Source organism: Hordeum vulgare, chromosome 7H, assembly GCF_904849725.1.
Source record: "Hordeum vulgare subsp. vulgare chromosome 7H, MorexV3_pseudomolecules_assembly, whole genome shotgun sequence".
Taxonomy (NCBI): Eukaryota; Viridiplantae; Streptophyta; class Magnoliopsida; order Poales; family Poaceae; genus Hordeum; species Hordeum vulgare.
In genome coordinates, this window is record NC_058524.1 from 599,425,822 (window position 1) to 599,476,648 (window position 50,827).

Below are 50,827 nucleotides of genomic sequence, written 5' to 3' on the forward strand. Positions count from 1 at the left end.
CTCCCTGGTCAATATCCAATAGTGGGACCTGGATGTCCATATTGGATCCTATATATTCTACGAAGATCTTATCGGTTGAACCTCTGTGCCAAGGATTCATATAATCCCGTATACCATTCCCTTTGTCCTTCGGTATGTTACTTGCCCGAGATTTGACCGTCGGTATCACTATACTTATTTCAATCTCGTTACCGGCAAGTCTCTTTACTCGTTCCGTAATACAAGATCCCGTGACTAACACTTTAGTCACATTGCTTGCAAGGCTTATATGTGATGTTGTATTACCGAGTGGGCCCCGAGATACATATTTGTCACACGGAGTGACAAATTCCAGTCTTGATCCATGCTAACTCAACGGACACCTCCGGAGATACCTGTAGAGCACCTTTATAGTCACCCAGTAACGTTGCGACGTTTGATACACATAGGGTATTCCTCTGGTGTCAGTGAGTTACATGATCTCATGGTCATAGGAATGAATACTTGACATGCAAAAAAAATAGCAACAAAATGACACGATCACATGCTACGTTTATAGTTTGGGTCTTGTCCATCACATCATTCTCCTAATGATGTGATCCAGTCATCAAGTGACAACACTTGTATATGGTCAGAAAATCTTAACCATCCTTGATCATCTGCCTAGTCAACTAGAGGCTTACTAGGGACATAGTTTTGTCTATATATCCACACATGCATTTATGTTTTCATTCAATACAATTATAACATGGATAATAAACTATTATCTTGAAACAGGAAATATAATAATAACTATTTTATCATTGCCTCTAGGGAATATTTCCAACATTCTCCCACTTGCACTAGATTCAGTAATCTAGTCTCACATCGCTATGCGATTTACATTGGAATGAATCTAACACCCATACAGTTCTGGTGTTGATCATGCTTCGCCCGTGGAAGAGGTTTAGTCAGCGGATTTACAACATTCAGATCCGTGTGCACTTTGCAAATATTTACGTCCTCCCCTTCTACATAGTCGCGGATGAGGTTGAAGCGTCCTTTGATGTGTCTAGTGTTCTTGTGAAACCTTGGTTCCTTGGCTAGAGCAATGACACCAGTGTTGTCACATAACAGAGTTATTGGATTTAGTGCGCTCGGCACAACTCCAAGATCCGTCATGAACTGCTTCATCTAGACACCCCTCCTTAGCCGCCTCCGAGGCAACCATGTACTCCGCTTCACATGTAGAATCTGCTACGACGCTTTGCTTGGAACTGCACCAACTTACCGCACCCCCATTGAGAATAAATACGTATCCGGTTTGAGAATTAGAGTCATCCGGATCAGTGTCAAAATTTCATCGACGTAATCCTTTATGACAAGCTCTTCGTCACCTCCATAAGCGAGAAACATTTCCTTAGTCCTTTTCAGGTACTTTAGAATATTCTTGACCGCCGCCGAGTGTTCCACTCCTGGTTCACTTTGAAACCTACCTGCCACACTAATGGCCAGGCTGACGTCCGGTCTTGTGCACAGCATTGCATACATGATAGACCATACGGCTGAAGCATAGGGGACGTTACTCATCTTTTCTCTATCTTCTACAGTTACTTTACATTGAGTCTTACTCAACTTTATACCTTGTAACACCGGCAAGAACCCTTTCTTGGATTATTCCATTTTGAAATTCTTCAAAACATTCTCAAGGTATGTGCTTTGTGAAAGTCCTATCAGGCATCTCGATCTATCTCTATAGATCTTAATACCTAATATGTAAGCAGCTTCTCCTAGGTCTTTCATTGAAAAACTTATGTTCAAGTAATCCTTTACGCTCTCCAAAAACTCCACATTGTTTGCAATCAACAATATGTCATCCACATATAATATTAGAAACGCTACAGAGCTCCCACTCACTTTCTTGTATATACAAGATTCTCCTACAACTTGTATAAACCCAAATGCCTTGATCACCTCATCAAAGCGCTTATTCCAACTCCGAGATGCTTGCACGAGTCCATAAATGGATCGCTGGAGCTTGCATACTTTGTCAGCATTCTTTGATCGACAAAACCTTTGGGTTGCATCATATACAACTCTTCCTTAAGAAACCCATTAAGGAACGCCGTTTTGCCATCCATCTGCCAGATTTCATAATCGAAAAATGCAGCTATTGCTAACATGATTCAGATGGACTTAAGCATCGCTACCGGTGAGAATGTCTCATCGTAGTCAACTCCTTGAACTTGTGAAAAACCCTTTGCCACAAGTCGAGCTTTATAAACGGTCATATTACTGTCCGCGTCCGTCTTCTTCTTAAAGATCCATTTGTTCTGAATAGCCTTGCGACCTTCAGGTAATACTTCCAAAGTGCACACTTTTTTTTCATACATAGATCTTATCTCGGATTTCATGGCCTCTAACCATTTGTTGGAATATGGGCCCACCATTGTTTCTCCATAATTCACAGGCTCATTGTTGTCTAACAACATGATAGATAAGACAGGATTCCCGTAACACTCAGGAGCAGTACGTGATCTTGTCGACCTGCGAGGTCCGATGGTAACTTGATTCGAAGCTTCATGATCATCATCATTAGCTTCCTCCTCAACCGGTGTTGCCTCGATAGAGATTTCCTCTGCCCTGCCCCTACCACTACAATGCTAATACACGACGCTATATTTTCGTCGCTACATCGTCACGGTTTTTAGTTTACGACGATCTCACGATGAAAAACCAAGCGTCGAAAACGGAGCATCACAAATGAACAGCAGCGACGTTTTGATCAAAATCGGCGTAACCTTTACAACGATTCCTGGATTGTCGTAACCTTTACGACGATCCTAAATTGTCGTTGGCAATCTAACCCAGTCCTATGTGGTAGTCCTACATGGAAAAATTATGATGAAATCAAAACGTCATGGTTGAAATCAGCCCAACCCATTTCAATTGATCACATGGGTTGGTTTTATTTTTTTGGGCTTTTTCTTATTGGGCCTTAGCCCAATTATAGCCACTTTTAGTTTTATTTTTCGAAATTTTTTTGGGCCCTGACCTTTTAGTGCCCAAATACATTTGGTATAGTTTCAGTTTTGGCCTTTTCTCATTTTTGCATTCAGCAACTTTTTTTCCATAACTTGGTTTCATTTCTATTTATTGGGCCTTTTCAACCAATTATTTGTCCAATATTAAATCCAGCATTATTTCATATTCAAATCAAGAAAACTCCAAGTCGAATTAAAATCATCCATCATATAACATCACATAATACATCTCCCAGGTATACATAACACAATAACTCATCTGATGGATACATTTCCTTACACAAGAATATAGCAAAAACGGACAGAAATGCACAATAGAACAATGGCACATCTACTAATAATGGAGTTCATTCCACTCTCCTATGAGACATAGGTTCAGAAATTATTATGTTATGTTGATTTGAATGTCCCAAGTAGGCATCATCGACATCTTCTCACCACTTTCCTATAAACAGAAAAAGAGACAAAACAAAAAACATTAGACCGTAATATTACAACAGAGCACAGATCAATAACTTCAAATCACAAAACATATCCATTATACTAGATGTTAGAGTTGTATAAAAGCTGCTAGTTATAAAACAACATGGAGCTACCAAATTAGCAAAAAATTAGCTGCTAGTTATAACGTCAAAACTGGGGCACCCGCTGAATATTATGGATTGGAGGGAGTGTTTACAAGATGCAGTGTGTATTTCACATTACAGCATCCATATTGTTGAGTATAGAATGCATTCCACATACACGATTTCTAGTGAAATCACAGTACGTTTGTTAATAATGGTAAAGATATATTGGATCTTTATGATTTTATTTTCCCTGCAAGATCATTCATGATGTTTCTATAACTTGTTGTCTTGCTGATGTATCCATTGAAACTAATTTCCTGGGTAGAAACGAATCTGGACAACCTAATAACTACTAATCTGGATACTATATCACCTGTTATTATCTATAATATTAACTTTGTTATCATACATAAGTAGAACACATAATTTGACCAGTACAAATTGTTGACTAGAGAACAAATCGGACAAGAAACTGAACCTACTCATAGATATATAAACATCATAATTCTAGCGAGATAAAAATACGTGTGGACAACAACATCCCACATCGGACATGATAATATCAACATCACAACACTAGCACAGATCTTCATGCTTGTAAGGATTCTTCTACTACTAAAATGACCCGGGTCTATACACTACGAAACAGCCTCGCATCCAGGATGCAGAGATGAAATCAATTGTTTGCCCAGAAGATATGTAGGAGGCCATTGAGTCTCACAGCAAGTAAGCAAACTGAAAAGCAATACACTATTGAATGTATCACAAATGTATCACAAATTAAACTATATCATGTACTCCCTCGGTAGAGGGACATGATCAATGTATCACAAATAAAACTATATCATGGACTCCCTCTGTAGAGAAATAAAAGAGCATTTAGATCACTCCTTTGGTGGTCTAAACGCTCTTATATTTCATCACGGATGGAGAATAATCTGACACATAGGAGCACTGTTTGTACATGTTTTGGACATTCAGTAAAACTAGTCCATCCTTTTTTATTTTCCATGCAATCCTAAATGACAAGCATGATACATAAGGTATCAATAGCAACAAAGATACACACATGGCACGCAAATCAAAAGAATCAGAAAATAGAAATCAATGAGAGAGAAATTCAATAGAGCAAATGCATTACCTTCCTATGATTATGGTCATGGAGCTTAGATGACTCTCAAATTCACATGCCAGCTTGTATTGCTTATTACAGAAGCTGCATAAGAACGTCTTCTGTATCTTCTTAACCTCACTGCGTATTTTCTGCTCACGTTCTGTTATGACCTGGATTGTCATGATTCGCACCAAGCAGGGAAAAGAAGCCACCAAATAAAAAGTGCACATGATGCTCAAAAATTCATGAGGGCTGATGCTACAACTACATATCCAAATGGCACACGAGCATAGGTGATATGCAGCGTCGACAATCAGATACCTGTTTTCACAGCTGAAGCATCAACCCAAAAGAATCTCAAAAGAAAATACATAAATTAGCACTCGATGTGAAGAAGTCATCCTGCTCTTGCTTCCCCACTCCTAGTTTTGCATCCCTGATACCAGATTTTATGGGCTCTAGTATACCTGCATCCAAACAAAGTAATGTATTGTTGAGGCGCAGGAACTAGATGGCAATGCGAAATTGTAAAACGCCTTTCGAAGAACAAAATATCATCTCAGGTGAAACTGTAGTGTAAGTTTAAACAAAATATGAGGCAGAAATAAAAGAAAATGTTCAGATCTTCAGTAATATGAAGTAACAGATATACTCTCGTTAACAAAGTTGGCGAGAAAACTGCTGCAGATTAATCTTCTCTGGGTTCTTTTAGAGTAGAATAAAGCTACAGTATGTGCTGTGAGCCTGCGATGGTGGTAGCATACTTATGTCCTTCAGAGCATTAAAAAAGACAGACACTCTGACTGGAACTTGCTTTACATTACCACCACCGCACGAGATCGCAACCCACCACCGCATGAGATCACAACTCACCACCGCACTGGACTATAGGACATGCATGAACTTCAGTAAACTATGTCTTATACATACCAAATTACCAGTTCATACCTAAGTATGCCGAGGAAAAAGAACAATCATAACAGGGAAATGCACTAAATGTTTTTCTCCATGAGAGCAAGCACTAGAAGGGAAAACATACACACACATTCTAATGTGACTGGTGTCTGTGGCAAGATATTACCTTGTGCCTCAGCGACCTTCGTGGGATAAAGCATGATAGCAATTGCGGTGCCGCCGGTCCCAAATCCCCTCAACAGACCTAGAATAATGGTTAAATTCAGTAAACATAATAATCCTGGTCAACTGACATTGTAGACCAAAACATGGTAATTAAGTCTTCTATTGTAGACCATATAACTACACCTTATTCTAGTACTCTGCATATAGCATGGTAAGTATTCTTATATGATACCTGATGTAATATGTCATATTGATGTTGAATGTAAAATACAGGAAGATGGATTATTATCTTTCTATCTATCTATCACGAGTAGGTGAGGACTACACTACACACAGGCAGGGACGCAGGGTAGGATGCAAGATTGAAATAATTGGCTGGAATCCGGGCCGGGTTCTGGTGTTGCCGAGGGAGGCGGCGGCGAGCTCGAGGGTGCCGAGGTGGCCGGTGAAGATCTGCGTGGACATGGACAAGAGGTAGTTGATCATGTACACCAGCACGGCCGGCGCCGCTAGCCGCACCAGCATCCGCATCTCCACCGTCGTCGCCGCGAGCATCCGCCGCGCCCAAGGCACCAACTCATCGCTCAGGATGCTCTCAAGCCGCTTGCTGGACCCGTGCCCATCCTCGCCGCCGCCTTCGGTGCCGGCCGGCGACGGCAGCAGCGGGGTTTGCAGCTTGTTGTCCATGGGTGTGCGCGTGCGCGCGTGGCTTGATGCCTGCCTCTGTTTCTTGTGACAGAGGGCGGCGATTCAGAGGAGGAGGAGGAGCTCTGCTGGGCGCTGCCCCGTGTGTGGGCGTTATAAAAAGGTAGTAGGATCCCTCGATGGCGAGCCGGGCGCGGGAGAAGCTGCGGGAGCGGCGGTTGAACGACCTCCTGCGCGGCTGCATCCACGGCGGGATCACATCGGTGGTGCTGGGGAGGAGGAGAAGGAGTGCGGTGGAGTGGAGCGAGGTCGACGGTGGGAGGCGGAGGAGGGCTCACGATGAGGGATGGGGATGGGAGAGAGGAGGAGGGCGTGGGGGAGGCCATGGACGACGGGGAGCTCCGCCGGAGTGAGGTGGCGTTGGCGATCTAGAAGTGGGGATGTGGCCGCTGCGATTTGGAAGGGAGGAGGAGTGGTGTGAGGGGGAGAGTGGCTAGGGTTCGCTGCAAGGGGGAGAGAGAGGAGCTCGTAGTGGGTGGGTGGGTGGGTGAGAAGGTGACCGGGTGTGGGCCGTTGGATCTGGAAATATCCGACGGTCTGTTATGCTTGATCCACGTGACATGTCCATAGACCAATCAGAACGAAGTAGAGGCTAAGAGTACCCAAAATGAGTTCTTTTATGAAGGACCTACCATATATTTGTTGTAAAATTGGACCAAATTATTTTTCTAAAATACTAGGACAAATTATTTTTCTAGAATAGTAGTTTGCTTCACAAACTAGGCGGGTTTGGCTCGTGACATAGAATGGACCCACGAGTGACATGTCAACATAGTTAGAACATGTTACGACATTTTTATAATCGTCGTAAAAGTTATGACGATCTCATCTTATGCGGTTACGACAATTTTGACTCACATCGTCGTAATTTATATGTAGATTTGATCCCTCAAATGGTTTACGACAATCTCGGATGAAATCGTCATAGATTTATGACGAATTCATCAACGACGTCTTAAAAAATGTCATGTATGAGCATATTTCTTGTAGTGTACCCACTCGAACCGGGCCTAATGCTCACATTACTCCCGGGCCCAAACCCGACCGGGACTAAAACTCCAGACGAAAGGTCTCTTCTCTACTTGTGCTATTTGCATTTACTTTTATATTTAATATATTTCAGCTATCTATCTATCATTACTTATTACTTGCAAGTAACGAGTTCAAGGGGATTGACAATCCTCTTTCTTGTGTTGGGTGCCAGTGTGTGATCTTTTGTGCATATGTGCTCAATACGGAAAGTTGGGTCGTCCTCCTATTGCTTCGATAACCTTGGTTATCACTCAGGAAAATAATTATCTATACTATGTTGCATCATCCCCTCCTTTGGGGGGGAAAACCCAACGCAGATCACCAATATCAGCAGGTACCAGAACGAGATCCACTGAACCATCTGAACAACACCGCCTTGGACATGGGCAATTGCGTCGTACTGCCGGGAGTAGTCTGAGCCTCATCATGTGCCTCCGACGAGGGTTGTCGCCCTGAGATCCAGCAAACCAAGCGTCGTTGCTCATCGAGAACGCTGAGTCACCCACCTTCCTCCTGTCGGCAGTCTGAACCAGCACCACGACCCATCGCCGCTGGGAACCGGCAGCCGCACCGCCATGGATTGAATCAGGTGTCGCAACCGCGATCAAGGGAGCCCCGCACCACCCGTAGATCTGCGAGAGGGAGGAGAGTGTCTCCGCCAGCACCGTCGCATGCACGGGCTTAGCATGGCACCAACCACCACCAGCGATAGAGGGGGAGGGGAGGTGAGTTGGAGGACCTAGCGGCTAGTTTGGGACATCTCATGCCGCCCGTGAGGGGGGGCACGCGAGAGTGAGGACGCACTGTCTTACAATTGGGGAAGAATTTCACTTCCCGGGCCTCTACTCGAACTAGGGATGCATATAGCCATTTAAGTATGAGTAAAATGATTTTTAATCTCGGTTACATACTAAGCCTAGTCGTCAATGAAAAATGCATGAGCACCAGAAAGACCTGGTCCTAAAAAATAAATAGAAACCTAAATTCACCTCTAGGAGGATTTGATCGTGTTGGGTTTCTACATCCACGCTCCCAACAAGATGAGCTAGACTCTCTCCTTAAAAATTGGGGGACAATTTCACTTCCCCACCCTCTAGGGATGCATATATCCTTTTAAGTATGAGTACTAGGATATTTAATCTCGGTTACATACTGAGCATATTCCTCAATGATAAATGCATGAGTACCAGAAAGGCCTGGTCCTCAAGAATAAATAGGAACCTAAATTCGCCTCCGTGAGGATTTGAACCGAGGTGTTGAGTTTGTATATTCTCTCCACCATCCAGTTGAGCTAGATTCACTCCCCTTTAAATGGGGAAGTTTTGTACTTTCCGACCTCTACACCAACTAGGGGTGTGTACAACAATTTTAGTGTGAGCACCAAAATAACATGATCCTCGGAATTGTTTAAATGAGTATCAAGATATTTTTTGATGAATGGCTGCATAACACATCAAGCTTGATCCTTAATAAATGGGGAAAAACTCTTGTGTAGCACCTGTCAATTCTAGAAATTGACCTCACCTGTGATGATGAGGGGTATATTAGGGTTTTAGTTGTTTTAGGGTCCATTGTTGTGTAAAAAATAATTAAAAAATGAATGAAAATCCTGATGTAGGTTGAGTTTTGATGACCCTGGTTGGATGGCCTTTGTCGGACGTGTCCGGATGTTTTTGCAGACATTTGATGATGTCTGTTTGCTGATTTGCATTGGAGATGCCCTTAAGGAGCTGGCCCGTTGCTGGAAACTAATTTCATTTGCTTGCTCCACTAGCAGATCTGCACTATTTCCTAACGAAAACTCCACTCATATGTTATGTTAATCTTCTACTTGCAAAATTAAATCAGCTCTGCAACATCTGCCTACGACAGATACTCATGTTTTCAAACCATCTTTGATATTCATGTATATAAGAAACTGATGTTCAATGCTATAGGGCAATACGACTAATCTTCATAATACAAATTGCAAAGCATCTGCAATACAAATTGCAAAGCATCTGCCGTGTCATATTTTGTGCATACTTAACCGCATGCCATTTTGTGTATTAATGCAGAAGCCGGGGCTCAGCCTCCATTTCAAAAAAAATGCCATTTTGTTGCTAACAACCCAAAAGACATCAATGCACAATTAGTAAAAACAACTTTTAATTATTCCATCGAAACTATAAGGTACAATTTAGCATTTAGAAGCCTGCTAAATGTCTCCCAGCAATGCGCGAGATATCTTCTAGTTTAATTATCCAGTGAAAGAAACTTTCTAGGATGCTTGACGGGCTCTTGACTTGTGCACTTCGCACAGAAGCAGATCCGTTCCTTGAGTGCACAGTATCCACCTGGGTACCCGGAGTCTACGCACTGCTGAACGCACGCAGGGATGCTGTAGCAGTACGGATCCGGTGCCTTGCTGTAGACGTCGCACTGAACGATATGACCAGCCGAATCTGTTAACATCAAAGGCAGTTTATCATGTTATATAAAAACCATAATCTTTTTTTCTTAGTATGTAACGATTGTTGAAACAGTAATGCATTGTTGTACTTACCGCAGGACACGAGGAGTGCCTGAATCAAGATGGATACAACGGCAACGGCAATTTTGTAAGCCATTTTGGGGGGGGGGGGGGGGGGGGGGGGGGCAATTTTGTAAGCTACGAGAACGAAACTGAAGCACTGCTTTTGATTCACGAGGACCTGTGTTTTTATAGGGATGGAGCAAGGGAGCTCGTGAGGCGTTTGAGATCGATTTCTTTTTATTGTTTCTTGACTCAAGATCGAATCAGAATCCGCGGGTGTTATGTAGCTTGATTGGAAGACGATCGAGCCGATCTTAACGACTTAATATATATTCAAGGGAAATAAGATAATTTGTTAGCTTTTTTAGGTAAAATACCAAGGGTTGAGTTGGCTAACCAAACCTACCGCCTGGTGATAATTTATTACCTTGTACTCCCTCCGTTCTTAAATATAAGACATTTTAGAGATTGCACTATAAACTACATACGGATGTACTTAGACATATTTTAGACTATAGATTCATTCATTTTGCTCTGTATGTAGTCCCCTAGTGAAATCTCTAAAAGGTCTTATATTTTGAAACGGAGGGAATATATATGATATGTACATATTTTTTTCACTTTCTTTTTGCGGGATATATTTTTTTCACTTTCTTGTACCTATAAGCCAACATGATAGCTAATTAATTAAAAGAGCAAATTCAGGCATCAATATGGCCACACCTTACGCTAAATATCATCTTGCTGTGGTCTACTAGTTGAGAACATCACCTTATATTATTGAATTTTCATCGTCTTATCTGCCTCGAAACTAAGTCGTGATCGACTCTAAATCGTTACTAGTATGAGCTGAGCTGAGCTGAGCCTATTCTAGCTCACTCGAACTCGACTCGTCTCTAACCCTAGAACACAAGATGGTATGTGCAATGTGAATTGTAAAAGTTTGTTCCAGTTTGACAAAATGTGACAGATGTTGAATGGATAATCTGCACAATAAATTTGTTTCAATCGGCATTTAAGGAATAATATTGTTCGAATGGCTGATTATAGAATTGATGGATAAGTCAAAACTTCTATTTTTAGCTGGATAATCTGGACAATAATGTCTCAACACCCAAGAATCTTGCAATTGTTTTAATGTCGGGCTGATGAATTAATGGACCAAATCGAACCTTCCAAGGCCGCCCGAGGGGCTCCCCGACAAAGCCCGGCCGCACTACGGGAATAAAGCTTTGTCCCGACGGCCTATTCTATGCCGACGGCCCCGTCGGCATACCTCGACGTATGCCGACGACCGTCGGGACAGAAAAACTATCGGCGTAGGTCCAGGTACGCCTACGACCCCCATCGGCACAGAAAAGTCATCGGCATAGTCGGAGCTATGCCTACGGTGGTCGTCGGCGTAGGAAGGTCGCCGGCGCACAAGTGGACCGAATGCCTGATGGCAGACGGCGAGTTGACGTCGTTCAACATATGCCGACGGTTTTGACGACGGCCTTCGGCATAGCTGTGCCGACGGCCACACCATCGGCACTGTAGAGACATGTATCGTCGTCAGAAGGCCTCTAGGGACGTGCAGGTATGTCGACGGTAGCCGTTGGCATGGGTCTGCCACGTGTCACCATTTGGAGGCTTCCTAGATGTGCAGGTTTGCCGACGGCCACCGTCGGTACAGATCTGCCACATGTCGTCGTATGGACACCCCCTGGGGCGTGCAGGTATGCCGACGGCCACCGTGAGCAAAGATTGCCATGTGGCGCCATTTGGAGGCTCCCTAGAGCGTGCAGGTATGCCGACAACCACCGTCAGCATATATCTGCCACGTGTCGCCATCTCAAGGCTCCTAGGTTAGAATTTGACTTACATTAACATAAAACTTACATAAATTATATACCAATTTGGGGTACAATTTTCCATAGATTATGAATATGCAGTTTGTATTTGTTTTCGATTATGTTAGTAATGCGACCTCATGGACTTTTGCACATAGGTCTCTATACTGTATTCAAATCACAAATAACTAATAATTGCATATATGTTGACATGTTTTTTACAAGTATATTCAAATCACAAATGTGACCTCATGTTCGGGGATGTTCTTCGCATGTCTACATGAGGTATGCCACCACATCTTGCAGTGGTTCTTCTTCCATGTATGAAAGTGACGTGGCATGCGTAGACGCCCGTCGCGGGGATCCAGGGTTTTAGAAACCCGTTGCCTCTGCCTCACCGTGCCCCCTGCCAGCCCCGGCCGAGCCGCCGCTTGAGCTACCCGACCAGCTTCGCCCCGTGCGTCGCCTCGCCCCAGCCCGCCGCGCCGCCGCCCCTGCCGGCCGCCGCAGCTACCCCGTCGGCCGGATCCCGTCCGAGGAAGGCCAGATCCTACTGTCGCTGCGCCCTCGCTGCCCTGCCCGCCGCCTTGCGCCGCCGGCGCCGCCAGGGCCTCATGCTCCTCGGGGGCACGGAAGGAGGACGACGCGCCCGCCAGGCGCCTCCCCGTGGGCCGCGCGCCCCATGCCTAGCACCTTCGTGCCCCAGATCCGCCCGAGGCTTGCTTCGCCCTGGCCTCCCTCTTCAGCGCGTCAGGCCAGGCCCATCTTCCTCTCGGCCCATGTGCAGCCTCTCCAGACCGGCCCTCGGCCCGAGGTAAACCCCTTCTGCCGCCCTATTTTGCGCACTAGACGCTAGGTAGTTAAATTGCGCTCCACAGGTTCGGCCCGTTAGTTTTTATTAGATTTTCGGATTTATTAATTTCAGGAATATATCTGATTTTCAAATGCCCATAGATTTCAGACCGTGTGTCGGATCGCGATGTATTATATATGTAACTCGTCTAGTTTTTCGTGTAGAATAATATTTTACATCTTGCATGCATGTTTGGAGTGGTGTGACCCGCTGTTTGCCTAGTTTTGCATGTTGTCCTAATATGTTAGATATTCCGTAGATATTTTGTGCGTGTCCGGATTGTTCAAATACCATAGATAAAATGTTCATGTTGTTCGGGACCCTATGCCATATATTTTAGAGTAGTTGTTTACATTTTTGCATGTAGGTTTCGTCGCTAGTTTGCTATGTCGTGTTTAGGACATATTCTCGCATATATGTGTGGCGTTAGTTTTATTTTGCAATCCCTTATATTATATATATTTTTGGGGTAGAAAAATCCATAGAATTTAACTGTGCATTTAGTTTTGTCTTTCGACTAAGTTAGCGTGCATGATATTTCTGTCATGTTGCCCTCTTGTCTATTTTGTGGGATTTATGTCGTGCATGATATGTATGAGTTGTGAACTAGAGATATGCTCTTGGATGTGTATGCTAGCCCCTGGTAATTTTGGTTGCTATAGAAATCCATGTTTAGGTGTTGTTTGCTTGTTGTCAACTGTGTGCGAGATGACATTTTGTGAGTTCTTTTTCCAGTGATCCATGCTTCCATGCTAGTTGTATTTAGTTGGGTTTTGTAATGCATATTAACCACTATTTCCTCATGTCTTGTTTCAGCATTTTGGATTTATGTAGCTTGTTGTTTTGGGGTGTAGAAAATGTCATGTTGCTGTTTTTGGCAGATTATGACTATTTCTTGTGTAGCTTGTATTTGTTGAATCGTTGCTCCGTTTTGATCGTGTCCTATATGAAACTTGCTTAGAATCTCGTGTAGTTTCATATTATGTTGTTTCTTCTTGGCTTTGGAATGCTTGTGGCTGTCATTATATACATATTGCATTCATGTCATCATATCTTGTGGTGTTCGTATCTTTTGAACCGTAGCTCCGTTGGGGATGTTCCATATATGTAATTGGACTAGAACGACGCGTAGAATCATGTGAACATATTTATTTGGCTGCTTAAAAAATATTAAAATGTGTTAGTTCAAATCTGGACATAATTCTAATTAACGTGTGGGGTCATCTTGGAGATGTTGTATGTCATTTCCGACCTTATTTAAAATGCCTAAATAGGTAGATTAATTATGCTTCACTTCTTGCCATGTTTAACGAACATTTAATATGCCATGTACCTAATCGGGATAGAACTAAATAATCCGTATGTGGAGCTTCGTCAATATGCAACTCGTTGCATATTGAACTTCACTTAATGTGTAGTATTTAATTGTTGTGAATTGACATGCCAAGTCTTGCATATATTCAGATGATCATGCATCATATGTGGATTGCATCTTGTCGTGCATGTGTCGTGGTGAATATCTGTGTTGATGCTTGTTTCCGGTTTGCTTCATCTCGATAGAGTTTCGCAAGCGTGTCAAAATGTGAGGACCCGTTTGACTACATCGGTTCGTCTACTTCACGGAGTCGTTCCTCTTCCAAGCGGGATCTCAGGTAAGATGACCATTTCCCTAGATACCATTACTATCATTGCCATGCTAGTTATTTCGATTGTATCGTCATGTCTCGATGCCTACCACCTGTTAAATATCAGCCTCCCAACATTGGCATGAAAACCTTCAATCTGTTCACAACTTAGCAAACCACTGATTGGCTATGTTACCGCTTGCTTAACCATGTGTTAGTGTTGCTAGTTGCAGGTGCACTTGCTTCCATGTGATAACATGGGATTCTTGTTATATCACCATATAATTGCTATTTAACTTAATGCGCCTATATACTTGGTAAAAGGTGGAAGGCTCGGCCTTTCTAGCCTGGTGTTTTGTTCCACCTTTGGCCCCTTAGTTTCGGCTACCGGTGTTATGTTCCAAATGAGCGCTCCTAACATGCTTGGGGTTGTTATGGGGACCCCCTAGATTCTCGTTTTGGGATAAAGCTCATCTGGCAAGGCCTAACATTGGTACTCTATTTGCCCAAAATAATAATATAGTTAATACTGAAAAACATAGGGCGTCATGAACCCGAGGAGTAATTCTACATAATACAGGGAGGGCCAGTGTTGATGGTGTTGGTCCAAAACAGAGCCACTTGCGGGGCCACCGGGGCAACTGAGGGGATTTCTATCCGGCCACCGTACGTATTGCTCATCCGTCGTGTCCTGAGAACGTGATACGCGACTCCTATCGGGATTGTCGACACACGTGGGGCGCCCTTGCTGGACTTGTTTTACCTTTATCGAGCGTCCTGTGCGAGGGATTCCGAGGATGCTTTGGGTAATCTAGAGGTTGAGGTTTTCCAATAGGAACCCGAGGAGATCACGGGTTTCCCTGATCGAGGTCATTCCGTCGCAGCGTGTGGTAGTTTGTGATGGACTAGTTGGAGCACCCCTGCAGGGTTAAATCTTTCGGAAAGTCGTGCCCGCGGTTATGTGGCAACGTGGAAACTTTGTTTAACATCGGATTCCAGATAACTTGAAGTTAACTTAATTAAAACTTGTCAACTGAGTGCGTAACTGGTATGCGCCGTGCCGTCTACTTCGGCGTGGTAACGCCATCGTCCGCGTCGGTCTTCGCCATGTTGTCGGGCTCTTCCTCGCCTACTTCGAGCATCGCCGCTGCGCTCCTAACCAGCTGCCGCCATCAGGCCACCGCCGCCGCTCTTCTTTGGTGTTGTTGCAGCTCGCTCACCCGGGTCGCACCGCCCGTCCACCTCCTTCATCTCCGTCCAGCACCACTCATCGCCAGCGTCGCCCTCGTCTTCCCCGACCACTTCATCAACTCCGACCACCGCGGGCAACATCGGTCCCCGCTGATTTACGCCGCAACCGTCGTCGAGTCCTTCTCTGCTAGCCTCCTCGACATGGCGTACAGGTTGTGTGCAGGTCCCCGTCTCCGCATGCCCGGTGCTGGCAACACCGACGTGTGCCTTCGTCCCCGGTGTGTTCCTAGGCCTAGCAAACCTAGAGCAATGCGTCGTCAACATCGACTTCGTCCGTCTACGCATGCGCGGTGCTGGCAACATCGTTGCGTACCTTCGTCCATGATGTATTCCCGGGCTTGGAAAACTCGGCGCGACACGTCTCAACTACGTCTTCTTCCCGGCACACCACTACTTCTACACCACTGCGCCCATGACTAACTCCGCGCCTCCTTGCGCCAGCGGCTCCACGGCGACTTCCTCGACACCGGCTACCCCGACTCGACATCGACCACGGTGTTGTTCGCATAGCTACCTCGGCTACACCATCCTACGCTCTCGGCTACCTCGACCAACGCACAAAGGGCTACCGCCTTACTTGAGCAACCTCATCGGTTTCCACTCCAGCCACAACTTCCATGATGCATCGACCGTTACGACCGTGGGGGGATGACCGTCGGCTTACCTTCGGATTCTTCTCCAGTCTCACCGTCTGCGTCGTTACCGTTGTGACTGTGGGGGGATGTTGAGTAACGTGATTGTTTAGGAAAGTATAGATAGACTAGGATTTGTTCTTGCCTTGACTTGTACTCCAAGATGATCGTGTACTCCTATATATATATATGCCCACGAGGCTCAAGCAATACATCAACTATTCCACAATCCCTATTCTCCCGTTCAAAAATATATAATAGGGAAAGCTGGCAAGTGGAAGTGTTCTGCAACCGTGAAGATGGTCGCCCGCTATTTCTGCCATATATATTTTTTGTTACAATGCTACGGAAATGTATCCCCATTCGTAGTGGTGAAGTTTAATAAACGATTCAAACACACCAAAGGTTATAACTAGATAAATGTATACAAGAAAAGAAAATAAAGTGATATATCATGACCTTATAAAACATAAGGGACCTTATGAACAAACACAAAATGTATGGCTACCTTTGATATATAAATCAAGGAAGTCTTAGCTCTCAAATTTGGTCTCACACTAGCCTAGAGGGCGATGTAACCGCCTCATTATTAACTCCGACAACCTTAAGATGGTTGAGACCATGTAGGATGGGGGGGCAGTCGACAGGAGTGGCGGCGACGATTTTTGAAGATTGTTTTCATTATGTCTGTGATTTCATAATTTTGAGTTTGGAACATTGTAACAGAGAAGCAAAAAAAAGTAGCTCGTTAGCTTGCTAGATTAGCTAGATTTTCTTCCACGTCGGAGTGGTTTGAGGAACCTTTATGTGAAATTGTAACGATGCTCACAAACGATGTATTGGTTATCTCTAATGAATGAAGTCTGAGCTTTTTTCAAAAAAAATCAAGGAGTAGAAGCTATTCGTCAAATTTGGCATAGAAATGTCCCCATACATGAGAACTAGATCCGGAGTTTCATCATTCATCTATAGACAAGTGTAACTTTTTCCAATTATATGTTGCCTCAGCCACATGATATTTATTGTATCCACCTTTGTTCAACAAAATAATAGTGTAGACCAAGTATGTCGTTCACTTGAACAGTGTTGCACTCTATCTCCCATCGAATCTTGTAACTGCAAAGGATGCCTAATGAGGCAGTAGGTTGCGTTTACAAAGACAGAGAGGTGATGGATGCGTTTGAACAATAGAAGCAACATCATTGGACTAAGCAATTAATTTTAAAAATGGGTAAATAAAATACTTAGGTTATATATACCATGTTTTTATCATCATTGACAAGAAGAAAGTACTGTTAAAAATGTTGTAAAACACATATAACATGCATAATATAGAATATTTTTTACTAACATAATCATAACTAAATTGTCACATATAACATGCATAATATAGAATATTTTTACGTATTCATAGGTACATGGGAGCACAAAGCAATTGTAAGATTCATAGCAAGATAATTACATCTAATTATATGCTCCCTCTGTCTCATAATATAACAGCGTCTTTTACACTATACTAGTGTCAAAAACGATCTTATATTATGGGACGGAGGGAGTACATCGCAAAATTGTAAGACAAACATTTTAACCACAATAACATTGCAAGCAATAAAATAAACTATAGGGATATGCTAAAATTGTAACTGAATCATCCATAACACAATTGAAACTACAACATTACGCCGCTATGGTCGGCGCTAAGACCGAAGAACAAGGCATGGGAGACATGGTGGGCAGCAGGGAAGATTCCGGGGCAGAGCAGCCCCGACACCACAATAGCTAGGATTGTCGGGTCTACAAATGCACGCAAGGATGCAGAAGACCCGGCGTCCCACGACGGGGCGGCAACGACCTGATGAGAAAGCGGTGTGGCGGCATCGGTACACGTGCGAGCGGACGCGTGGGGACGTTGCCTCGATGGATGACCTCGGATACATCGAAAAGGCCGCCACGGACTGACCCGAGAGGCAGGGGATAAGAGGGAGGCCGGAGAAAGGGAAGTACTCGATGACAATAGTTAAAAGTTTGGGTTGGAGACGTAGTCAGGGCCGGCCCAGAGGGGGGGCGGAAGGGGCGGCTGCCCCGGACCCCCCGAGTAGGAAGGGGCCCCCGATGGCTTGGTTTTCATATAGCATACGTGATGATAGGCCATGTAAGATCTACTGATGTATAAAAACCGAAAATAAAAGAGTAACAACTCGCAATCTTCTCGGTTTGCGGGGCGTAATTTTCTCCTCTTCCCCGACAATGAGAGGCTAATCAGAGAAGCAAAACTGCCAGCCGGCTAGTGCGCTTGCTGCCTTTGAAATACAGAAAAAAAGTGCAAGCGCTGGACGCGGTATCCTTCGTCGAAGCCACACATGAGTCTGGGATGAGAGATTGCAACTGCTGAAAGGCCACAAAAAACAATCCTGGCACTCAAATTGACAAACGAATCAACACCAAGGTTGACTGCGCCCCGTCCATGTCTTCTACTAATCGTTATTCTCTGCTGTTGCGCGTGATTACTGGAAGAAGGTAATACAATTTTTCAGATTCCAATCAACATGCTCTCTGATGCAAATCGCTCTTTTTCTATAGTCTGTATAGGTTGTTCATCCGTTTCATGAAAATCATCCCCATACATATCTCTTTCTCACTCAGATTTCTTATGTGGGTTAGGATTAGAACAGACAAGCTCGGATTTTATTCATGACTAGTAAGCAGCAGTAATATCTTGCAATTTCTAATTTTCTAGCCCTCCAGATCTTTGTTCGAATCATTAATTAGCATTTTTAAATTAAACTAACATTGCTTTTAATTCTTTGTATCATATGCTTGTGTGCTGATTAGGAAGATGTTATCTAGAAAGTATGCATCTAGTAAAGACTAAAGAAAATTAACTTGCGTATCTGTTGATTGAGATCAAGAAAGGCGATACTGATATTTTTCTACAACACGTACAAGCACTTCTGTTAGAAATTCCATGTAATGCCTACTGTTAAAAAAGAAGTGACAATATATAGTATAATAATAATTACTGTAGTCATGAACCTAATAAAAACATACAACGTCGATTGGAAAGGGCGATCATTTTTTCTGTGAATGTTTATGACCCTGGTTTATTGGATGATCGACATGATAATGTAACATAAATATGGTGCATTGAGTATTTAATTAGGTGCAATTGATATAGAGAAAAATGTTGTTTTAGGGCCCCATGTGCTGTTTTGCCCTGGCCCTCGAAAAATCTCAGGACCGGCCCTGGTAGTGGACAATGGATTATCACAACATGTGTACAACACAACACTCACCGCAGGAAAATCAAAGGGTCACATATAAGATGGCCACACCAAAGGATCAAACATAGAGGATGGTTGGTGATTACAATTGGTCATTTGGATCGTCGGGACAAGCTATCACTGATGGATCAACTTTAGACCGGTGTCTGATAACCCTCTAGGTAAGGACAAAATTCATATCATCTATGCCTCTCAAGAGGCCGGTTAGTTTTAATGATCATCACTGACGCGTGGTTAGTGATGGGTCATTGATGAGTGGGGAGTGCTATTTCGATACGTGATATATTGTTTAACATTATTTTTACTTCCCAGAGTATAATTTCTAGCATGTGCAGAGTGCACCGGAAGTAAAAAAAGCATCAAAGAAGAAGAGATTGAGAGTTGTGGGCTTCTTGTATGCGCTACTTTCGAGGCACTCTTTTGGAGTAATCTTATTGTGAAATATGTGCATAAAAAATCTTATTCGGGGTGAGGTTTGTTTGTTTGTTGTGTTGAGGGAGATTCAAAGGTCAAAGCTTCACTATTTCTTGGGTCAGTTATTCATTGCTTTTATTGTATGCACTACTTATTGTTTTAATTGTAATTTTTATATGTTTCTCAACCATTTGGACGATGAACTATGTACTTTGGATGATGAAATATGTACCATAATTTCTAATTTGATGTAAGAGCATGAACTCAATATTTATTTTTTCATAGATCACAATAATTGTGTGTAAAACGTGCAACAAACAATGACCTAATATAGTGAAAAAAGGGGATTTTGGTGTAATCAGAATACCTTCACCCCGAGACTTCAGAAAATTTATAGGGTCCAAGACAAAACAACGTGCGACCCAAACTTGACCATATGGGCCAGCCAGACACGACCCGTCTATAAGGGCATCTCCAACAGTTTGTTGGTTAGCTTGTTGGTAAAATATGTCATGGCATCAGCTAACACCTTAACATACAACTACTTCAATGGGTTGTATCTAGTTTGTTCAATAAGATGTGAGATAATAAATAAGGTGCTCTCTCATTCTACATTGGAGCTTGTGCAAGGGTGTTGGTTAATTTACATACAACCTTGTTCTCTTTCCTCATTTATTGCAATGACACATCATCAAAAATCCTATGTGTCAAAATTACCAACAACTATCTTACAACCATTGAAGATGCCCTAAAAAATCCTAGAACAATGCGAATAGTATCAACCCTTTTATTAAAGGGTCATGGCGGCATGCATGCGTGAGCTAAAAAGGGCGTCACACAAGCCAGTTGTGGGCCGCTCCACATTAAAAGGGCCAAAATAGCCCTAAAAGGCAAAAACAACCCTTAAAGAGCCCTAAAAAAGTCAAAATAACCTTAAAAGACATGGCAATTAAAAGGGTTGTGTCATGCACGACCTTAAAGCCTGGACTCCGGATCAGCCTTGTTTCATGGTGGGTCAAAAGACCGGTCCGACCCTTTTAATCATGGGAATAACTAACCAAGGATTATCCCTTGCTGGGGGCCTCCAGCGGTCGCTTTTGATGGCCTTCGAGCGTGTCAAGTTGTGTGTTCAGCCGCCGTCACATGTCATGTGCTAAGAGCCCCTTCTAAATTTCATTTTTTAATGTGTTTTCGTGTTTTTAGATAGTATTTTCCTAGTTTTTTCAGCTTCTTGGTTTTGTTGGGTTTTCCTATGTTTTGGAGTTTTATCCTTTCTGCATGGAGGTGTTTTTATGTGTAAAAAAACATTGCTTTCACGAGAAGCACCTATTTACTTTCGCAGTATGCTTCTCGGAAAGAAAAGATCATGCTTTCATGAGAAGCATATATTTTCTTCCACGAGTGTGCTTCTCCGGAGGGGGAAAATATATATGCTTCCATGATACATATCGTGGAAGCACATATTTGTTTCTATGAGAAACACAACTATGTATTTTGGAAATAAAATATATGTGCTTTCACGAGAAGCATAGATTGCTTCATATGGAAGCATAGATTTTCTTCCATGAGTGCTTTCCCCAAAAAAGGAAAAACGCACAACCTGTGTTTCTAAAAAAGAGAGAATCGCAATTGTGCTTCTGTGTCCGTTTTTTTTAACACGGTGTCCATTTTTTTCTTCTATTTTTTGTGGTATATTTTTTTTGCATGACTCACTTTTTATGGTTATCAGCTTTTTTTTATAAAAAAGGATCATCGAAACCTATTACTATGATATCTTGTTTCAAAAATCTCAACACGAGAAATCCAACACTGAAAATAGTTCGGTATTTGGATGCACGGTTGAAGAGATAAAAAGTTTTTAAAAAATAAATTTATGAAAAATCCTTGCTTCCACGAGAAACACATATTTACTTTCGCGGTATGCTTCTCGGAAAGAAAAGATCATGCTTTCATGAGAAGCATATATTTTCTTCCACGAGTGTTCTTCTCCGGAGGGAAAAAATATTTGTGCTTCCATGATACATATCGTGGAAGCACATATTTGTTTCTATGAGAAACACAACTAAGTTTACTAAGTTTCTTGGAAATAAAATATATGTGCTTTCACGAGAAGCATAGATTGCTTCACATGGAAGCATGGATTTTCTTCCATGAGTGCTTTTCCCAAAATAAGAAAAAAAAACACAATGTGTCCATTTTTGTGTCCGATTTTTTAACACCGTGTCCATTTTTTCTTCTTCTATTTTTTTTGGTATCTGTTTTTTTTTGCATGAATCACTTTTTATGGTTATCATTTTTTTATAAAAAAAGGATCATTGAAAACTATTACTATGATATCTTGTTTTGAAAATTTCAACACGAGAAATCCAACACTGAAAATAGTTCGGTATTTGGATGCACGGTTGAAGAGATAATAAGTTTTTAAAAATAAATCTATAAAAAATAAAAATAAAAACTTTCAAATTACGACAATTGTTACACATGCAATGCGCCATTTCTCAAACCAGAGAAGGTGAGGCGTGACTTTTGCAAGGGTCCCTCGTAAGTAACTAGTGATTTCATTTATCACATGTCGTGACAGGTCCATGCCGGGCCAAGAATCCATGTACATGGGCCGGCCCGCGAGGCATGGCCGATATAGCCCATCTTCAGCCCGGCCTACCTATCCCTCAGGGAAAAAATAGCGTCCGGCCTATCCAAGTTCCCAACCCGCGTCGCCCAATCCCTCTCTTATCCCCTCGCACCCCTCCATTCATCCATCCACTCCCTCCCCTCGTCCGTCCCATGGCCATGGCCTCCCCATTCTCCCCGGCGTCGGCAGCCGCCGCCTCGCCGGCCCTCTTCGCCGTCTCCACCTCCCGCCCTATCTCCATCACCACCGCCGCCGTCTCAGGTATCGCTCCTCCCCCCGTCCCTCCAATTTGAAATCCAGGAATGCGGAATCTCCAGAGTCTCCCTCCCAGTCCACTCACCCGAGCTCTCTCCCACCACGCGCAGCCCGGGCTCCGTCCAGGACCAGGAGTGGGCTCCGCCGCGGCCGCTTCGCCGTCTGCAATGTCGCGGCCCCCTCCGCCGCCGAGCAGGTACCACCAGCGCGCGCCCCAAACCCTCGAATCTGTCCAACCACTGCTTACCGCAATGCGGCGCTGTTTTGTTTACCTGTGGTTGTTTCTACCAGGAGACGAAGCCGGCGGCGGCCGCGAAGGAGAGCCAGCGGCCGGTGTACCCGTTCCCGGCGATCGTGGGGCAGGACGAGATGAAGCTCTGCCTTCTGCTCAACGTCATCGACCCCAAGATCGGCGGCGTCATGATCATGGGCGACCGCGGCACCGGTAAGTCCACCACCGTACGCTCCCTCGTCGACCTGCTCCCGGACATCAGCGTCGTGGTCGGCGACCCCTTCAACTCCGACCCCTACGACCCCGAGGTCATGGGCCCCGAGGTCCGCGACCGCCTCCTCAAGGGCGAGAGCCTCCCCGTCACCACCACCAAGATCACCATGGTCGACCTGCCCCTCGGCGCCACCGAGGACAGGGTGTGCGGCACCATCGACATAGAGAAGGCGCTCACCGAGGGTGTCAAGGCGTTTGAGCCAGGCCTGCTTGCCAAGGCCAACAGGGGCATACTGTATGTGGACGAGGTGAACCTGCTCGACGACCATCTGGTGGATGTTCTGCTGGATTCTGCCGCATCCGGGTGGAACACGGTGGAGAGGGAGGGCATCTCCATCTCCCACCCTGCGCGCTTCATCCTCATTGGCTCCGGTAACCCGGAGGAAGGCGAGCTCCGGCCGCAGCTGCTGGACCGGTTCGGGATGCACGCACAGGTTGGCACCGTCAGGGACGCCGAGCTGAGGGTGAAGATTGTGGAGGAGAGGGCTCGGTTCGACAGGGACCCGAAAACGTTCCGGCAGTCCTACTTGGAGGAGCAAGATAAGCTCCAGGAGCAGATCACATCCGCTCGGAGCAACCTCGGTTCTGTGCAGCTCGACCATGATCTCCGGGTTAAGATATCCCAGGTGTGTTCCGAGCTGAATGTGGATGGACTCAGAGGAGACATTGTCACTAACAGGGCTGCCAAGGCGTTGGCTGCCTTGAAAGGAAGGGACGTCGTGACAGTGGAGGACATTGCCACTGTGATTCCCAACTGTTTGAGGCATCGGCTCCGTAAAGACCCGCTCGAATCAATCGACTCGGGCTTGCTTGTAGTTGAGAAGTTCTATGAAGTCTTTGGCTAGATTGTTCTCGAGGTAAATGTTTCTCTGCCACAAAGTAAGGCAGGAGGCCTTTTGTTCGGCTGTAAACTTTTATAGTAACCTTTGGCGATTCATCCTTTATCAAACTATATTCTTCATTGTATAGAAAACAGTGTTACCGAGCGTAATCATGGTGAACTTTGTTATGTTGTTCTGAGCTTGGGCTCATGATCGCACTTTCGCTGACCTGGCTTCGTGCCCCTGCTCAGACCAGATATGCAGAAGGCAGAGACAGGTGTTCTCCTCCACTATCTGAACGAAAGAAAATGCACCTGTGCAGCCATGGGAAAATTACCCTGTTCTCTCAAAGAGCTGAATGGAAAGAAAGCCCCAGGCCCAAGCATCTGCCCGGTGATCATGTAAGATGCAGTTCTAAAGAAGAAGAGATTCAGTTTTGCCCGGTGATCACTACTTTCTTCATGGAGGGAGTACTATTTAGAGTAAGTCTGAATCTGAACGTGTCCATTCCATAATTTGCTTGCACATCCACTACTTATTTTCGTACATCAGAAATAGAAATTCACTAGTAACGCTCTGAACTTGCATTGAACTAGTGGTGTGCATGTGCCCAACATTTGGTTAGTCCAAACTCTATTAGAACCTACCTATGTGAACAAAGCCCACAAATAAAGAGGACGTCTTCCCAGTCTTTTGAGCAATTTTGTGTTAAAAGTTGTCTAACATATTACTCCCTCCCCTCCATCCCAAAATAAATGCTTTAAGTTTTGTAAGCTAGTATAAAGTTGAGACATTTATTTTGAGATGAAGGAAGTATATCGTAAACAGACAAGTGATAACTGGCGTGTCAATAAGACTTGTACTTCCCCCAAACTGCAAATCTAAGATATATAAGCTTAGGCTGCATGCCAATGATCATCTCCTCGAGCAGAGATCGTGCTTAAGTGCCCAGTTTTTGCTGGCATGGTCCTCCAGAACATAAACTTACTGCCAGATGATCCACACCACCACCATTGTCTCTCTGAAAATTGGCATCACTGTGATTGCCGAATAATATCATCGCCTAGACCATCAGGGAGAGAGCACTTCCTCCATCGTCCCCCTTTTGTGTCCACCGCGGCCACACAACGCTGGGACGACTCATCGCCAAAGGTGAGAAAATGCAGATTGCCGTTAAGAAAGGCAGTTGCTAGCTTAGGATCAGTGAGCCTGTTTAGGCCATTTCTAACCGGCCCTTTAAAAACAGTGGAGTATCCGGTAGAGTAAAACCTTATTGAAGTATATTTACCTCATCATGATTCGGCCGGACCTAACTGATCCCCTATATATAACGGAGTATTTTTTTTATATTTTTGACCATTGATACGCATTTATTTGCTTATTTATTTCATTGAATGAGCTTTTGATACATTGGAGTACATAATTCACTAATGCTTTGCTACGAGAGCAAAACCAAAGAAAACAAGAGTCACAATTAGACACTTCAAAACATATCCAACTTCCATAACTGCTCCTATGAGTTGGATTAATATCTTTTCTATGTATTCATTCTTCATATGTGGCTTCTCGAGCTTGCACACTTCTTTCTTCTTTGATTCTAGAAATGTAGATGTTGTTTCGCATGTAGTATCACTTTCATGTGTACCCTCTATTCTAGGAACAAGTGCACGGGCATCTATCAAATTTTGCGATGTCAATAAAGCAATGTATTCTTCTTCCAAATACCAAATTTTGCATCCATCCTACACACAAATGTTTAGTAAGTAATTAGCTACCGAAATTGCACCGAATTCAGTGAGCACAACTGAAAAAGAAGCACCTACGCCATGTTTTTTGCACTTGAAAAACATCCATTCGGGATTTTCGACGTGGTAGAAATGTGATGCAAGACTGGCTGAGGGCAGTCGTCGCACTTGATGACCAACAACGGTTAGCCGACGAGCCGTTGTGCCACCTCGAGCTCGGGTGACGGCTGGGAGTGTCTTTGTCGTTGAACTGCCCAAGGGGAAGATTTGAGTGGCTAAAGGCAGAGCCAATACCTGCATGCGGAGTGGAGGCGTTTGATCCTCATCTATTTGCGTTGGGTTTTTTTTTGAAGAGGAACGGATTAACGCAACACAAAGTGGGTAAGTATTTTCTTCAGTTATGAAACCAAGGTTTAACGAACCAATAGGAATATCAACCATAATCGTCTTCAATGGCTGCACAACAAACAACTTGCACTCAATGCGGACAAGAGGGTTTTCAATCCTGTTGTCTTGTTATTTGCAAGCGAGTGAGGTGTGTAGGTAATTGTAGATAGCAAGATAAAATAAAAACTAGTAAATAACAACAAGCTAATAAAGGTTTTATTAATATGTTTTGAATAGACCCGGCGACCATAGCTTTCCCTAATGGCATCTCTTATGGAAAAATTGCATACGGTGGGTAAACAAATTATTGTTGGGAAATTGACAGAAAAACGAATAATTATGTTATATTCACGGCAATAATCATGTGTATGTAAGCATCATGTCTATAAACAAATATGCCGACTTCTGCCTGTAACTAATCCTTTTACTTCACTTCAAGAGCGCTTCTATGTTTGCGTCTCTACGTATTAATTTCATGACAAACGAAGTAATGCATGAAATAAGATGACATGTTGTAGACAAAGTAAACTCAAGCAATATGAATAAATCCCATCGTTTTATCCTTAGTAGTAGAAACACAAAGACGCATCTTGTTCCCTTCTGTCATTGGGATATAGAAACTCGCCTGGTTGAACCTACCACACGCACCTCTCTCATCGAATAAATACCTATCTAGTTGGCCAAACTATTTCAATAGATCGGAGAGAATTATGAAGCTATCATAAGCATTCACATAAGAATCATATAAGTATTCGGAGGTGAATCAAATATTTATCATGAATAATCTGAACATAAACCCATAATTCATCGGATCCCAATAAACATACCACACAAAAGGAATTACATCATATGGATCAAAGCGAAGATGCGATGATCATTGTATTGAAGATCAAAGGGAGAGATTGTCATCTAGGTACTGACTATGGACCTGTAGGTTTGTGGTGAACTACTCATGCATCATCGTGAGGACAACAAGGTTGATGAAGATGCCCTCCGTGATCGACCCTCCCCCCTTCGGTAGGGTGCCGGAACGGAGCTTCAGATGACCTCCCATCGGAACAGAGACTTGCGGCGGGGTAAAAAGTGTTTCGGGACTCCCTCTGGTGTTTTTAGGGTAGATGAGAATTTATAAACCGAAGGATGGAGCCGAGAGAGTCACGAGGGAGCACAAGCTATTAGGGCGATGCTCAAGGATAAAATTGTCGTGGCTGTCCAAGACTTCTTTTTCACAGGGATCACGCCTGATGGGGTGAACAACACGACTATCGCGCTTATCCCAAAAGTTCCTCACCCAAAGGAGCTCAAGGATTTCCGCCCCATTAGCTTATGTAACGTGGTCTACAAAGTTGTATCCAAGTGTATGGTGAACATGCTACGGCCTTTCCTCACATAGCTTATTTCTAAAAAACCAGAGTGCCTTCATTCCAGAACGAGCTTTCCTCACATAGCTTATTTCTAAAAACCAGAGTGCCTTCATTCCAGAACGACTAATATCGGATAACTCTATCATTGCGTTTGAGTCTATTCACCATATTCAGTCGCTCAAGGATAACTCACCAGCATTATGTGTTTACAAGCTGGACTTATCTAAGGCCAACGATCATGTTGACTGGGATTTCTTGGAGAAGGCATTGGCCAAGTGGGGGTTCTCTCAGCAGTGGATCCCTCGTGTGATGGCATGCGTTACTTCGATAAAATATTATGTGAAGTTTAATGGGAAATTGTTGGAGTCCTTCTCCCCATCCAGGGGGCTCCGTCAAGGTGACCCATTATCACCCTTCCTGTACCTCTTTGTAGCTGATGCTCTTTCATCTCTGATTAATAAGGCTATGCAAGAAGAAGGACTCCAAGGGGTCAAAATTTGCAGATCTGCTCCTCAAATTTCACACCTCCCATTTGCGGACGACTCTCTTATGTTTTTCCATGTGTCACAACAGCAAGCTCTCTTTGTTAAAGGTTTGTTGAACACTTATGCGACGACGACTGGCCAGCTGATTAACCCGTCGAAGTGTCCCATCCTTTTATCAGATCATTGCTTACCTAGTGTGGTTCAGGAGGTTAAGAGCGTCTTGGAAGTTACCCGGCAGTTTTTTGAGCCCAAGTACTTGGGTCTCCCGGTCCCTGAGGGGAGAATGCATAAGGGAAATTTTGAAACACTCCAGGAACGTCTGAGAAAGAAACTTACTGATTAGAGTGAGCAATACACCTTGTCGGGAAACAAGGAGATTCTTATAAGGTTAGTGTCTCACGCTATCCTAGCTTATGTGATGAGTGTGTTTAAACTCCCAGCCTCCATTTGTGATGAGCTAACACACATGATTCGTAAGTATTGGTGGGGTGTTGAGAATGGGAGGAAGACAATAGCGTGGATGAGTTGGGACAAGTTGCGGCTTTCTAAATCCATGAAGCGCATGAGTTTTAGGGATATGAGGGCTTTCAATCAGGCCTTGCTGGCCAAACAGGGGTGGAGACTATTGGAATCGCCGAACAGACTGTGTGCACGCTTACTGAAGGCAAAATATTTTCCTTCACACTATCTACTTGACACGGTCTTTCCTAGCACTAGCTCCGCTGTTTGGAAGGGTATTCTACATGGCCTGGAGCTGTTGAAGAAGGGTATTGTATGGCAGGTGGGCAACTACGCATCCGTTCGTACATGGAGGGACCCTTGGATTCCGCGACCCTTCTCCTTTTGGCCCATTACCTCGAAGGGCAATTGTCGGCTCAACCATGTGTCTGACTTCCTGGACGGCAATGGAGCATGGAGTGTTGACCGCTTGAGACGTTTCTTCTGGCCGATGGATGTGCACATCCTGAGGATCAGAACTTCACCTCGACAGCGGGCTGACTTTCTATCTTGGTTTCCGGAGAAGGGTGACACATTTATGGTGAAAAGTGCATATTGGATGGCCACACAAAATCATAACTTGACCTGCTCAGCGGGTGCATCAAGCTCTAATCTAGAATGTTGTCGCATGCTTTGGAATTGTGTATGGAAGTCGGCTGTTCGTGAGAAGATGAAGATGACTGCTTGGAAGATGGTGACCGAGACACTACCTACACAACAATGCAAGAGGTACATGCATCTGTCTACACGATCAACATGCCCTTTATGCGGTGTCGAGGAGGAGAGCTCCTTCCATGCGTTGGTCTCATGCTTGCAGGCTCGCATCCTTTGGGTGAATATGCGAAGGAGGTGGCCTCTCCAAGGTGATAATATTCTAATTGATAATGGAAAGGAGTGGTTCATGCACTTGCTCAATTTGCCATCCGATGATGTCCGTGATATACTGATCATGTTGATATGGAGGATTTGACACCTGCGCAATGACAAGCTCCACGCGAAGGACACCCCGCTCGTTCCTACTACGGTTGAGTTTCTGGACAGTTATTATAAATCCATCGGGCTTGCGGGGCGGTATTCGCATGACGAAATTCTAAAAGGAAAGATGTTTGTCGCTGCCATTGATGTGCTTGTTCACAGGGTGACGAACCCTCCACTTCCTTGGCCTGCCCCGCCTCCTCACAAGGTGGCTCTCTCGGTCGATGGCTCCTTCCGGGAGGCTGATAGCTCTGCGGCAGCTGGCATGGTTCTCAAGGATAGCGAAGGAGTGATTATTTTTGCGGCATTCCGGTTCGACCCGCTGGAAGCGGAGCTGCATGCAATCATGTAAGGCATGTCGTTGGCGATTCAACACTCCAACCTCCGAGTGGTTCTTCACTCGAACTCTTCTGAAGCTCTTTCAAGTTTGTCTATCGATGGATCGTCTCATTCAGCGCATCGTCACTTAGTTCTGCAGATTAAGGATCTTCTTGGCAGCAGGGAGTTTTTTCCTGAGAAAATTAATCGTACCCAAAATAGAGTTGCGTCGATCGGTTGGCCAAGCATAGGCGATCTGAGCGAGCCACCGCCGTGTGGCTGGGCTCGGTTCCACCATGTATTGAGGATTTGTGGCCACTTGAGTGTAACTCGATGAACTTGCAATAAAAACTCCCTTACCCCCGCAAAAAGAAATCATACTAGGAGTTTTTTTTATGGAAATCTGTGAAGTTTTTTTTGAGGGAGGGGGGGTGTTAAGGGAGGGGAGCTCCTACTTGCCATTCTTTGCGGCAGGGACTCGTGCGACGTACACAAGGGCGCCCCAACTAGGCCGGCCCAACTTTGTTTCCTTTTTTCTGTTTTTTTTCCTTTTTTTTTGTTTCTTTTCATTTGTTTTGTTTTTTCCTTTCCTTTTTTCCTTTTATTTTTTGTATTTGAATAAAAAATATTTTTTGAATTTCAAGAACAATTTTGAAAAATTATGAACAAATTTGGAAGTGTGAACAATTTTTTAAAGCACGAATATTTTTTGAATCTTGAGATTTTTTTAAAGGAGAACAATTTTGAAAAACCCCGAACAAATTTTTAAGCCTAAATATTTTTTGAATTTTGAGAACAAATTTTGAAAACCTAGAACAATTTTGAAAAATCATGATTAAATTTGGAAGCGTGAACAGTTTTTAAACACAATCATTTTTTGAATCTTGCAAACAAAATTTTGAAAAGGAGAACAATTTTGAAAAAATCTGAACAAATTTTAAAGCATGATTTTTATTAAAGAACGAACATTTTTTGAATTTTGAGAACATATTTCAAAAGCGAGAACAATTTTGAAAAATCCTGAATAAATTTTAAAGCCCGAACGTATTTTAAATCTTGAGAACAAAATACTGAAATGGAAAACAATTTTGGAAAAAACCCAAACAAATTTGAAAGCGCTGACAATTTTGTACATTTTTAAAAATGGAGAACAAAGTTGAAAGCGTGAACAATTTTTTAAAGCATGAATATTTTTTGAATATTGAGAACAAATTTTAAAAATGAGAACAATTTTGAAAAATCATAAACAAATTTGAAAGCTCGAACAATTTTTTAAACATTTTGCAATGGAGAACAAATTTTTAAATCGTTAACAATTAAAAAAACGAAATTTAAGAACAATTTTTGAAAATCAGAACATTTTGTGAAAATCCCGGACATTGTTTAAAAATCCAGAACATTTTTTGTAAAAGCAATTTTTTGTTTCTAATTTACCATTGAAGTTTTAAAAACGATAAAGTTTGGAAATTAGGAACTTTTTTATAAGAAGAACATTTTATGAAATATAATAACATTTTTCGTGTTTGAAAAACATATTTTGAAAATCTAGAACATTTTTTAAAAGAGGAACAGAAAAGAAAAAGGAAAGAAAAAAGGAAAAAGAAAACAAAAAAATCGGTTGGAGGAACCTTCTATTAGACAAAAGTGCCAGTCCCGTCGGTTTCAATCCCCTCGCCGGCCCATCCGCCGCCGCTGCCCCACTCCCCTCCCCCGTGCTCGACGGCGCCGCCGGGGCCTTCCTCTGCCGCCGCGCCATGGCCACCCCAGCTGACCGATCTAGCCCACGGGAGGACGGACGCATATCAACTCGGATCAGGTACGCAGAGCCATGAATCGTCGCGACCTTCCTCTTCCTCCTTCACCCGATCCCCTAACCTCTCTTCTCCATCGTTGTGTGTGAAGGTCCCCATCTTCGCCGCCCCGCGGCAGCCAGACGGCGGCCGAGAGGCTCACCGACGACCTCATCATCGAGATCCTCTCGCGCGTCCCGGCCAAGTCGCTCTGCCGCTTCAAGTGCGTCTCCAAGCACTGGCTCGGCCTCACCAACGACCGCAGCTACCGCAAGAAGCTCCCCCAGACCCTGACCGGCTTCTACCAGGGGATTGAATTGGTAGATTCAGCTCTCCCCTTCACCAATCTCTCGGGGAGCCGCCATCTCACATATCCCGCCTTCGTGCCCAACCGTGGGCGGGTCAAGGTCTTGGACAGCTGCAACGGCCTCCTTCTCTGCCGCTCATACGTTGTCTGCGACCATGGCGAAAAGATGTGGTACGTTGTCTTCAATCCCGCCACAGAGGAATGGGCTGAGTTGCCGAAGTGCCGCTATTACGGCCCGGTGGCTACTAAACGCTTGTGTTTTGATCCAGCCGTGTCCCCCCATTTCCATGTGTTTTTGTTGCTGGCGGTGGATGACCTACATGGTGACTATCTTACCGGAGTGCATGTCTATTCATCTGAAACCGGGAGTTGGGTTCATAAGAAGAAGAGATGGAGCCGCAATATTGATGTCGCTAATGATCTGCCAACTATCTATCTTAATGGTTATCTGCATTTCTGCGCCAATGTTGATGGTTCTGCCGGTCGTCTAGCTGCAGTGGACAAGGAGGGGCGAGCAAGGACTAACTTTCGTGTTCCTGGTGGTCTGGATGTTGGTTTTATTCAGCTGTCACAGGGCTGCCTGCATTATGCTGGTTTTCACACAGATGATGATAGTGTTGTTCGAATGCAAGTTTATGTTCTTAAAGACTATGACAGAAAAGAATGGATACTGAAGCATAGTGTCGAAACTTCGCATCTGCTTGGTGGGCGACACGTTAAACCCCTTGATGAGGACTTCGATTGGATTGCAATTCATCCAGAATGTGACTTGATCTTCTTCGCTGTGGCCCAGGAGGAGATCACATTCATGTGCTATGATATGCGTCGTGGACAAGTTACAGTGATCTGCAATAATCTTGAAGATAGCAAGCAGGAATATTTTCCGTATGTGCCACTATATGAAGAGCTAAAATCGTTGCACAAGTGATGTCTTATTCGTGCTATGGAGCAGCGGGCATGGTATGTCTGCTTGAATTTGGTCCTCCTTTCTCTGATGTATGCATGTTAACTGTTAAGTGACCCGGTGCGGCTGATTTCTCTCGAACTTGTTGTTCAAAGTTCCAATGTAGTTTCTGTTGCACGTACTAGTGTTGTCGCTGTATTACCAATGGTTCTGGACAATAAGGGACGGTGATACACCTATGATTATTACATTGTCACTTTCTTTTGGTGCTATTTCTTGTCCTGTGTTTTAAATAGGTTGTGTTGTTAGCTGAACATCACACCTACAATGCTTCTGTTAATAGGAAATATTGTGGATCATAATGTTCATCATATTGTTAGACAACTTTCCACATAAAATTGCTCCACAAGACTAGGAAGTCATCCTCTTTGTTATTGGGTTTTGTTCACATAGTAGGTTTGAAGTGATTAAATAATAGCGATGTCAGGACATATAATGGTGCTCATACACTCCAGTCCAGAGTGCAATTTTGCTGTGTTGATAAGAGAGGTAATTTGACTTACTGCCGAGGTGTTTGCCTACCGGGACGATGTTCAACTCGATCTGTCTGGAGATTCATGCCGTGAAGGTCAGAAAATGAGGGAATACTTGTACTTTCTGAGATTGCACGGGATCTGAAGCTAATTTCAGACGTTGTTCTACAGAAAGATAGAACAAATAAAAGATATTGATGCAATAGGATTGTATGAGGTTGCTGCATGAAAGATATGCGCGTCTGTACTTTTTAGTTGTTAGCTAGCCCAGGTCAGGCAATTGGTACAGTTAGAGCATTCATAATGAAAAATTACTTGGAATATAATTCTTTCCGTTATCAGCACATGACGTACTTCTGAAAAGTATTGTTATCTGCTCGTTTATCTGAATAGTCCGATCAATTCATCTGCAACACACATAGTCCATGGTTATGAATAGGCCAACATTAAAGAGGAAAAGAACCAAAAGAAGCATATAGATACACATGGGTAAACCCAGTTAGTTTCTCTGATTCAAATTCTGGTCAACAACACAAAAACAATTAGAGCTAGAAACCTAATTGGTTTCAGTTTGAGAAAGAAAAAAACCTTGAAATGACTAGATATTGTTCTAAAACAATGCAATCTCGCCCTTCTTTTGTATGTATGTTGTCAGTGGTGCTCAAACAAAATAGGGCAGCACCTTCTTTTTTATGGATGTCATTGGCCTCTGCTGTTTTATTATCGTGTGGCCGTCAATGCTATGTGGTATTTCTTGATATATTAACGTATACCTTTTTCTCTGGAGTTTATGAATATATCAAGTAGCGCACATGCCGCCCATATCAACATGGATTAGTCACCTATGACTTTGTATAACTGTATATCTTATGCATAATTATATCCAATGGTATATTTGAAACGACACACAAATAATCCAATGGTTATATATTGTTTCTGAGGGCGTCGGCGTCTTTATGCCTCTGTTACTCGAATGTATTTATTTAGCTGGTTTCCTGCACGCATAGTTTCAAAGAAAATCAAAAGAATATGGCTGACAAGTTCAAGCAAATAATAAAAACAGTCTTATGGTTGGGGACGAATTTGAAACTCAGTCTGTTCAAGCAAGGATGGTGTGGCGACGACGTCATCCTCGTGGTGGACATGTGTCCTCGGGCTCCGTCGTTGCAATGGTGTTTGCTCCAATGTCGTTGTGGAGATTGGGAGGTAGTCCGGGAGCGGATGTGGATTGTGGTCTGCATCGACGACATGTGGAAGATGGAACATGTACTGGGTTCGTGGTTGATGGATGGCAGGTATGGTTTCCTCCTTCAACGTCTTAGTCGTGGTGGGATCGATGGCGTGTCCGTGCTGTTGCCCCGGTCTAATTCGTTCAACGACAAAGGCTTCACTTTTGGTGAGCCACTTTGCAGGTCCGCAAAGGTGTATATATATCAGTGATGGAGCCGCGTCGAGCTCGGGTAAGGAGGTGACCCGTCATTTTTTCCTTTGGTGGATACTTTGGTGGTTCCGGACGCAGTTGACAGGCGTTGGTGTGAAGCTTAGCGATGTTTTGCTATCTTGTATTTTGTATTTCATGATATGAATGAGACACGTATTACCATGCAAAAAAAAAGTTGCATCAAGCTGTCTTGGCATCAACATGAATGTGAGTGCAAGATCGACAAGCTAAAATTTTCCTTGGAATTATCTATGAAGAAAACCTTTTTTTTAAGGGGTATCAATCAAGAAAAGCTAAAGGAAGTCCTTGAACTTGAACCAAAAATGCCTCGGTCACGGGAGGAATTTTGTTTTCTTTAGCAAAACACTAACGGCCCGTTCGGCAACCCACTGCCGGCCCAATAGCTAACGCAAGAAAACTGGAGCTCCTTGCCCGTGGCCATAGGTTTCAAACTTTCAATCCCCTTCGTGCACGCTCGACGGAACCGCCGGCGCCATCTCGTGCCGCCATGTCCGTCCCGTCGGATCGCTCTCGCCCGAGCGAGGATGGCTGCGCTTCAACTCGTGTCCGGTACGTAGCAGAGCAGCATCCACCGTCGTAAACTCCTGCGCCGATCCCCTGACATCTCCTCCATATCTGTTCGTTGCAGGTCTTACTCTCCTCCCCACGGCGGCACGGCCGCCGAGAGGCTCGCCGACGACATGCTCGTCGAGATCCTCTCGCGCGTCCCAGCAAGGTCGGTGTGCCGCTTCAAGTGCGTCTCCAAGCACTGGCTCAGCCTCATCGACCACCCGGATCACCGCAAGAAGCTCCCTCAAACCCTAGCCGGCTTCTTCTACACTAGGAGTGACAACGGGCAGTTGCCTCTGGAAACAGAAGTCCGCTTCGTCAGTGTCTCGGGGAAACGCGGCCCTCCGGTCGACACCTCTTTCGCCTTCCTACCCAGCCACGGGCGCGTCGATCTACTGGACTGCTGCAATGGCCTCCTCCTCTGTCGCTGGTACGCCGTCTCCGCTCCGGATGATGAGTTCCGCTACATCGTGTGTAATCCTGCCAGGGAGGAGTGGGTTGAGTTGCCGGACACCAGTCATGCTGACAATGTACGGCGCGAGGCACTGCATTTGGGTTTCGATCCTGTGGTGTCTCCCCACTTCTATGTGTTTGCGTTCCTCGAGGATGCCCACTTTAACTTCTACCTTGCCGGAGTGGAAGTATATTCATCGGAAACCAGGAGATGGGTTTATAAGGAAATTGGATGGAGCAAAAGAATTAAGCTTGCTGCTCGGCAGTCTGATGCTGTCTTCCTCAACGGCTGCTTGCATTTTTATGCCTCTGGCAAAATTTCACCCTTTTATATAGGTGTGATTGACAAGGAGGGGGAAATATGGGCGAGGCTCTGTATCCCTGGTGATAGGTTTGGTGGTTTTATTCAGCAATCACAGGGCCGTTTGCATTATGCTAATTTTAAGAAAGATCACAATGGCGATGTGGTTCGACTAGTAGTCTATGTTCTGGAGGACTATAACAGCAAAAAATGGAAACTTAAGGATACCGTTGAAACTTCAGATATATTTGCAGGGACAAATGTTACTGGTTCCGACCGGTTGGCAATTCATTCGGTTGATTCTTGTTGGATTGCGACTCATCCACAATATAACTTGATATTCTTCACTGTGGGGTCAGCTTCCACATTAATGTGCTACGACATGGATCGTCAGCAAGTCAAAGTGATTCGCAATCATGATGGCTATCAGCCACGTCTGCCATATGTTCCATTTTATGGAGAGTTACAATCACTTCACGCATGACATCAATATGAAATTCACCTCGGTATGAAACTGCCAGTGTCATATAAAGGGATCTATCGTTGGAGTCAATTGTTTGTTCCATGGAGGAGTATCTTCGGTATGTCTGCTTGGATTTGGTTCTTGTTTTGGCCTGGTGTGTGCATGCTTTTAGCAAAAGTCATGATCAATGACTGTCATGCAACATGAACTTGTATCTTATATTTTAAGTTGGGGGAAAAACATAAGCATCTTATTGACAAACTAGCCAATGACTGCTTGTGTGCTACTGGCATATGTGTGAAATATATTACCTTTGCACTTAGATATATCTTAGTTGATGGTGAAACACTTTGGCTGAATATGGTGTCACTTCTGTTGATGCTAATTACTTTTGTTTGCGTGCTTTAAATAGAAGATGTCATTAGCATAAGATCAACAATCTGTGCTTGGATCATAATATTGATTCTTTTGTTAGATAACTTCGTTTACATTCTAAAACTGAAGACATCCTGTTTGCAGGCATTTGAAAAAGGTCTGAAATAAGATATGTCGTATCCCTTTCCATGGTAATTTTAGTTATTTCCTGTTAAAGAAAAAGCCATACTTCTAGTTGTATGGTCACCATTTTTTGCAACATGCACCCTACTTACCCAATGCAAATTTACAGTGTTTCGTTGGACGTCCTGTAACACAAACAACAAGTGTTTGTTCTACAATGTCTGCTTATGTTTCCAGATACAAATCAATGATCCACGGAATAGCATACCTTGGAAAAAACTATTTTCAGGTTTCTCTCCCTTTTTTGAAACGATTTCCTCTCGTATTTTTCACACAGGGCTCTGTCTACCAGGGCTCGGATTTCAGCCTCGAGCCTCCAAGACACACTGAAACCATCCCTGCCATTTGTCATTTGCTCCCTTCTGTGTATCTGACTATCGGGACAGCACCGATGTCCATGAAGAGATGGATCTGATTAGAAGGAAGGTTCGGCCGTGAAAAGACACTCTTTGGACATGTAGGATTTTTGTTTCCCGAACAGAAAGTGCTCCAGATGACTAAAAGAGTTCCGTTCACTTTCCAAGTACTTCAGTCAATATGGCTTTTCAGCGTCATTTCTGAAACAGAAAGTGGCGGCCGCCGGCCATGCCCTTCCAGACATAATGAAACCTGCACCTTTGTGTTGCTGCGCCCCTCCTCATGGTATCGTAGACGGTGCTGGTGTTTGGAAGGAACGAGACTGTTTCCCCCTTTCTTGTTTGCGGTTTCCAAGCGGATATCGACGTAGGAGGGCACTCTTCTACGATCGTGCACATAAGAATGTTGCATAAATCTTGGGTTCGCTCACTTCTGACCGGTCATACATATGAATTGTGGGCAGCTGGCTAGAGAATCTATGGGCCAAAAGCCACTTCTTTCCAGTTTCTGCTTCTACAAACCTAGAACCAGCCAAGGAATCTGAAAGAACTGGCCGTATGTTGTGGGGGGCGCTGGTCGCTGATGGTCTGGTTAATTAGACCAGCATATATACATTCGTGTGTGAGCTCTACTGTTAGTTTTTCTTTCTCGAGATTCTACTCGTTTTCTTCTCTACACATCTCATATCTCTTCATAATTTACTAATTCTACTCTTCGGCTTTCTAATAGAAGCTTTCTGTTGGAAAAACATGGTATTACCATCACCTCCGCTAACCACCGAATGCGTGAGCGTTAGCGCCACATGATATCCTCACGGTAGTTTACTACTACAGTCCGATTATGTACCTTCAGCTCTTCGCAGGGGTTCAGCTCGGAACACCTCCAGTTTAGTTCGAACTTGACCAAAAGAGTTCTTTCCCAGTCAGCCAACTCCAAAGCCAGTGCATGCATCTTTGCACTTGGATGACGCGCTGAGAGTAGCCAAAACTCGATCAGAATTCAGACATGAGAAGGCCTTGAATGCACTAGAGTGATGAATTGTCGAGAGAGCTTCATTGTTTAGCCCATTCGACCCACTGACGGTGCATTGGCTAACGCAAGAAAACCGATGTCCGGCGAGCCCGTAGTCCCCTTCCTCCTCCGTCTCGCTCGACGGCACCACCGACCAGCGCCATCTTCCGCCGCTATGTGATCCATGGCGAGAGTAAGTCCACTGTTGGAAATAATCCAAACCTAGTCCCGTGATAGTATGCTACAGTAGTGAATTAGGAGTAGTATATATAGATAGCCAGTAGCCGTGTCGTGTCCTGGTAGCACAAGTTATGTCAATCCGAGTAGATCATCAAGTCCTTTGCCAAGTCCTATAAAGCACACCGGAGCTGTAGTTTTTTCTATGTATAAAACCCGTCGATTCGAGAAGAAGTAAAGAAAAAAAGTAAGGCGTACCACGTTACCTTGGCAAAGGTTTTAGTGAGCGCATGCTCGGCTACATTGATGTGAAGGATCCTGAGGGTGTGACAGCTTTTCCACATCTGTACTTGTCAGCTGTCCAGTACGCAACGCAGCGGTATCAACCATCGCAAAGCCCTTCAGCTCTGTTTGTGCACATCTTACTCTCCTTCCCACGGCGCGCGGCATGGCGGCCGTGGGGCTCGCCGACGACCTGCTCGTCGAGATCCTCTCGCGCGTCCCCGCAAGGTCGTTGTGCCGCTTCAAGTGCGTCTCCAAGGATTGGCTCGGCCTCATCGAACACCCCGAGCACCGCAAGAAGCTTCCTCAAACCCTAGCCGGCTTCTTCTGCACTAGGAGCGGCAATGGGGAGTTGCCTCTGGAAACACAAGTCCGCTTCGCCAGTGTCTTGGGGAAAAGCTGCCCTCCCATCGACACCTCTTTCGCCTTCCTGCCCAGCCACCGACGCTTGGATCTACTGGACTGCTGCAACGGCCTCCTCCTCTGCCGCTGGTACGACGTTTCCGCTCATGGTGATGAGTTTCGTTACATCGTGTGCAATCCTGCCACGGAGCAGTGGGTTTCGTTACCCCGTCGCAGGCGTGTTAGCAAGGTGGGCATAGTGCGCCTGGGTTTCGATCCGGCCGTTTCTTCCCACTTCTATGTGTTTGTGTTGCTAAAGAATGTGGAATTTAACTACTACCTTGGCGGAGTGGAGGTGTATTCGTCAGAAACCGGGAGATGGGATCATAAGGAAGAGAGATGGGGCGACAGTATGGAGCTTGTTACTCCTCAGCCGGCTGATGTCTTTTTCAACGGCTGCTTGCATTTGCACGCCTATGGCAGATGGTCATCTTGTTGTCTAGCCTTGGTCGACACGAAGGGGGAAACATGGGCGAGTCTTGGTATCCCTGGTCATCTGTATGGTGGTTTTATTCAGCTGTCACAGGGCCGCCTGCATGGTGCCAATTTTGAGAAAGATCGCCATGATGATGTGGTTCGACTAGTTGTTTATGTTCTCGAGGAGTACGCCAATAATGCATGGATATTGAAGCATAGTGTTGAAACTCCATACTTACTCGGAGGGGCAAATGTTGTTGATTCCGATCGGTTTGCGATCCATCCGGTTGATTGCCGTTGGATTGCGATTCATCCGGAGTGTAAGTTGATCTTCTTTACTGTGGGGTCTGCTTGCACATTAATGTGCTACGATATGGATCGTCGGAAAGTCAAAGTGGTCTGCAATCTTGATGGCTATCAACCACGTCTGCCATATGTGCCATTGTATTCAGATCTACAATCACTGCACAGATGACATCAATATGAAGCTACTGGTTTCTTTATAAGAAGTGGGTCTCTTATAGGAGTCGATTGTCCGTGCTATGAGCCTATGAAGGACTAGCTTGGTGTATGTCTGCTTGGATTTGGTTATCTTTTTCTCTGATTTATATATGCATGCTTTTGTAGAAGACATGAGTGTCATGCATTTTCTATTTGAAGTTTGGGAAAAAAATATAAGCAACGTATTCAGAAAGAATGAGCCAATGATAGCTTGTGCTGACGATAAAATGGCTGAAATATTTATTCATTATTGGAGTATATATGCGGTTTGATGATTGAAACAGTTTGGATGAAAATGGTGCTAATTACTTGTTACATCCATGTCTTAAGTATGAGATTATGTTAAAAAAGGACACCACTACAAATTTGATGTCAGATTTTGTACTGTGGAAAATCAAACGTTTTTCAGGCCGAATTTCAAAAGAAAAATGTTAGATATTGCCATGTTGCAAACTAAATTTCGCAGAAAAAGTTAACAAAAATTTGCTACAGAAGACTGGGAAGGCATACTCTTTTTCCGTGGATTTTGCTCAGGAAGGCGTGTAAATAAGTCTGAACTAAGAAATGATGTGTCCTTCCCGTAAAAGTCTTACTTGGTTTCTGTTAAAGAAAAGGTCTTACTTCTAGTTAACTGGTTAACTAATTTTTGCACACTCCACTAGTCCAATGCAAACTTAAAGCGTTCTTTCTGAACTTTTGATTTTGGATGTCCTGTACCACAAACAAGCGTCTGCTGCTGTAAAAAACAAGTATAATGACAAATTTATTTTCTGCCAAAGTTGCTTACATTTTCAGGTACAAGTGAATGATCCATGAGGCATGAGCAACATGAAAGATAGGTGCGCATCTGCGCACACACCACCTGTAAATAACCTACCATGGCAAAAATTTGTCGTCAGGTTTCTCTCCCATTTTTTACACCATCTTTCCAATCAAGATTGCTCTGTTTTACCAGGGCAGGGGCAGATTGACTAGAACCATCCCTGCATCTACACCCCTAGTCGTCATTAGCTCGTTTCTCTGTACCGCGGATAACACCAGTGCTCATGAAGGGATCGATTAGATTTTATTTTCGGTTGGAACGAAGGTTGATCCTAAGAACAGTAGAATACACTCTCCATGAACCGTATGATTATCTTTTCCAAACAGAAATTGCCCCAAGACTAAATAAATATAAGCAATGACATATTGATCTTGATTTAACTAAATTGGCGGTCCATTTGCCAGTGGAGAAAAATATGCTCCAGTCCAGTAGGTTTCCTCTTTGCTTGACAACAGTGGCATCTTTGCTTTCTTCCGCCACCATGTTGACTCCGGCGGATCGCCCTACCCCATGGGAGGAAAGGTGTCACTTCGACTCGCCTCAGGTAGGAGAAGCATCAGAATACTTACCGTTCCGAGACAACATATGGATCCGTGTGTGTAGATCGTCCGCTTCTCCCCACCCCATTCTCTTCGGCGGCTTGGCAGTCGAGAGATTCACCTATGAGGCTACGACCTCCTCGACTCCTCGTTGAAATCCACTTGCATGTCCCACCATGTAACATTTAAATTTGTATTGATGCATAAAAATGTTTGATACAAGAAACTTATACACAATGTGTTGTAGGAAGAATATTTTTCCATAAAATATAGACCTCCTCTATGAAATGTTATCAAAATAGCATTAAAATTTATTATGAAAAATTAACCTTGTTAATTATATAGTTATCTATATCAAACAATGTCCACATAACTTCAAAATTGTAGAGAGAAGGGGACAAATGTTTCATACAAAGAACTCATAGAAAATGTTTTGCGGAAAGAACATTTTTCTTGAAATGTGTAGCATCACCTTTTTTTATGGAAGTGTAGCATTACCTTCGAAATGGTCATGTATGATAAATAAAAGGTAGAACTTGTTTTCCAGGTTACAATGTTCCATACGCGATTTTGTTTTGACATATTGTCCACCATATGTGAGTAAATAACAATGCTTGGCCATATAAATGTTTACTTTTATCAAAAGTATTGATCCACTATCTTAAATTTAGTTCGTTTCATAAACATGAAAATCCTCTCAAAATGAATTTTATAGAACGGTGAATAAATTAAAATAGTTCATAAATTAAAATGACAACAATAACATCTTTATGTAGGGAAGCAATAATTTTTAATGCTGAAAATTCACAAAGACAAAAAAACTAATGAAAAGGGAAAATCAAAACTAAAAGTAAAACTGAATGAAAGAGAAACGTAGAAAATGATAAATATAAGGAAAAAATAGAAGAAGTAATACAAATCCAATATCCCATGAAAAGGTACAAAACAAAATATCCCTGCTGCTACTTACTAGTAGCATGGGGTATAAATCCCGCGCCGCTACTAAGTTGATAGTAGTAGGTGCTCCTAACTGATCCCCATTGTACACCATGGGACAAGCCATAGTAGTAGCATGGGTTATAAACCCCGTGCTGCTACTGAGTTGATAGTACCTCCGTCACAGTTTATAAGGCACGCACGTGTACCTAGGTCGTCAATTTGACTTATATAAAATCTATGGTTTAATATTAAAATTATGTCATTTAAAAATAGAATATCTAAAGTTTTTAATGATATATTTTTTGTAATATATGATTATCATTAAATTGGTTAAATTGACGACCTAGATACACGTGTCGGACTTATAAACTGAAATGGAGGGAGTAGTAGTAGTGAGGTGTATAAATGCCACACTAATACTAAGTGGTCCCCACCATGACCCTTGTGTCAAGCCCTAGTAGTAGTGTGGGGTATAACCCCCGCGCTACTAGTATCTATCCACCAACACATGTGTACACATGGCGCATGCAGGCCCAAACGCAAACCCACACTCTCTTCAGATTCCCCTTCTCCCTCTCATCTGTGAGTCCCTTCGTCACCCATTGCCAAGGCCGGCCTGACACCTCGGCGCCTCCCCCAAATCCGTCGGCCTCCTCTCCCACCGCATGCCCCTCCCCTCCCTCTCCTTCCTCCTTCTTCTCCCCTGCTAGAAGGAGAAGGAGATCCAGCAGGGGGCCTTCAATGGTGGTGGCCAGATCTGCTATCGACACATATACTTACACCTCCTCGCCGGGACAGGGCCTCGTGAGGACATGCGGGCACCATGGTCAAGGGTCCCAGGACAAGCAGCAGCAGACCATCGAGCGTCGTCTAGGGTTTCGCACATCGGCTCCAGCTCCGGTAGCCATCGGTGAGTTCCTCCTCCTACTCCTCTCTATCTCTCTCTTCCTCATTCTAATTTTTTTCTCTTCTTTTGTAGTAGCAGCAGAGGAGAGGTGCGGGGATGAGTTCGGTGGGGAAGCACCATCACCATGGACGACTGCAACCCCTCCATGACCAGCAACAACCATGGGTCGATAGGACGAAGATGCCGAGCAACAGCAGCCATCGTTGAAAAAAATGATTCCTAATTATTTAGTAGTAGCGATGGTTCTAGCCCCGCGCCATAAGTTACCAACAGTAGCGCGCGTGGGTTGAACCCGCGTTACTGCTAAAAGTTAGTTGTAGCACCCTAGCAGTAGCGCGTGCCCCTGTACTACTACTAGCAATGACCCCGAATTGCTACTAGGGTTTCCACTAGTAGTGCCATATGGTCACCACCGACGATTTTGTTGTCGTACTCAGCCCGAACCTCACGTTTTTTGTCGTGGCGTCAAGCACATAGCTGTTGTCATGATCCTCCCCTCCTTCCTCGCTTTGGCACCAGGGGAATCTTGAACAATGGACGACGGGGTCGTGCGACACCCGAAGATGTTGCGGCCTGTGTTAGATGTTGGAATTGGCTCGGGCTTGAACTGCAACCATCTCATGGAAAACTGCATACGGCAAGGGGTGGTATTGGAAGGACAATGACGTGGTGCTACAATGGGCGGCACGAGATGTTGGAACCCGCACGACCGCGAGCTGCAACCTCGTTATCCAGATGATGCTGGAGCCATCACCCTTTGTTGTTGCAAACGGATACGATGAAGGCTACAACGATAGCTCCAAGGCGACATTTTGCCGCAACCGGCACAAGTGTTTTTTGCTGCTGAGGTTGTTTTGCTGGAACTAGCATTTTATTTTGCTACACCTATCTAATTCGATTGTTATAACCAACTATCGGAAGGTTTTTGTTGCTGACCTTTTTCGCTAGAACCATTGTTAAGTTTTGTTGGAACGGGTAAATCTTTTTGCTTCGACCAGTTTTTGTTGCTCGACATGGCAGTGCAAATCCATGACATGATGCAGATGTTGCAACCATGACGACTGCGTGTTGGAAACCTTCTTTTTCAAGCTGCAACCATGGCGAGTAGAGGCAGCCAAGGCGACGGCGGCCAACGAGCCCGAATGGCGGGTGCAGTGGGGCCGATTGACTAGTTTTTATGGCATGTTTCAAGCAATTTCTTATCTTCAGTTCGGTTTTTTTTTCTCTTGTCCCTTTTTTTTTTCTTTAATGCGTGGTTTAAAAAACCTTGTTTTTCATTAGAAAACTGGATGGACCTTTTAAAATTATTTCAACTATTTTTCAATTTCAATAAAGTTTTAAATATTTGATGAACCTATTTTCAAATTCGGCTAATGAACCTATTTTTACAATTCGATGAACCTTTTTAGGTTGATGTTTTCTTTTCAAATTCGATGGACTTATTCCAAATTGATGAACATTTTCCAAGGACATGAATTTTGTTTTTCAAAATCCATGAATTTTTTTGAGTTCCCGCTCTTTTATTTCATTCTGATTTTTTTTTTTGCAAAATGTGATCAAGCAAACCAGTGAAAAAAAACATGAAATCTACATGGGCTGGCCCGCCAGAGTGGGGGCATAAATCCCTGGCGCCTGAAGTAAAATACGAGAAAAAATCATTGAAAAAAAAACTTTTAGATGTTCCCAAATCTGGACTGAAAAGCTATGCGTACAGCTGAGATGGGCTCGGCCAATAGATCGACAGTGCATGTGAATGATAAACGATTTGTCATAACGTGCTATCTCCTCCTCGGGCGCTGCCCTGCGTTTGCCAGTCCATGTAAATTTATTATTTTTATATTTTCATAAATTATTAAAACTTAAAAAACATTCAGATCATAAAAGAATATTCAGAATCTTATTACATTTTTCGTTTTTTCAAATAATGTTATAAGCTTCAAAAATTCTTCAGATCTTATAAAATGTGTTCAATTTTGCCAAAACAATTCAAAAAGAAATAAAGCTTTTAAAAAAATTAACACCTTTCCAAATTTATTCACTTTTTTTCAAAAAACAAAAAAAAGAGTTTCATAAGTTTCTGAATGATGTTCTCATTTTCAAAAAATTGTTCATGTCTTCAACAATTACTCATGCTATTCAAAAAGTATTTTGGAATTTTAAACAAATGTTGGCTTTTCCAGAATTAGTTTTCAAATTCAAAAAGCCTCATGTTCAGAAATCATTCGCTTGTTAAAAAAATCAATTTTGTTGTTGTTTAAAAATATATATTATAATACTATTTGTGTACTTGTTAAATTAGAAGAAAATTTAGAAATAATGAAGAATCGAAAGGAAATAAAAACATAGAAAATAAATTCTGCTAAAGTGAGTAAAACCGGTCCCAAAAAAGGCTAAAACCCCAGAAAAATGCATTCAAAAAAGAAATCACACAAAATCACGTCTTTCCCATCCACTATTGGACGATGACCCCTCACAGGGCACTAAAGGCAAGCGCAATGTATATTTCACAACACGCAGGATATAGCCTTTCCAACTTCTCCTTCCATGTGCATTGGTAGATACATAGAGCCAATTGATTTGTTAATTGATCATGTCTTATATCGGAATCATTCGATTTAATTTAGTTGTCTTTATCACTATCACAAATTGAGCTTGTAGGGGATACATTGCGAGTAGACCCAGTGGGAGTGTCAACGAACCTGATCTTTATTATTTCCGGTCCAAATTGTACATAATTTATCAATGTAAAAGAAAAGATTCACAACAAGGTGCCTTTTTTTCTACTTGATTACAATTTCATATCTCGGGAGCTAGCTATCCGATGGAAACTATTATTCCACCATAGTGAACCACCAGATTGATCAAACCTACCTCTAATGACACAACAGGAGCTCCCTAGCAAATATGTCACCAAGGTTAGGCCCGTATTGACATAATTGGGGAGATAAAACCTATCATGTTGTGACAACTAAGGGATAAATTGGCAAGAACCGTTAGATGGGTAATTTGTGTCAAAAATATGCAATGCTCTGCTCATGCATTATAAAAAGGGGCCAAGAATGAATATACGTTTTATGTATGGATTGGGGGGTGGGGGGGGTGGGGCTTGCCCATATTTAGCAAATATGACGGCCGAAAGTCCACCACGCGCCCTCCTTTTAGTGTGTTCTCACCTGGCCAACGTGGTTGAAAGCCACCATGCCCATCTTGAGGGCGTCCTCCATGTGTCCCCAGGCGATCGGCACAACGTTGACGGTGAGCGTCGGGTAGTTGAGTGCATGTATGCTCTTCCTCGCCACGCCGAACAGAGCACTGCCCCGGCTTGAAGATGACTATGTTCCGAAGTTGATGTTGAACTTGACATCCGAGAAGGAGACGGCGATCCAGTTGTTGCCGTTCTCTGCGAGGATGCCGAGGGACAACCGGATATCCCGCAGCCCGCCTAGCTGCCTGTCATAGGTAAGCTTCTTCAGGCCCGCCTACTCGATGGAGAGGAGGGGCAGTGTCCGGTGCAGCCCGAGCTTCATCACCATCATGATCACCACACCCACCAACACTAGGACCACTATTACGGTGAGGAGCACCACGATATGGGGTGGGGGGCATGTGCCCTCTGGGCCATATGTAGCAAATATGAAGATTATAACAAAAAGGAGGCACTGCGATGAGTGGCGGCGTCATGATTCGGCAACGCCCCCGGCCGCCCCAGGCAGCCTTTGAGCATTGTAGCACTATATGCTACAGTGATCTCTACGGTGTGTAAAGGAAAATGGCCTCACGCCCCAGGCAGCCGTCCGGGCTCATGGGGCTTGTCTCGGCCGTTCATTGCGATCATGGGATGGAGTACATATAGCTTTTAACAATAAGCCATGATTACAGAAATCAAGCAAGGATAGTCGAGTCAAAGTTGAGCGGATTATGACTCTTGATGAGGAATCGACAAGAATGTTGTCAAAACTATATTAACTACTTTTAAGGACCTCGACAGAACAGCATTAGGAGGTAGTTTAGATTGGTTCTTGAATAGGCAAAACGAGTTGTTCCATGGGTCAAGTAGATTCCGTACAGCTTGTAGTCCACCACGGTGCGCTCCTTCTAGTACATACTCGCCTGGTCAAGTGAGATTCAAGGCCACCACGCTAGTCTTGTGGGCATTGCCTATATCTTCATAGTCGATAACGTTCGTCGAACGCGCCATGTAGTTGAGAGCATGTGAACTCTTCCTCAGCACATCGACGGGAACGTCGCCCAAGCTCAGGATGGATGTATCGTCGCCGAAGGTGGCATTTAAGAGGAGGTCGGAGAAGGAGGCGTTCACTCGGACATGCCATAAGTGTCACGTGTGTAACACAAGCACATGACAACTTCGAATGTTTTTTATGGCATGTTTAGCAAAGCAAGGATGGCAACTTTAGTTGTCAAGCAACAACTTCCTGTTTGAATGACTAGTTTCTGTTTTTTTTTATTTGTTCTATCTTTTCAGACGACAATTTTAAATTAAAAAAAAAATAGGACCGGATTGCTTCCTTGGTTTTTTTATTTTATTTTGAGAATTTCATTTGGGTTTATTTGATGGTTATTGAAAAGGCTGCATCACGGGATGGGCCGGGCTGCCGACGCCTAGCGCATGACTTTTTTTATCATGTGCGCTTGTGGCAAAGGCTTAAAACAAGAAGCCTTTCGGTAGCCCATTCGGCAACACACTGATGGCCCATGGGCCATGGCTAACACAAAAAAACGAAGTGCGGGGCCCTTTGCCCTCGTTGGCCGTAGGTTTAATTCTCAATTTAATAATTTAACCCTTTTGTTGAGACTGTGTCGGGACAACTGGTCATTGAAATAACACAGGGGCAAATCATTCAACCCCTTGTAAAATGCGGCAAATCATCCAATCTCCTTAATTCAAGCCCCTTCCTCCTTGCTCGACGACACCGCCCGCCGCCATGTCCGTCTCCGCCCGCGGGAGGAAGGTCGCGTTTCAACTCGTGTTCGGTACGCAGCACAGCAGTTTCAACCATCGCAAACTCCTTCACCGATCCCGTTGAGGCCGTGACCTCCTCTCTTTCTCTGTTCGCTGCAGATCTTCCTCTCCTCCCCGCAGCGGGGCGTTCATGTCGTGGACTGCTGTAATGGGCTCCTCCTCTGCCGCTTCTGGTCGTCCCACGTCTCGGCCCCGGGTGACGAGCTGTTGTACATCGTGTCCAATCCTGCCACCGAGGAGTGGTTCCGGTTGCCGGATCGCAGCCATGGCGATGCTAGCAGCGTGAGCGCAGTCCGTCTGTGTGTTCGTCGGAGACCGGGAGATGGAACTATAAGGAAGAGAGATGGGCCGATATTGCGAGGCCTCTTGCTCGGTCGGCTCATGCCTTCCTCCATGGCTGCTTGTATTTTCAAGTCTATGGCGGAAAGCTGACATCTCGTTGTCTAGGGGTGGTGGACACGGAGGGGGGGAAAATGGACGTACCTCGGTATCCCTCGTCATCAATATGGTGGTTTTATTCAGCAGTCACAGGGCCGCCTGCATTATGCCTACTTTGTGAAAGACCGCATTGGTGATGTTGCTGAACTAGTTGTCTATGTTCTCGAGCACTATGACAGCAAAGAATGGATATTGAAGCATAATGCTGAAGCTTTAAACTTATTTGGAGGGACTAATGTTACCGTTGGATTGGGATTCATCCGGAATATAACTTGATCTTCTTTAACAAAGGACATCATCAATGATTGTCATGCAGCATAAACTTGTTAAGTACTTGTTGCATGTTTTAAGTAGGTGATGTTATTAGCAGAACATCGCATTTTGTTTCTCTATGCTTTCATCATATATTTATAATGTTGATTCTTTTTTTTACGCAGCTGCTTTGTTACACCAAAATTGAAGTTATTCTCTTTGCTTGTGGGCTCTACTCAGGTAGACCCTTATAAAGGGAACCAACTTTTCCTCCACTAGCGGGGTGGGACTAAACTTCCCACCACCTACATGGGCCTTTGGAGATTTTTCTGAAATTTGTCTTATGGGCCTAAGGCCCATCTCTAATTTCAACATAATGTACTCCTCCTGTTCCATGGTAGTCAAAGAAAGTCTTGCTTGTAGTTAAATGGTTAACACAAATTTGGATAAACAACAAGCGCAGGAACTCCCCACTAGTTCAACACTACAGGAACATTCATTTTGCTTCGTATGTAGTCTTCTAGTAAAATCTTTTAAAAAACTTATATTTAAAAACTGATGAGGTACAAACTAATTTGGCACATGTATTCCCCCGTTTCTAAATATAAGTTTTTCTAGATATTTCACTAGTGGACTACATACGGATGTATATAGACATACTTTAGTGTGTATATTCACTCATTTTATTTCGTATGTAGACATCTAGTGAATTTTTTTAAAAGACTTATATTTAAAAACAGAGGAAGTACCTTACATGTGATTTGTCCCGGCCTTACGGCAACTCAAAAGGCAACCATGTTGTCCAATGCATGCATGCATCTCGAGTGGGAATGTGGACTCTTCTGCTAATGCAGACACACGAACGCGGTGTGAGTTGCGATCCACTCATCAATTAGCCGTGCATGTCAGCATGCATGAGTAATAAGTGGTGCCATGTTTGCCCTTGGCCACAAGATCGACCAGGTAGATAGAGCTGGTTTGCTGACGTGCTCAGTGCGCCTTTCTTTCTTCTTCTTTTTGGCACATTGCATTGCAGTGCCATTCTTACGTGGAGGCGCGCGCGCATAATATAGATCTGAACCTTTCCGTGCCAATTTCGAGATTCCCCCTTAATCAAATCAAATCAGATGGAATAAACATACATATGCAGAATCTTCGGACGAGCAGGTCATCAGTCACCAAACAAAATGGTTATAGAAACACAAGTTACGGGATATTTCGTATGCGATGCGGCTGGATTAAGCAACGGATTAAATGCATCAAGCGCCTGAACATACATGTATGGTTAGCGTAATCCATACTCCATCCGTTTTTAAATATAAGTCTTTTTAAAGAATTTACTAAAAGACTACATATAAAACAAAACGATTGAATTTATATTTTAAAATGTGTTTATATACATCCGTATGTATTGCTCCAACAAAATCTTTTTACTTATATCTAAAAATAGAGGGAGTATGATGATCGTATCAGTGAGTGATCTGTTGTGAAGCGCCCATCGCTGGATCTGGCGTAGCGTACGCACTCACGCTCAACCGCGGCGCGTTCCATGCTGCGCATAAACTACTACTCCTTCCTTCCTTCCACGTAC

The 50,827-nt window shown here is 43.8% G+C and overlaps 4 protein-coding genes across 5 annotated transcripts; all 4 read left to right on the top strand.

Moving 5' to 3' along the window:
- Positions 1 to 22,645: 22,645 nt before the first annotated feature.
- Positions 22,646 to 24,306, top strand: LOC123410133 (magnesium-chelatase subunit ChlI, chloroplastic). Its single transcript, XM_045103022.1, has 3 exons — positions 22,646 to 22,798; positions 22,903 to 22,988; positions 23,084 to 24,306. Exons 1-3 carry the CDS (start codon positions 22,690 to 22,692, stop codon positions 24,140 to 24,142), a joined length of 1,254 nt encoding a protein of 417 aa, XP_044958957.1. The 5' UTR covers positions 22,646 to 22,689; the 3' UTR covers positions 24,143 to 24,306.
- Positions 24,307 to 31,450: 7,144 nt separating this feature from the next.
- Positions 31,451 to 33,262, top strand: LOC123407765 (putative F-box protein At3g17480). Of its 2 annotated transcripts, XM_045100971.1 has the most exons (3): positions 31,548 to 31,706; positions 31,793 to 32,158; positions 32,257 to 32,389. In XM_045100971.1, exons 1-3 carry the CDS (start codon positions 31,645 to 31,647, stop codon positions 32,300 to 32,302), a joined length of 474 nt encoding a protein of 157 aa, XP_044956906.1. In that variant the 5' UTR covers positions 31,548 to 31,644; the 3' UTR covers positions 32,303 to 32,389. The 2 variants fall into 2 exon arrangements, with proteins under 2 accessions (XP_044956905.1, XP_044956906.1); XM_045100970.1 differs by having other exon boundaries at positions 31,451 to 31,706; positions 31,793 to 33,262.
- Positions 33,263 to 35,373: 2,111 nt separating this feature from the next.
- LOC123409452 (F-box protein At5g07610-like) lies at positions 35,374 to 36,673 on the top strand. The gene is made up of 2 exons (XM_045102350.1): positions 35,374 to 35,435; positions 35,515 to 36,673. The coding sequence occupies exons 1-2, from the start codon at positions 35,374 to 35,376 to the stop codon at positions 36,671 to 36,673; spliced, it is 1,221 nt and encodes a 406-aa protein (XP_044958285.1).
- A 2,530-nt stretch (positions 36,674 to 39,203) lies between these two features.
- On the top strand, positions 39,204 to 41,162 carry LOC123409454 (F-box protein At5g07610-like). The gene is made up of 2 exons (XM_045102351.1): positions 39,204 to 40,126; positions 41,153 to 41,162. Exons 1-2 carry the CDS (start codon positions 39,204 to 39,206, stop codon positions 41,160 to 41,162), a joined length of 933 nt encoding a protein of 310 aa, XP_044958286.1.
- The last annotated feature ends 9,665 nt before the right edge of the window (positions 41,163 to 50,827 follow it).

Excerpts from the sequence above, each read along its gene's own strand:
- LOC123409454 (XM_045102351.1), top strand. The coding sequence starts at position 39,204 with ATGGCGGCCGTGGGGCTCGCCGACGACCTGCTCGTCGAGATCCTCTCG.
- LOC123409452 (XM_045102350.1), top strand. The coding sequence starts at position 35,374 with ATGTCCGTCCCGTCGGATCGCTCTCGCCCGAGCGAGGATGGCTGCGCT. Across the intron at positions 35,436-35,514 it reads TGCGCTTCAACTCGTGTCCG|GTCTTACTCTCCTCCCCACG; the intron begins GTACGTAGCAGA and ends TGTTCGTTGCAG.
- LOC123407765 (XM_045100970.1), top strand. The coding sequence starts at position 31,645 with ATGGCCACCCCAGCTGACCGATCTAGCCCACGGGAGGACGGACGCATA. Across the intron at positions 31,707-31,792 it reads CGCATATCAACTCGGATCAG|GTCCCCATCTTCGCCGCCCC; the intron begins GTACGCAGAGCC and ends TTGTGTGTGAAG.
- LOC123410133 (XM_045103022.1), top strand. The coding sequence starts at position 22,690 with ATGGCCATGGCCTCCCCATTCTCCCCGGCGTCGGCAGCCGCCGCCTCG. Across the intron at positions 22,799-22,902 it reads CACCACCGCCGCCGTCTCAG|CCCGGGCTCCGTCCAGGACC; the intron begins GTATCGCTCCTC and ends CACCACGCGCAG. Across the intron at positions 22,989-23,083 it reads CCCCCTCCGCCGCCGAGCAG|GAGACGAAGCCGGCGGCGGC; the intron begins GTACCACCAGCG and ends TGTTTCTACCAG.